Raw genomic sequence first — 72,089 nt, 5'->3', positions numbered from 1 at the left:
GATGGGTACGTCTAGGTGCAAAGCGATATTATCAAACTCTTGCCCAAGTTACGTTCTAGCAATGAGAAGAAAGGGAACATGATGGACTCAGATGCTTAGGCGTGATGCATCGTAACATTTATTTTTACTTCTGTCGAATATGCAATACATAGGGTAACAAACACCAGCAAACTGGCCCCTTATAGAGTCAGGTTGCTCGTTTGCCAGTGATTTGAAAACGGTTTCGTACTTCAGTTGGCAAGAGCTTTCAGATGATATAGAGGTTTTTTCCCAGGTACTTGGTCTCGGAATGGAATCATTGGAACCATCCCTAGGTAAGTAAATGTGTAGTTACAAAGTGCTACAATACAATTCCTTTGTATATAAAGTATATACTATATATACAGTGGCGGATCCAAGGGGAGGGCTATAGGGGCTATACCCCCCTCCCCTTGACGCTCAGGTATACACTGGATAAAATGGGATTCAATCATGCTTTACACTGAATAAAAATGACAAACTATGGTTTAGCCCCTCCCTTGATCATATCCTGGATCTGCCACTGTGTATATATATATATATATAAAGATTCTCAATTTCTTTATATAGAGCTCACACTCAAAACATATTCTATATATAACTTTGTGAGTATTTTCACACATAACTTCAACATATGTGCACCTATTTAATATTTTTCTTCATTTGAAAGAGTACATTTAGTTATTAGGTGAGATTGTTCTTGATCAAACTACAGAAGAATATGTAGGTACTTTTATTTAGGAGATGTACCTGCAGAAGGCACAGAAATTTTGTTTGAGAAATATTTAATGTTCTTCTCCAGTTTTACTCGATAATAAGAAAGGGAAATGAAATGAAATCTTTCAGGTTAACGTCCCCCGTTTATGCCCTTTTAGGGTAAAGGAGACGAATAATTAAGGTAAGAGAGTGACGATGGAAGTATCGGTGGAATGAGAATGTGGCAGGAAACGAGAAAACTCCCGAGACACAATGTTGTGCACCACAAACTTACTGGGTCGGAGGTCAAAGCAGGGCCACCACGTACCTGAGCTAAGCGCTCTACCATTGAACCTCAGAGGCTAGCAAACTCCAAAGTTAGAAAATATGTGCCATTGTCTTATCCCGATACGCTCAAGTTCTCATTTGTATTAGATCTAAGTTTGGAGTTTAATTGACATGTTTCATTTTTCTTAACGAGCTCCTTCGTGGCTAAGCGGTCAGCGTACGTGTCTTTGGCGTGGAAGACCTGGGTTCGATTCCCGGCTGGAGCTCATGTGGTTGGGATTCCACGTTAATCAGTAGGTCCACGTCACATATAGCCTCGCTACTGAACGGGACGTTAAACTCAATATAAATTCTACTCACTTTTTTTTAAAACGTTTTCTGTTTCTTCGTGATTTTGAAGGTAAACTCATAAGTTTTTATATGAAATTGAATGTTAGTTGTTGTTTTTTTTAAAAAAAACTTTTATCATGCCGTACTAATTAGACTAATTAATCATTCTGTTTAGACTTTTAGGTTATGGAATCTGTTTTCTGGAAAGATGAGATGCTTATATGTAGTGGCGGATCGAGAACGTAAAAACTGGGATAGGGGCAGCCAGAACCGAATATTATGAGTTTACTCAAATCATTTTAACTTGAAAACCGTTTACAGGACAAGGAATAAAAAGAAATAGTAATTTCTTTCAGCAGTTACAGTTAGATATGAAGTACGAATTAGCAATTAATAAACTGTAAGACATTGCGCTTTATATGAAAAAAAAATTGCAATTAACATTCAACTTAGAAATTTCGGAGAATATAAATATACAGCTCACACCACTATTAAGGTTGTCCTAGGGGCCGCGGTGGCTCAGTGGTAGAGCGTTCTCCTCTGGTGCATGGAGTCCAGGGTTCAAACCCTGCTTCCGCCAAGTGAATTTTGTGGTGGACCAACACCGTGTGCATGGGCTTCCTTGGAGTTCTCCGATTTCCTCCCACTTCCTTCATTCCACCATTTCATTCATTTCTCATCATCACCGTCACCTTTAGCCTAGCAGACATAAGTGTGGGACGTAAAACTCAAAATTTTATTTCATTTCATTTCAAGGTTGTCCTAGAAGTATCTATTGGTAGAAGACTATTTCTATCACTCAAAAAAACTGGGGCCTAGACCAACCACAGCTTACATGTCGTATACGTACGAAATAATTACATAATGTTGCACGTTTAGTGTTTACGATCTCATTTACATGTATGTTACGTAAGGATTGGCGTATTTACGATTTTGTTTCGGGGGGGGGGGGGGGGGATTTGCTAACTCTATTCCTGAAAATGTGAAAATTCTGCAAGATATTTCATTTACGTTAAAACAGTAAATAAAATTTCGAGGGAGCTTAAGCCCGCAAGCACCACCTAAATACGCCACTGTATGTAAGTGTCCATTTCTATAAAATGAGACTTAAATAATGAAATACGCTCGATAGACAAGAAAATAATGAACTACATTTGCCATTTACATGTAAACAACACTTATAGGCAAAGAAAGAGAGGCTGAAAAAAATGTTCGGTCTAATCATCAATATCTTTAAAATATATTGAGAGTAGTTTAAATTTCTCTCAACAGATGGCGTCGGTGTCCTTATTGAGGACAGAACAGTGAGGCAAAGCTGTCGGACATTGAAGGAAGGTTGTAGTTTGAACAGCAGAAGGTAGTATTGATGTAGTACCGTTAAATTGAAGTACTCACTCCCCTTGTTTCTTTATTTTTAAATTTAGACAGTGACGGTGATACTGAATGAAACAACTATTAAAATAGATAGATACGAGTAGATAGCAAAAAAGTCCAAAGAATATATTCATTTCCACCCTTGTCTACCATAGTTTTACAAAATGAAACGATCTACACTTGTTTCTACGTACGGTGACCATATTAATTTTTTCCACTCTTCGCAGAATGAACTAATTTCGAAATTAAGCATTGCAATTTTGTGCTACCAACTTTAATTACTCTGAAGTTTAATTATACAACACCCCATATTGTAGTATACTAGGAGGTACTTGTGTTTGAAAAGTGACATAAAGAGGGGGAGACCTACATATGTAGTAGCTACGCAGGGCTGTTAAGGAGAGAGAGAGAGAGAGAGAGAGAGAGAGAGAAAAGCTTCCTTGATCACAAGGAAGGAAGTTTTAAGAGAATAACTACAAGCAGTAAATAGGGGTGGAGACAATTACAAGGAAGGGTGAAGTTAAACCTTTGTAAGGAGGACAAGAAACACCGTTACTTAACGAAGATTACTTTGCACGTAATAAACAGTTGTCTAAATAGAGATTCAATCAAATGCAACATTTAGTTTAAAACGAAGCATAATGCATTTTTATTCTTACTTGTAGGAAAGATTGCTGACAACTTTAGGTGCGAATTCTTTAACAAGACTTTACCTTTTTCTTTTTTTTGTAATTCTACATATTTATAAAATACAGTTAGCTGTCGACTAGCGACTCCACGTGGTTGTTAGTGGGGTTGGTCGTAACTCAGCGAGGTGATGTTCTAGTATACAGTAAAGCATAAAACATAACTTTGTTCAATCGTCGAAAAGCGATTTTGGGTGGGGTTAGGCTGTGGGGGTCTTATTCGAGAACGGCTTACCTCTACCCAAAGCAAGATTTGCATTTTAGTTTCCGATAATAGAAGCCATAATAGCCCAGCTGGCCCGACTTTGTAAATGTGGTGTTCATATAATTGGGAATTTGTTGTTTTTAGAATGATGCCATTTTCAGTTTTCACAAGTTGCTGAAGATCGAGACGAGTACAGTAGCGCATGAGTTGAAGGTAGATTTGTTTGACGTTGATATACTCAGGTTTTAAGTTACTGAATAGGATGGTGAAGATATCATCAGATGGTTTGGATGGATTATAGGCTCCTCAATGGATGAGGTAGAGGCAGGTGGTACTACTGGTTGTTCAGACCTACTCTAAGGGTGGACTTAGTAGAGCGTCAGTGTATTTGAGCTTCTTGATGTTAGTTGGAGAGCGGGGGCGATCTCTGTCCCGAACAGGAGAACTAGTAGAGACAGAAGAAGCTCAACATGAGGTGCGTTCTCGTGTCCGTGTGCGACGATCTTGAGGTGGCCCCTTAACAGTAGCTGGAAGAGTATGGCTCCCAGTTGTATTTTCTGTTCGGATAGGAGGCCCCGGCATGATGATCCCCTGGAGATCGATAGGTAACCAGCACGATAATAGAGTGAGTTAGTAATTGACAGGCTAGTGCGCTAACACCGAAGTGTTGCTGCCTTGCCTAATTAAGAGTGGACTGGCAAACCTGATTAGATAATCGAGAGGTGGACAACCAAATAGACGATACAGTATACAGAGTACTGATGCTGTGCGGAGATAACCCGAATGCTGAGAATACAGCGCTAGCTAAAGAATTCAAGGCACTCGTGATAGCTAGTCAAAAAATCTGAGAACAAAATCTGTTTTCCAAGAGATGAAAATCTCTTCTCAGTCCGTATAGTAGTGTATTTATGCAAGTCTCTTGAGTGCGTGTGCTACACACAATCCTCGTGTTGCATAGTAATTAACCCCTAGTATGGTTAGACAGCCTTGTGAAAGTATATGAATAAGTATGATGCAATAATAATTTTTTAACTGTCTTTCATTCCTATCTTGCGATGGGCGGGCCGCAGAAGGTTACGCCTTCTCTGTGGCCAGTGGTGTATAATAATAATGGATGGCTGCTGTAGAGATGAGAAACAGGGTTTAATTACATGTGTTTAGTAAATAATATTAATGTCAATTTGGAGACACCATAGAACGATATGATAGTCTGGGGCTAAATTTGCGGTCTATGTGATCAGGTCATTATCGATATAGATGTGTATTTGTTTGGTATATATTGCGCTCCGGGTTGTAGTCAGGTGAATTAGTTGCTCTTTCGTAAATTGCGAGGAGATGGTCCAGAGGAAGATATCCAGAACAGGGGAGAGCAGGAATCTGGTCCAAGATTTCTGTGGTTGTAATAGCCTATGTGATGTAGCTATGTGATGGGTGATATATCGGGTGCGCAGGTTATAGAGATGGTCCAAAATAGGTGGAATGGTGACATTTTGATAGATTTCAGCGTTTGGGGTTTGATATGAAAGGGAGTAAGCGATGCGTAACGCCTTGCGTTCGAGAAGTTGAAGGCGGCCATAGAAATGTGGGGCTGCTGAAAGCCACGCTAGATTGCCGTAGGTCATAGCTGGTCGGACAAATACTTTATACGTGTGGGTAATACATTGGCGCTTAAGCCCCAAGTTGTGCCTTTCAAGTTCCGTAATAGATTGAGACGTTGGCGGATATTTTTCTCGAGAGCGGCGAGTGAGTGCGCCAGGTTAGATGTTTATTAAAATAGACCCCAAGATATTTAACGCTGTTTTGAAGTGAGATCGCTGATCTGAGTACCGTAATATGGAGGCGTTCCGGATTTCGTGAGGGGCAGTATTTATGTTTCTTGGGACCAAAGAGCGTCATTTGTGTTTTAATTGGGTTCAATTTTAGTTTCCAACGTAACCACCAGAAGATTAAGGTATCTATTGCTGTTTGTAAGTGGATATTGATGCAGTCTACAGAGGAGCCGAGAGCAAGATAGGCGGTATCATCAGCAAACTGTAGAGCATGGATTGGAGGTGACGGAGAGGGCATATCGGCGACATATATGATATAAAGAAGCGGAGAGAGAACGGATCCTTGTGGCACTCCTGCTCTTAAGAAAAATTCATGCGAGTGATCGTGGTTTAATTGAATAAATGGACGCCGTTGATATGGAAAATTTGCTTATGCAATAATAAAATTTGTAACATTTCTTATATAAATCTATATGACTGAAATCAGCAAGAGATACTGAAATTACTCTAATTTATCTTTTCTTTTCATTACTTTTACAAAACTGCAATGCGTAAGTTCTACTACGTAATGTATTATTTTAAACTCAATGCTGACTTCCATTCCTTAAGATATGAGATGGAATAAAACGAAATAATTTCAACATTTACGTGCAGCGTCATCTATTGACAATATTTGAGTCCCCATAAAAACATGTATGGCAAGATAACCCCCCTACTTTAGAAAATTGAAACAATGACTAGGTCATTCCTTTGTACTACGTTTGTACCGTTTGTACCAAAAATATTTTCGTTTGTACCATTTTCCTTATAGGGTTACTTGAGAGGTCAACTTGAGGGGCTATCTTGGCGCCAAGATAGTCCCCCCGTATCACAGCACAAAAAATTGGAATACACCATTCGAAAGCAAATTGTTTGTACCGTTCGTACCGAAAAAGTTTTTGTTTGTACCCTGATAGTTTTCGAGAAACAGGGGATGACATTTGGGGGCTATCTTGGCGCCAAGATAGTCCCCCCGTATCACAGCACAAAAAATTGAAATACACCATTCGAAAGCAAATCGTTTGTACCGTTTGTACCGAAAAAAGTTTTGTTTGTACCCTGATAGTTTTCGAGAAACAGGGGATGACATTTGGGGGCGAGAGGCTATCTTGGCGCCAAGATAGCCCCTTCGTATCACAGCACAAAAAATTGAAATCCACAATTCGAAAGCAAATCGTTTGTACCGTTTGTACCGAAAAAAGTTTTGTTTGTACCCTGATAGTTTTCGAGAAACAGGGGGTGACATTTGGGGGCGGGAGGCTATCTTGGCGCCAAGATAGCCCCTTCGTATCACAGCACAAAAAATTGGAATACACCATTCGAAAGCAAATTGTTTGTACCGTTCGTACCGAAAAAGTTTTTGTTTGTACCCTGATAGTTTTCGAGAAACAGGGGATGACATTTGGGGGCTATCTTGGCGCCAAGATAGTCCCCCCGTATCACAGCACAAAAAATTGAAATACACCATTCGAAAGCAAATCGTTTGTACCGTTTGTACCGAAAAAAGTTTTGTTTGTACCCTGATAGTTTTCGAGAAACAGGGGATGACATTTGGGGGCGAGAGGCTATCTTGGCGCCAAGATAGTCCCCCCGTATCACAGCACAAAAAATTGGAATACACCATTCGAAAGCAAATTGTTTGTACCGTTCGTACCGAAAAAGTTTTTGTTTGTACCCTGATAGTTTTCGAGAAACAGGGGATGATATTTGGGGCGGGGGCTATCTTGGCGCCAAGATAGTCCCCCCGTATCACAGCACAAAAAATTGAAATACACCATTCGAAAGCAAATCGTTTGTACCGTTTGTACCGAAAAAAGTTTTGTTTATACCCTGATAGTTTTCGAGAAACAGGGGATGACATTTGGGGGCGAGAGGTTATCTTGGCGCCAAGATAGCCCCTTCGTATCACAGCACAAAAAATTGAAATCCACCATTCGAAAGCAAATCGTTTGTACCGTTTGTACCGAAAAAAGTTTTGTTTGTACCCTGATAGTTTTCGAGAAACAGGGGGTGACATTTGGGGGCGGGAGGCTATCTTGGCGCCAAGATAGCCCTCCGTATCACAGCACAAAATATTGAAATCCACCATTCGAAAGCAAATCGTTTGTACCGTTTGTACCGAAAAAAGTTTTGTTTGTACCTTGATAGTTTTCGAGAAACAGGGGATGATATTTGGGGCGGGAGGCTATCTTGGCGCCAAGATAGCCCCCCATATCACAGTACAAAAAATTGGAATACACCATTCGAAAGCAAATCGTTTGTACCGTTTGTACCGAAAAAAGTTTTGTTTGTACCCTAATAGTTTTTGAGAAACAGGGGATGATATTTGGGGCGGGGGCTATCTTGGCGCCAAGATAGCCCCCCATATCACAGCACAAAAAATTGGAATACACCATTCGAAGGCAAATCGTTTGTACCGTTTGTACCGAAAAAGTTTTGTTTGTACCCTGATAGTTTTCGAGAAACAGGGGATGACATTTGGGGGCGAGAGGCTATCTTGGCGCCAAGATAGCCCCTTCGTATCACAGCACAAAAAATTGAAATCCACAATTCGAAAGCAAATCGTTTGTACCGTTTGTACCGAAAAAAGTTTTGTTTGTACCCTGATAGTTTTCGAGAAACAGGGGGTGACATTTGGGGGCGGGAGGCTATCTTGGCGCCAAGATAGCCCTCCGTATCACAGCACAAAATATTGAAATCCACCATTCGAAAGCAAATCGTTTGTACCGTTTGTACCGAAAAAAGTTTTGTTTGTACCTTGATAGTTTTCGAGAAACAGGGGATGATATTTGGGGCGGGAGGCTATCTTGGCGCCAAGATAGCCCCCCATATCACAGTACAAAAAATTGGAATACACCATTCGAAAGCAAATCGTTTGTACCGTTTGTACCGAAAAAAGTTTTGTTTGTACCCTAATAGTTTTTGAGAAACAGGGGATGATATTTGGGGCGGGGGCTATCTTGGCGCCAAGATAGCCCCCCATATCACAGCACAAAAAATTGGAATACACCATTCGAAGGCAAATCGTTTGTACCGTTTGTACCGAAAAAGTTTTGTTTGTACCCTGATAGTTTTCGAGAAACAGGGGATGACATTTGGGGGCGAGAGGCTATCTTGGCGCCAAGATAGCCCTCCATATCACAGCACAAAAAATTGAAATCCACCATTCGAAAGCAAATCGTTTGTACCGTTTGTACCGAAAAAAGTTTTGTTTGTACCCTGATAGTTTTCGAGAAACGGGGGATGAGATTTCGGGGCTATCTTGTACGCAGCCAAAAGGGAAAGTAAAAGCAAAAATAACACTAAAGACATAGAACTACAAGTTGTAATGAAGAGCAGTGCAATTTGCAAGACCTCGCACGTTATAACACAATGCTTTAATGTCGACTGTACATTTGTGGCATTAACAAACGAAAGTTGTTTTTTCAAATATCTCAAAATGCGTTTTGTGCACTAGTAGTGGTTTTCCACTCACCGATTCAACTAATTTTTCTCTATTTCTGCCCTTTTCCTTAAGTAAATATTCAGCAATGGCCTATTTGCTTTCGTCTATTGTCTATGAAAGCGGCAAACTTCTCGAGCCGTTAATGTGACAGATATAAACAGCTAATTTCTTTAGTTGGTGTAAAGCTGAAACGTGGAAGGACGCAGTTTAGGTGAGCAAACATTGAATTTTTTTTTTGTTTAAGATTATTTCTGTAAATCCACTTTCTTTCTGAATTTGTACACATTTTGTTATTCTTTTTATGGTATTTATTTACGGAAAAGGGTACAAAGAGAGAAAATTTAGTTGAATCGTTGAGCGGAAAAACACTACTAGTCCACAAAACGCATTTTGAGATATTTGAAGAAAGAACATTCGTTTGTTAATGCCACAAATGTACAGTCGACATTATAGCATTCTGCTATAACGTGCGAGGTCTTCCAAATTGTACTGCTCTTCATTACAACTTGTAGTTCTATATCTTTAGTGTTATTTTCGCCTCTACTTCAAACTGGCTTATTTTGGACTCACACTGTTTTCCCACTCGCCGATTCAATTTTAACGTTGAGTTATTCCCTACAAGTTCTTTGTTTTTATTTGGATATGTACATCCAGAGTTCTAAATACACATAAATTCACATGAATAGACACATAATACTTATTAATGGGCATGGAAAAAATACATATTAGGGGGCCTATCTTGCGTACAAGATAGCCTTCCAAATGCCATCCACTCTTTCTTGAAAATTATCAGGGTACAAACAAAACTTTTTTCGGTAAAAGCGGTACAAACGATTAGCTTTCGAATAGTGTATTCCAATTTATTGTGCTTTGATACGGGGGGGCTATCTTGGCGAAAAGATAGCCCCGCGCCCCAAATATCATCCACTGTTTCTCGAAAACTATCAGGGTACAAGCAAAACTTTTTTTCGGTACAAACGGTACAAACGATTTGCTTTCGAATGGTGGATTTCAATTTTTTGTGCTGTGATACGAAGGGGTTATCTTGACGCCAAGATAGCCTCCCGCCCCAAAATATAATCCCCTGTTTCTCGAAAACGGTCAGGGTACAAACAAAACGTTTTTCGGTACAAACGGAACAAACGATTTGCTTTCGAATGGTATATTTCAATTTTGTGTCCTGTGATACGGGGGGGGGGGCTATCTTGGCGCCAGGATAGCCTCCCGCCCCAAAATATCATCCCCTGTTTCTCGAAAACTGTCGGGATACAAACAAAACTTTTTTTCGGTACAAACGGTACAAACGATTTGCTTTCGAATGGTGTATTTAAATTTCTTGTGCTGTGATACAGGGGGGTATCTTGGCGCCTAGATATCCCCCCCCCCAGTTGAACTCTCAAGCAACCCTATAAGGAAAATGGTACAAACGAAAATATTTTCGGTACAAACGGTACAAACGAATGACCTAGTCATTGTTTCAATTTTCTAAAGTGGGGGTGCTATCTTGCCATACGTATAAAAACTGGTCGAAATAAAGATATCCTAAAACGTACTCTCCTTGCAAATTGGTCGGTGATGGAGCAATTTGTCTGTCGTATTTGAATTCAGCATTTTTGAAAATGTTAGAAACTACTATTTTTATCACAGGGAGGAAATCCGTGCAGAACAGTGTAATATGAGCCTGGCCACATCGATTTCAGTTCATTTGTTAAAGAAATTTTAAATTCCCTAGAACACTAATCCATTTTATAGGATGTCTTTACTGCGGAAAGAGATTTTGTTGCTATCTTTGACGCATTAAACGAAGATAAGAGAAAGAAGACAAGAAGAACCGAGTTCGAATGACCTCGAAAGACTATACTTTTATTACTTTTTATATTCTTTTACTCCAGCTTTCTTCATAGTTTATTAAAATACTTACTAACATATCCTTATTTTATTGTTCTAACAAACCAATATGGCTATGGTGCCAGTTAAATTGTTTAAACTGATTGAGCCCCTGGTATGTAACTACAGTATTTCATGTCAGCCCGCCTCCTTACATTACAAAATCCTGGATAAATGAACCAATATATGTCACCAGTAAAATAATTTCGAATGATTGAGTCCCTGGTATCATAACCACAGTATTTCGTCACGGACCCCCCTATTACCAAGGGCGCCGATTTCTCTGTAAATTTGGGGGGGGGCATTCAGATGCAGAAGGTATATATATGAGGATTTTAAGACAAATTGCATTCAAATTATTCCAAATATTGTATATTCAGAAATACAATTGGGGGCCCACATGAGCTTTGGGGGGCCCGGGCCCCCACTGCTCCCTAGGATCGGCGCCCTTGCCTATTACAAAATCCTGGCTACGTCCCTGTACATAGTGAAATCTTGATTCGCCATAGTGGGTGAAGGAGGCACTGGAGGGTATAACATATCATTATATAGCATTTTCGCTTTTCTTGACCTGAGGAATAGCGCTCTGCTGTCCGTGGGCACCATTTTTAGAACACCTTAAACCTCAATCTCATATTAATCCCACCGTCTCGTACTTACTACCTCTTACTCCAAAGAATACTTATGAGAATCAGAATTGAAATCACGCGAATCATTCTAAATTGGAACATCTAAATATCAGGATGAAATTCAGACACGGGAAGACGAAAATGAATTTACAATATTTTGCGATGAATTCGAACAAGCATGTTTGACATGAAGAACATGCTCACAGAGTTTATTAAGCGTTGGTGAGAATACATGATACACCAGATGCAACAGGACATGATAGGGAAAATTATTTAAAAGACTGCGGTGATTCCGTTGGAGAAGGAGATACAGTTGCCGCTGGATTGCCGTGTGGAAAGTTACCGCCATCTCGTTTTCCAGCTGGTGCTCGATTTATTAGCATGGGGTGATAGAACACGCAATATTTGTCACTCTGTGTACTTTTGATATTAAATGAGACAAATATCTATGCATGCACGCAATTTCAAGAAAGTAAATCCCCCATGTTTAGCGGGTTTGCATATCCAGTCTCTTAACTATGAAAAAATTTATGATCCCTTCAATCACAACCATTCCAGGAATTCAACTTGTTTTGCATAAGTTATTATGAGGTAAAAAAATGTAACTTGAGCGAAAAGTATGTTTATACATTTTAACAGGTGTAACCTCCAATTATTCTCCGCAAACTCAGAACTGGATTTACCACTAGCTTTGCTAAGTGCGGCCTAGGGGCAAACTCCTGGCAAAAACTTAATAAGCAAGACAAAAATTTACAAAAGTTGCATAATAACAATAATAGTCTAATAATAAACATGATTAAGGTCAGAGTAAACGTCCTCCAAGTAAAAATTCCCTTAACGTCCCACGGTTATGCCAGTTGGGCTAAAGGAGACGGTGATGATGAGAAATGAATGAAATGGTGGAATGAAGAAAGTGGGAGGAAATGGGAGAACCCCGAGGAAACTCCGCACATGGTGTATGTCCATCACAAAATTCACTTGGAGCGAACTGGGATCGAACCAGAGACCCCATGCACCAGAGATGAACGCTCTACCAGTGAGTCACCGCGGCCCCTCCCTTATCGAGTCTATTGGTTTTAATCATTGGATGTTGAAATTGAAACGTTGCACTTGTACTAGGTAGTTACATACGGGCGGACGTGCAAGATTGTTGTACTGATGCGCGGTGCCCTACGTAGCGCTTCTGTGAATGTGCGCCTCATAATACTTTATAACCAATCAAAATTCAAAACCAAAGAATGACACAAAGATATGCATAAAATAAATCATTCTTAAATTTTCTATTGTTTTAAAATTTTGTATAGTGTGGTGAAGGGCAACAAACAGTTTTGATTCTAGGGGCGGCAAAACATTAAAAGCAGCTCTGTTCAAACTCAGTCACATTTGACTGTAAACGAAAGCTAGTATGGAACAGAAAAGCAACTTATATAATATAAAAGTTAAAATGAAGTTCCATATAGCATTAGAAATAGTCATGTGGTTCCTATGTTAAGAAAGAGACATCAGGCAGCGACAAGAACAAATTAAGAAATGAATTCAAGGGGAAGCCGCTCATAGGTTCTGCTTGCCATACACGCAACATCAGAACATCGGTCATAGAAGCCGCAGGATATACATGCCATTGGTCATAGGCGCTAACGGTCACTGCAGTCATAGACAATCAGGTGTATACAACATTGAAAAATTACCTCACCATAGCTACGTATACTTGATAACACTATTATATTTCTACTACTTTCTGTGTTACAATTCTCGTTCAGTTATTTTTCTTGCTAAATTAGGCTGATCGATTAATTAATTAATTAATTAATTGGAGATTAATGTATCTTTTCAGCATCAAGTTTTACAGAGTAATCTGAAAAAATACTCGAGATTTAATCCGAAACAAGCACCTAAACTGGAAATCGGTAACAAATGCGCGAATATTTACGTTACTCCTATTATATAATTGTTTCATTCATTTACACAGAAGTTATGATTTTGCCATTTCAAAATGTCGGCCTATAACACGAAACAAATAAAATATTCTATTTCTTAAGAAAAGCTTACTACTTGATTTTGTTCAGCTATAACATTTTGAAGTAGTATAAGATCCAGTGGCATACTTAGGGGGGTCTTCCGGGCTTAAGCCCCCCCAAATCTGTAGTAAAGTATATGAAATATCATGCAGAATTTTCACATTTTCAGGCAAAGACCCCCCGAAAGTTAGCAAAGCCCCCCCCGAAACAAAATCATAAATACGCCACTTATAAGATCATATTCTTCTCGGATAAAATTAAAAGAAAAGAACGAGTTATTTAAAGTAATGTTCTTACTTTCCAGGTTAAGATCGTAACGAATGAGAAATAAATAAAAAGTAATCTTGTGCAGAGTTTGAACACACGAACAACAGATTGATAACCTCTTCAATAAAACCGCATTTCTTACGCTATTTGGAATCTCCTTTTAACAGTTACTTAAAGTGTTTTTCTGTTTCATACTAGCTTTGTTTACAGTCAAATACGATTGAGTTTGCGTGGAATAATTAAAAGTTACTTCTCTTGTAATGGAAAAATGTATTTCGCGCACAAGTCACAATTTATTTTACATCATAGTAACTTATGTAAAAAAGGCTGAATCTGTGAAATGATTAAGGTTGGATTGATCGTGTTTTCACGGTTAGGAGACTCGATGCTCAAACGCGATGAATGTGGGTATCTACTTTCTTGAAATTGTATACATAGAGCGATACTGAATATTTTATACTGAAGAAATAGTTTTGGCAAGGTTTTGTCCTAGCAAGATTTTGGCTATGATCCCCAAAGTTTCGGGCGGTGATATTTAGGCCAGACGAGATTTTTTTCAGAGAGGTTCTGTGCCCCTAGGTTTCGGACAGACTAGATTTCGGCATTTGAGGTTCTGGCTATGAGGTTTTCGCCACTGCATTTTGTGACCAATTCGAGGAACCCTGATGATGTATGAAGGGGTGATAGGCTATGTACTTTATTTACAAAACACGCATATCACATCCAGAGCTAATGAACTGTATGATTAAACCCATATTACTGATTCACCCAGATATCATGAAGGAACGAGAAATAAGACTTGACGAATATTTTAGATGTTACTTGCTTCAATTCTTATTTAAAGGTACATGTGTTAATATAATAAACATGACATGCTTTGTTCGTATGTTAACATAATGATTGATATAATACTTAAAGGTTAGTACAATGAATTACTTATCTTAACTTGTTTCTGCAGTAATTGTTGCTTGCTTGCTGCTAAACCACATGGTTGCTTGCTAACCATTATACTTTGTCTTCGGTCACACATAAACTGAATACCACTCTAAAACACTGTTAACAACATGTAAATCTTGTCTATTAATGAACATGAGTGTTTCTCAAAACCTATGAATAAATACGGTGTATGCTTTACTGAAACTTAATGAATATTCTTGCCTAGTTGCACTTCACGGCACATTTTCGAATGCACAGACACACCTTGAATAGCACTCTGAAGGCACTGTTGCCAGGCAATGCAGAAACAACTCACTAAAAACTCACCAAAAAAACTCACTAAAAGAATCACAAAGAATTCACTAAACCACTAAACTATATACAAAAAATGAAACTAATATGAATAAAAATAATGCACATATGCAAGCTTATCCATCCTCCCCCTCCTTGATTGGACACAATCAATTAATATTCTAGGGGTAAAGGAATTAGCTTAGCAACACTACGCCGAAAAATGCCACTTTTACACTTCACAGTTGCCACTCGCACTAAATTATCACTGCCCGGATGAACTTCTTTAATCACACCTAACTTCCACACTTGAGGAGGAACATTGTCTTCTTTTAACAATACGACCATGCCCGGTTGTAGATTAGGCTGAGCTGACTTCCATTTTCTTCTTTGTTGTAACTGGTTGAGGTAATCTCTTGACCAACGTTTCCAAATATGCTGCTTCATTTGTTGAATCCGTTGCCATCTTCCTAATCTGTTGATAGGTACGTCCAGTAGATCTGGTTCCGGAAGGCTGAGAAGTGTAGCTCCCATCAAAAAATGCCCTGGACTGAGATACATTGGATCTGTAGGATCGTTGGAAATGGCTGTCAATGGTCTTGAATTTAGAATGGCTTCAATTTGAATAAGTAACGTGTTCAACTCTTCGTATGTCAGACTTGCAGTTCCTGCTACACGCCGTAGGTGGTACTTCATGGATTTTATTGAACTTTCCCATGACCCCATGTGAGGAGATCTGGCAGGAATGAATTTCCATTCTAAACCTTCTTGAGCTGAGTATTCCAGGATGTCCTTTCGGTTAGTCTTAGATTCAAAAAATTGTTGCAATTCTCGATTGGCGCCAACAAAGTTTGAACCATTGTCGCTACAGATAGATAAGCATTTACCTCGCCTAGCAACAAATCTCTTCAATGCTGCGATGAAAGCTTGAGAAGTTAAGTCTGAAACTATTTCTATGTGAACTGCTCTAGTGGCTAAACAGATGAACAACGCTGCATATACCTTCATTTGAATTTTGCTGCGAATTGTGGGCTTGACATAAAAGAATCCTGCGTAGTCCACTCCCACGTGTACAAATGGTCTTGCTTCATTTACTCTTTCCTTGGGTAAGTGTCCCATTAACTGTGATGAACTTGTTGATCTCCACTTGAAACAAACCAAACAATTGTGTACTATTGCCTTGACCATCTTCTTAGCTCTTGGAATCCAATATCTGGTACGCAAAGATGCAATAAGAAGCTGTGGTCCTGCATGAAGCAACCTTTTATGTTCTTCTTTGACTATCAGATGGGTGAAATGATGACCTGCAGGTAGGATGAATTGGTGCTTGTTGTCGTACTCCAAGTTTGAATGTTCCAATCTTCCTCCTACTCTTAGCATTCCTTCCGTGTCCAGAAATGGAAAAAGATCCTTGATTGGGCTCTTTGTTGAAACTTCCATTTGTTGCTGCAAGTTCAATATTTCTTGATGATAGGTAGTATGTTGTACTATCTTGATACATCTGTGTAACGCTAAACGAAGTTCCGAAGCGTCAAGACTATCGGTTTTTCTTTCTAATTTCTTGGAAAGACAATTATGTTTGAATCGCAAACAATATGCTACTACTCTCAACATTTTGTTTAACGATGAATACCTTTTCATAAAGCTTGTTTCATGAACTGCCACCAAACTTATCATGACTTTCTTCTCTTCTGGAATATTAGCTGGCTCATTTTGTTCTTGACATGGCCATTCTGCTGTGTGAAGAAACTCTGGACCATGCCACCACTCTCGAGACTGAATAAGAGTGTTGGGATCCGCTCCTCGACTAACTATGTCTGCCGCATTTTCTTTACTAGGCACGTGATGCCATTGATTGATTGATGTGATTCTCTGAATTTGAGCCACCCTGTTGGATACAAATGTCTTCCAACGATTGGGAGGTGATTTGATCCAAGACAAAACTATCGTAGAGTCTGTCCACAGGTGTATACCACTGACCTCTATATTCAATATGGATAGTGTTTTGTCTATTAGCTTCGAAAGTAACAGTGCTCCACATAATTCCAATCTAGGCAAAGTTTGCTTCTTCAGTGGTGCAACCTTCGACTTTGAACAAAGTAAATTGACTTCAATGTTTCCTTGATCGTCTGTAGCCCTGATGTACACTACTGCTCCAAAATTTTCTTCACTTGCATCGCAAAAACCATGTAATTGTATTTCCTTAACGTTCTCCGAAGACATTACGTTTCTTGTAATTTGTATCTTCGCCATCGCAGGTAACCAAGACATTAATTGATTCCACTCAACTTGTAGGACTGTGTCTAATGGGTCATTCCAATCCATCTCTGTCTTCCACAACTTCTGTAAGAAATTCTTGTATTTGATGACAATTGGAGCGATTAGACCTAATGGATCGAAGATAGATGACACTATGCTGACGACTTGTCTTTTTGTCATTGCAACATTACTTTCTACTGCAGTTCCATTTTTACAAATTTTGTTCGAAATTATAAGTTTGTCTGTTAATGGAATCCATGCTATTCCTAAAGTCTTAACACCGTCTTGCTGACCAAGTATGATTGGCTGTTGTTTTTCCCTGAAGTCTTCAGGAACTCCTTGAAGTATTTCTTCTATGTTAGAACTCCATTTACAAAGCTTGAAACCTGCTCTGCTTAAAATATTAATAAGATCCTTCTGTAGTTCTAAGGCCTTTGACACGTTTGGTACTGATTTTAACACATCATCAATGTAGAAATTGTGTTTTATTACTTCTGCTGCTTCTGGAAATTCCTTGGAATTTTCCTCCGCTATTTGCTTCAGACATCTTGTTGCCAAGAAGGACGCTGACGAAGTCCCGTACGTCACTGTTTGTAACTCATACGTCTGGATCGGTTCTTCTACTGAGTTTCTCCAAAGGATGCGTTGTAAACACTTGTCCTCATCATGAATTAATATTTGGCGATACATTTTCTCTAAGTCTGCTGTAAATGCAACTGGATACAACCGAAACCTTAAAATAATGGAGTACAAGTCATCTTGAACAATTGGCCCAACTTGAAGAATGTCATTCAATGATTTGCCATTAGACGTTTTTGCACTTGCATCAAAAACCACTCTTAATTTAGTTGTTGTACTGTCCATCTTGAATACAGGATGATGTGGAAGATAACAACTGCTGCTGCTGTTCACGTCTTCTTCTGTAACTTTTCGCATGTGACCCAAACTTAAATACTCATCCATGAAGGCGGCATATTGTTTATGAAACTCAGGATTTTGTAGCAATCTTCTTTCAAGCTGCTTAAATCTTTGTAGTGCCATGTTGTAAGACTCTCCTAAAACAGCATTCTCTTCCTTCTTTGGTAATTTGACAATAAATCTTCCGTCTCTATTTCTGGTTGTATTTTGTAAAAAATGCTTCTCACAATTTTCTTCTTCCGGCGTGTAAATCTTAGTCTGAAGATCTTCGAGTTCCCAAAATTTTCTCAATTGTGTATCCAAGTCTGTCTCCATCTGAGCAAAACATGAAATTACCGACTGGTTGGCTTCTTCGGGTATTGAAGGCATATTTCCGACGATAACGTATCCAAGCTTCGTTTCCTGCAAAACTGGATAATGTCCTTTTCTAGTCTTCTGGCCTGGCTCAAGGAGACTGTAGAATAACCCCGCACCAATAAGCATGTCCACTGACGACGAGCGATTAAAATTTGGATCGGCTAAGCAAATATCCTTTGGCAAGTTCCAATTACTGTAATCGATATCCTTAGAAGGTATGCAACCTGTAATGTTTGGCAATACTAAACAATCGACCACTGCATTAAAATCACATGTTCGTGAATAAATATGAACTTCAACACTGTACTGAGCTTCGGAGGTTACAGAATTGATACCTCTAATGGGAACACGATTTTTCGTTTTCTTGAGACCTAATCTATGAACTAAAGCTTCGCTTACAAAATTCGATTGAGACGCTGCATCTAATAACACTCTGCATTGTTGGAAACGACCTTTAGTGTCTGTTACGTTAACTAACGCTGTTGCTAATAAGACTTGCTGACCATAATTAATCTTAAATGAGCAATAAGAGTTCTGTGGTTGAACTTGAACTTGATTCTGTTCCTTAACTTTAGGTACGTTAGTAGTATTGTTATTTGTTTTGCTTGAACTTGTTTTGTTAGTAGCCTCCTGAGTAGTATCTTCATGCAACAGTGTATTATGCTTAAAATTACATTTCTTACAAGTACTTGATTTGCATGCCTTTACTTGATGTTTATTACCTAAGCAATTAAAACATAGTTTATTTTGCTTCACGAGCTCCTTTCTTCGATTAATGTTAGCACTCAGAAATTCTGGGCAGCGAAAAACAGCATGCGTTTCTTTGCTACGGCAAATATTACATGCATTTGGAAGCACAGAAACAAACGCATTCACTTGACTGTTATTCTTTCTTTTTGCTTTGGAATCTACACTTTTGTTGTCATAAGTACTTTCAGATTGAGTAGGACGAATGTTTTCTAACATTTGACAACGACCTTCTAAAAATGAAAATAATTCCGATAACGATGGAAAGGAGTCACTACTTTGCTCAGCTTCCCATTCCCTTTTGCTTGCCGAATCAAGTTTTTCTACTAAATGTTGTGTTAGTAGTACGTCATGCAAAGGTTTGTCCAAATTCAATGCTTCAAGGGCTTGAAAATTACTGCGTGCAGTATTTACAAATTGTCTAATGTCTTTAGCGTTTTCTTTCATTACTGGCTTGATATTGAGCAACCCTCGTACATACGTCGAAGCTATCAACCGTTTGTTTTCGTAGCGTTCAACAAGAAGCTTCCATGCAATTTCGTAATTTACTTCTACCGTTGGCAGATTTGCTATTAATGTAAACGCTTCTCCCTTGAGCGATGTGCGCAAATATTGAAACTTACAAACTGTACTTAATGATTCATTATTGTGAATAAGGGAAATGAAAATGTCCTTAAAGGGCGACCACTCCTCGTATTTACCGCAAAATGTGGGCAAGGAAATTTTAGGCAATTGTACTGAATTACTAGAATTTGTAGCTTTGTTATTTGCTGTCCCTGAATCCGTTTTTTGTTCAAAACTATCAATAAATTCTTGTAACTTAACCTTTGAATCATAATACAGTTCCTCGAATGTAATTCTGTGCGATTCTTGTTCACCCGTCTCATCCAAGAGCTCTATTTCTGACTGTATCTCATCAAACTTAATAAAAACCCCTTCAAGTGCAACTAGCCTTGTTCTTACTTCTTGTATGCTAGGTTTATTTTCATTCTGTAGTTTTTGAAGAAATGTCTGTATTCTTGTTGCCTGACCTTTGACCGAAGCACGTTTCTTAATTAATTGACCCAACTGCACTTCTGCCATTGTTTCAGTCTTTCTTGTTTAACTACACAAAGCGCTGACAATATATTTTTCTTTTTTTACCTCTGAGTGACCTAGAAACGTGTAACCTTGAATTCAGCTGGGTTGAATGCACACACACCAACTGTACTGATATGAACAGTTCTGTTCTGCTTATGACAGCAGCACCCACACAAACACACACGAGAACGAAGAATGCAGTCACGTTTCTCGTTCTGATATCCAGTGGACGGAGGACCAAAAAAAATGATGATGTATGAAGGGGTGATAGGCTATGTACTTTATTTACAAAACACGCATATCACATCCAGAGCTAATGAACTGTATGATTAAACCCATATTACTGATTCACCCAGATATCATGAAGGAACGAGAAATAAGACTTGACGAATATTTTAGATGTTACTTGCTTCAATTCTTATTTAAAGGTACATGTGTTAATATAATAAACATGACATGCTTTGTTCGTATGTTAACATAATGATTGATATAATACTTAAAGGTTAGTACAATGAATTACTTATCTTAACTTGTTTCTGCAGTAATTGTTGCTTGCTTGCTGCTAAACCACATGGTTGCTTGCTAACCATTATACTTTGTCTTCGGTCACACATAAACTGAATACCACTCTAAAACACTGTTAACAACATGTAAATCTTGTCTATTAATGAACATGAGTGTTTCTCAAAACCTATGAATAAATACGGTGTATGCTTTACTGAAACTTAATGAATATTCTTGCCTAGTTGCACTTCACGGCACATTTTCGAATGCACAGACACACCTTGAATAGCACTCTGAAGGCACTGTTGCCAGGCAATGCAGAAACAACTCACTAAAAACTCACCAAAAAAACTCACTAAAAGAATCACAAAGAATTCACTAAACCACTAAACTATATACAAAAAATGAAACTAATATGAATAAAAATAATGCACATATGCAAGCTTATCCAACCCAAGATAAGAGTAGGTCCCATGTTGTATAATCTCTGTATTGCATAAACGGACTCAAAACACAAAAGTCAAACCTAAAAAAAAACGTGATTTCCTTCAAGGTACAACGTTCACCTCTGGTGCATGGGGTCCCGGGTTCAAACCCTGCTCCCGCCAAGTGAACTTTGTGGTGGACAAACACCGTATGCGTGGGTTTTCTCGGGGTTCTCCCGTTTCCTCCCACTTTCTTCATTCCACCATTTCATTCATTTCTCATAATCACCGTCTCCTTTATCCTAACCGGCATAACCGTGGGACGTAAAACTCAAAGATTTCATTTCATTTTTTTTTCCTTCAAGGTACAAACAAACTGTACCAAAACTGTCGCTACCACTCTAAAAATTCTAAAAAAAAAAATGATTAATCTGGGTATTGACTTTTGTTGATGACTGTACATGATAATAATGAGTGTTCGCATGTTATTTTCGGGATTTGATAATATCAGTAAAGACGTCTATTTTGATTTGGTTTTAAGCTCAAACAGAGAACGGAGAATATTACAAATGATAGAGTAAAACCCGGATAAAGTTTCCCATCTGCTGTCAAAATTTTTAAACTGGAGAAGATAAATATTCCATCTCCTCTGGCTGTCTGGAATAATAATAATAAAAAAATAGGGAAAAAACATTAATAACAAATTAAAACTTGAATCATTAGGGTTCTTTTCTGTTGTTATTTTTTGTAAAAACAAAATAAGAGAAAAAACAAACGTGTTTGATTGATGTTATAATCCAGTTGGACAGAGATCAACGCATTCGCCTTTGAAGTTAGCGCTATGTTGCAAATCACACTTTGAAATCAACCAGCGTCAGTGATATTGCATTCCCCCTCCATATATATATATATATATATATATATATATATATATATATATATATATATATATATATCCGAAGGGATTAAAATTATCCTTTTTGCTTTGTGTTCTCGTTTTTTGTACATCTATATATTTACGAAACGATAACCCGAAGCTGTGCGTGATATCTACAAATGTCTGTGTAAATCTATATTATTTGATTTTCTTCTTTGAGCGTAGTCATTATTGGAAGATATTTCTAAAAGATTTGAGCTTCAATTTGAGATTCAAACATCATCATATGCATGTATTCTTTAGTTCGTTGATTGGTATAATGTCCATTTTCAGCACTCAGGATATATCAGATGAGAACTAGTACTTTCGTAAAATGAGATCTGAACTACCAATAGGGTTGCCAATGGACTAGCATTTTTTTTGTCAGGGTCAACTATAATTTCAGGGTTTAAAGTACAGTTATTGAGGATGTGTTTTGAGGAATATGAGCAGGTGCCGGAAATTTTATTTTTCGGAGTTGACACCCTCACTATAGAATGGCAAGTATCCCTTACCAAAAGTAGAGTTGCCACCTGTCGCAAATTATAAGAAAGTTTCAGCGTCCCGAATTACGCCTAAGAGGGACGCGTTATATGGCAGAATGCCAAATCATACAAAATACGGGGCAGATAGGAACGCATTATATGGTGGGATGTCAAATAATCAAAAACACTTACAAAGTATGGGGCAGATAGAGACGAATTATATCGCGGAACGACAAATTATCGAAAGTGCTTACAAAATATGGAGCATATAGGGGCACATTACATGGCGGGACGCCAAATTATTGAAAACGCTTACAAAATATGGGACAGATAGGGACGCATTATATGGCGGGGATCGAAATGATCAAAAACACAAAATATGCGACAGAAATTCTTAGTGACATTTGTTTCGACCCAGGATGTATAATGACTATCGAGATATCGATATTGTTCTATCGTTAAAATGTTTCGTGTTGTCAGCAGAGAAATCACCTCCAATGAAGTTTCTCTTGTTTGTAACGGTTCATAACTTATGTTTAACGAGCTGACGTTACGAGTTTTCTATTTCGTGTGTTGTTGGTTTAACTTTTGCATTGATGAATATAAACATCGGCGCAAATCTGTCTTCAACATTGGGGGGGACGGGTAAGACCTTTCCCATATTATATATATATATATATATATATATATATATATATATATATAGTGGTCGAAGTGAGACGGTATGCAGTGGTATGTCATACCGCCTCTGGTTTTTCAGTAATGAGGACATACCGTCTCTGTTTTTTCAGTGATCAAGACAATATTTAAATAGCCGGTATGTTGAGTCAAAATCATAATGAAACATACCGCCTCTGCTTTTTTCCACTTCGAACACTAAGCGATGTTCAAAATATTTATTAAGTTGAAGAACAATGCTGTGAAGAATCAGGGGACGATTGTCTTCAGTGGCGTATTTAGGAGGCTATCGGGCTCAAGCTCCCCCCGAAATAAATTTGTTAGTTTTTCGCATTCCACGTACAACAATAATCCTTCTAACCATTTCTAAGAATGTCATTGACTTTCCATTTTCTTATGCTATTTGTTCAGAGATAATACTGTGTTTGCCAAATTTCATTCCATGTAAGAACTGCGTCCTTTTGTTCTTTCTTTCGTCCTTTCTACTTTTCTGTTTCTTTTTCTTGACGTTACTTTCTTTCATTTCGTCTATCATATGTTATCGACCATGGTCAGTTGTGATTCAAGTCGGCCGTCATCAGTAACACCAAAACTAAGAAGAGTTGATAAGCGAAACTGGTATTCCACACCAACTTGCGCGGATATCAACATGACAGGACTTGAGTTATTATAAAGAAAGGAAAAATTATATCGTTTAGTTATATTTAAAAGAAGGAAATGTTTGAATTTAAAAAAATCAAAACGGGGGAATAATTAGCCCGGGAAATTAGGAAGGCCAAGAGGATGCTTCCTTTTTCTTGTATGAATAGAATAAACACTGTTAAAAATGGTTTCTTAAATTCGAGAAAAAATTCCTCGTATTTGAGAACATCCGTTTCTTATCTGTGCACCGAGTAATACATTCTTAAAAGTGAGATTTCGATTTTCTCAAATCATTTTGAGAAATAATGACTCAAATACGAGTAATTATGTCTCATTTCTGAGGGTGCAATTGGTTTCTTAAATTTGAGAAATAATGTACTTTTTCTTAAAATTGAGAAAGGAACATCTCAGTAAATGAGACATATAACCTCAATTTTGAGAAACACATTTCTCAAAAAAATTTGAGAAGTGTCTTTCTCAAAAGTGAGAAACGATGCACAGAAACGGGGTTCTCAAATACGAGAAGAAGGGAAAAGATATAAACAAAATATAAACATGTAAAAAAAAAACACTTTTAGTACATACAGAATTTATATTAAATGAACATGTTTAAAATATAGCACATTTAAACCTTTGTTTCAACGCAAGAAAATTACATTCTTTAATAACGAAACATTTGTTTTACAATAAATCAATAAAATAAGCAGATAAATTCTAAGAAAATTATATTCTTTGATAACGAAACGTTTGTTTTACAATAAACCAAAGAATATGCAGTAGAATTCTAAGAAAAGTATATTCTTTCATAAAGAAACGTTTGTTTTACAATAAACCAAAAAATAAGCAGATATATTCTAAGAAAATTATACTATTTGATAACGAAACGTTTGTTTTACAATAAACCAAAAAATAAGCTGATTTGTGATTATGTTGATTTTTCTTTAAGAAGATGAGTTTCTAAAGCAAGTTATTATTCATGTTACCATCGTATGTTTAAGTTCACACAGATTATAGATTAAATAGAGTAATTCGTAGCTGTAAATTATTAACAATATACAAAAATCACACACACAAAAAGTTACTACTATGTATCAAAAACGACTTCAATCGGTCGATTAGTTTTTAGATTATGAACTTATGAAATAACAGATAAAAGGTATCAACCACTTTTGTTCCTGACTCCACTATGCTTATCTTTGCAAATGAAATAACTTTGTTTACAGCCATCATATGTGCTCTCGACTACATATATCTTAGGAACAAAAGATTATTAGAACTCATTTCGTGTTTCAATACAAGTATAAAATACGGTTCACAACCATCATATGCGATTTCGATTACATAATATTACACTATCTTAGAAACAAAAGGTTGTTGGAGCTCATTTCATGTTCTAATCAGAGGCGGCTCGTGAGGGAAGTTATATCGGTAAAAATAAAGTGTTTTATTGTTTCAAACAAAAGAAGGAAAGTTGCCTAGTGTTCTAATTGTTGAGAGCAAGAATGACAACAGGTAACTTTTTTCACTTAGTTCGAAGCGATAAAACATTAAATTTTACCTATGTGATTTCCCTTACGAGCCGCACCTGGTTTCAGTGCAACGTGTAACTTATAGTTCACAACCATAATGTGATTTTGAATACAGAAGTATTACACTATCTTAGAAACAGAAAGGTTTCTGGAACTAATTACATGTTTGAATATAACAAAATATGGTTCACAACCATCTTATGTGTTCTCTACTGCAAAAGTATTATACTATCTTAAAAAAAAAAAAAAAAAAACGGTTATTGGAACTAATTTCATGTTTCAATGTAACATATAAATTATCGTCACCATTATGGAAAGAGGAACGAACATGAAGTGGCAAATAATTATAAAGAGAGTTTATAGTTACAACTTGTACAGTCGTTCGTGGTGTTACTACATACGCATGGAAATGTTCAGAGAAAGCAATCGTCTGAAAACTTTTACATAAGATGTAAACTGACTCCATGAAAAGCACAATGTCCTCAATTTGACAAAATATAGGTGTATCTCTCCCACACTTGTAGAATGCATCGTCCAAAAATAGCCACACGTTCTTGCAATATGGTGAAAATTCTAAATTCAAAGTGTATGTAAGTTTGAAAACTAAGTCTACAGCTTTCAACACAGAAGTTGCTGGAATGATATGGTCCTCAATGATTACGAACACTTGCTGTGGACGCACAAGATCTCCTATAACAAGAACAAAGGGCTGGGTTCTCATTCCATTCAAAAGTCTTTCTTCCTTCATGATCCGTTCCAGTCCAGCTCCCACTTACCAAAAAGCGAATAATAAATGTTAGTATTTTTGTAGGTAAATCTATCGTTAGTTTAAGTTAATAACATGAGACAAAATCTGGAATGTTCGATTTTTTTTTTTTTTTTTTTGCGTGAGGGCATGTTGTGCATGAATTTCTAAAATGTTTTTGATCATAAATTGAACGTAATTAAGGTTATTGCAAACAAATGGAATTCTGTATGGAACATAAGAATTCTTTTTTTTTTTTTTTTTAAGTATCATTATTGTCTGATCTTTTCCATCGTCTGATAATGAATGACAACATTTTAACTTACGGAAATAAAATCGTATTTATTTTGATTTAGGTAAACGTTTTACGTTTATGATCTGAAACAAAAGGACACAGCAATGTTAACAAAATGGTGAAACAAAATTAGAGACGAAACGTAAAGACCCCTCCACCCAAAAAAAAAAAAAGACACGCGGTGGACACTATATTCACAACATGAAGTAATATACAGAAAATTATCAATTTAATGGACACACCTGAAAACTAAAGATCTTTCGTTGGCAGTGGAAGCGTCCAGCTACTGTTGTGGTGTTTTAGTACAAACGCTGTACTACGCAAGGAGCAATAGAAGGGCAGATGCAATGAATTGAGCAGACGTTCAATGTTGAAAAAATGAAATGAAAAAGAAATCTTTCAGTTTTACATCCCACGGTTATGCCGGTCAGTATAAGAAAGGCTAAAGGAGACGGTGAGTATAAGAAAAGAATGAAATGGTGGAATGAAGAAAGTGGGATGAAACGGGAGAACCCCGAGAAAACCCATGAGCACGGTGTTTGTTCACCACAAAGTCCACACGCCGCGAGCTGGGATCGAACCAGGGAGGTGAACGCTCTACCACTGAGCCACCGCGGCCCTTCATAGTGTTGAAATATGCGACCGTTCCGATTTCCCAAGAGGGCAAACCTTTTTCGCTCCGCTATGTCGTGCAAGCGTAACGAAAGTGGCAAATGTGTGTGTGTGTCTCGAGGCAGGATATCCCAGGTAATGATGGCCTACAAAACTGGATAAACCACATCGGCGAAGAGGAACAGTGGTTAGAAGAAAAACATCAGTGACAGGTACCGGTCCCATCAAGTATTTACGCGGACTATTACTCAGAACCTTTGTACAACTGCGCGGCAAGTGACGAAGGAACTCAAGCAGCCCTTCCTACAGCCTTATCGACAATCACAGTCCGCCATGATTACATTACATGAACATACAAGGTTGGATTTCACTGGCGAAACCATTGATAGAGGACCTAACATTTTAAAACTGCGCCAATGCTGCCGCGAATGTACATAGACAGTTGATGACTGGAAACGTATGATATGGTCGGATGAGTCATCGTTTATCTTATTGCAAACTATAGGCTATGTTTATGTCTGGGGACTCCCTCAGAAAAATATGATCCACAGTATCTCCAGCCAATCGTGAAATATGGGAGCAATATGGCTGCATGAAGCTGTGGGTAGCAATATCCTGGTTTTTAGTTGGTCCTGTACTGATGGTTACTGGGTGTGACTATGTCGCCATTTTAGGAGACCACATGCATCCTATAGTCCAAATATTGTTTCCAGGCAATGACACCATATTCCAGGATGATGGTACGCCCATGCACACCTACCCTGGTCCGGCCAATCCCTGAACATAATTGAACATCTGTGGTCAGTTTTGGATACACGAACCCCGCGCAGATTTCTACCTCCATCCTCTTTCACGGAACTGACTGATGTACTGCACGCGAAATGATCTAATACTCCATTGTTTTAATTTATAATCATTAATGTTTAAACCGAAAATGGCGATTTATACCACTTTTGGTTTAAATAGAAAATAATGAACGAACACTGAATTAATGTTTGGGATTCTGAGTCAATTCCCGAAAACCGCTTTTCGATCTCACCGCTTTTGTCCTATAAAAATTAATATTGAAACCGAAGTAGCAGCGAATTTCTGCCATTACTGGTTTCAGTGGAAATATAGGGATTAAGGTGGGTTACTTCCTTGAGACCACGTGTCGGTTTCCGAAAATCGCTTGTCGCTAGCTAACATGGTTTTTGAGTTATACCTATTACTGTTGAAACCAGAAATGTTCGATTTCAATCACTTCTAGTTTAAGCAGAAGGTTGTTCAACGAGGAACCTATTCCTCGGACGCTGAATCGATTCCCGAAAACCGCTTGTCGATAGCTGTTACTGTTTTTGCTCTGATACCTGTTCAGAGGCAAGCAGACAGAGTAACACAGGCGTTCTATAAGACTTCCTATATTTATATATACCATAGTTTGGAAGTCAAAATTCGCGGGGAAAGGGAGGGGGTCGTAATTCATCTATGATATTTCACTGATTTTAGCTGTTCCTATAAGTAATGATTTGCTACCCTTAAAGAAAATGTAGGCACTATTGGAGTGTGTGTATGTGTGTGTAAATTCACCCCTTTGTTCTAAGCAAATTTAAATCATCATTGGAATCATATAAAGAAAGTACACAGTAACTTTTGTCTAATAAATTTCAATAATGAATTTCTTTCGTCTAATGAATTTAATAAATTTCACTACGTCATCCTGCAAAGGGCCTAGCGGAATAAGCATGTGAAAACTGCCCCCAAGCATATCTGCACCAAATTTACAGTATCGATTAACATTTATGAGAAACTCAGTTTCCAAAAGTTTCAGCCGCCAAGCATTTTTGGAGGGGTGTTAGGAGGGGGGAAGGAATTTTTTTTTCCTGAACGCCTCAACCGACTTACATAAAGAAAAAAGCTGTTAGGTTTTCTCCCTTGTTTTTAATGGACTGCCACCCCAAACAATAGGGTAACGTGAAAATGTCAAAGGAATCTACATACCAAATTTCATTAAAATCGGATAAGTTTTACGAGAGTTATCGTGGAGCAGACAGATCGACACTCGAACACACACATAAAAGCCGATCAAGTCGAATGATGCTACATTCATCTATGGCTTGGCATAATTACGAAATGAATTAATGGAATGCATGTTTAGTTATGAAATATTAACCTTGAACTACAATTAAACACTCATTTTAATCGTAAACATTTTGATGGTTTCTTATTATCTGTACGTGACTCAGAAAATCTTTACTTTGGTTCGTGGACATCGTATAATGGTAAATGTTATTTTCAGTCTTTAGGAAAAACAGATTACACTTCATTAATAGCAGAATCACCCAATTGAGAGTATTACTTCAATTCACCATCTGGAGGGTTGATGATCTGCCACGTCACACAATGTGGCCTATTAAATAACCTTGGTCCTCATAAATGAAATTATTTTATTTAACAGGTAAGCAGAGGCCACACATTATGTGACGCTGCAATGTATCAAAACTTCAACTTGTTTTGTTGGAGAAACACATTCTCTGTTGTGTTTACTTTTATTAACGAAGTCCCCCCCCCCCCATAGACTGAAAGCATTTGCCATAATGTGAATCCACGAACCAGCACAAAAATTATGTAGTTATCGAAGCCTATAACACAAAATTAATACAACAGGTGCTGAGTGTATTTCAAGGTTAGTATTTCATGATATGATAAAGCTTAACATTATAGCAAAAAGCCTGTATGTCTTGACTGTTCGCTACTTGGGAATGAACTACAAACTACATTATAATCGTTGATGAATAAGAATTGTACATTATTTCAAGGAAGAAACTAATTTTAACATACACGTGTATGACAACGAAAATAACTTAGTTACTTACAGGTATGGTGTTAATAAAATGCTCCAATGAATCCAAAACTGTTGGACGTTCTTTCACATGTTTTCGTCCCTTTCGTCTGGAAATCACTCCTTGAGGTAGAAGATAGGGTAATAATTTTAGTGCAACGTTCGTTTCTTGAAAGAAAGAAAATAAGGAATGTCAATCTCAGATAGCAAATCTTGCTGTATTTTTTTTTCTATTTCAACAGACTAGATGTTAGTTCATTTAGAAAAGGTGTACATAAACTTCTGTGCATAGTATTCTATAAACAATTGTTTATGAATATACACCGAAAATAAACAATACAATACAATACAATATTAATTTGGATCGCCATAGAACTGATAAATAGAAATAAATAAATAATAAGCCCAACGAAAGATTTCAATTTAAGGTGGCCTTTTAATGGCCACCCAGTACTAATCAATTGGTTTAAACTAAAATATAGAGAGGAGAGGTTCGAAAGGGTATCGCGCAAAGAAGAAAGTTTGAGAAGCAATTGCCAAAATAAATAAATTAAAATTCTTAAATTTCTCAAAAGCGCAAATGACCAAATCACATCAAAACTAATTCTCCAAATTATATACACTATTCACTAATACACTCAATGTCTTGTCCGAGTACCTATTAGAAACAAAATTGAGCATGACGAAATAAAAATACACCTCCAGAGACGGCTATTGAGCTTAACAACACAATATAGTATAGGTGATAGTATATATATTCACCAGCTTAATATTGTACAAAATATTAAGGGTCAAATTTCCAAATCAAATATACAAATGTACATTAACAGCTGTCACGCATAAATTACTACCTTCTGAACAAAACATTACAGAATGGACAATGTGCTCTATAGGTTTGGATTTACGAAAATCTAGAAGTGTGGAATAAATTTATCGGATTATTTTTTCACAAGTTTATTATTATTATTCAAAATACTAAAATTCACAGTAGTTTCTGTTCATTCTCTCCTCCAATGGAAAGATAAGTTGGCAAACTTCAAAATTCCGGAACAAACCCTAAAGAATTAAATAATGAAAACAAAGCACGAAAAGAATGAAATTAAAAAGGTTTACAATCTCATCGACTAATTTTGATAACTGATGCGAGATTTGTTGCTACTTCTGCTTCTCAATTTACTGAAATTTGTATTTCTGCATTAAATTCATAGGTACTGTATTAGATGTTATACTGTTCGGCGGAACACTGTTATACTGTTAATGACTAGATACTGGAATTAATGAATTGTTACGTGAAGTTGTAGATCATCTTGCAGCTGAAATAACAGAAGAAACCATAATACATGGATTGCCTTCTGTAACACTGCTAATCGCTTTACTGCGATGAGTGTAATACACTGCGAACAACTAAGGAATTTATCAACAGTTGTTAAAAGAATACAATTACTTCCTTAGAAACTGGTGTTAAGCGTTGCTAAATTTTTATGTTTCAGAATTCACTGTAACTGGCTTCATGTATTTTACGGAGAGGATATTTTCGCACTTGAGATGTTCTTTAACCCTATTCTTCATGTTGCCGGCCACATGAAGAAACTTGAAAATCCAGTTTCTAAACATGTTCCTATTGTGTACTACTCATGCCAAAACAATTAAAAATACAAATGGTACTTACTTTCTGCAGTAATATCCGTAGTTCGTCCATACTTCGCAAGGAAATCGGAAGCTACGTCTTCTGCTGCTTTCCGACCACAATTTCGGGCTTGTAAAATTAGTTTGTCCGCAATTAGCCCGAAGTCAAGAGTGAGTGCATTAGATCGTCCACCAAATAAACACTCGAATTCACTATCAATCTGAAGAAAAAAAAAATCATAAACGAACCAAAAGGAAAACAGATATGCAACAACACATACTTAAAAAAATACATATAAGAATGCTTAATAAAGCTACTTAAAAATGTTGACACACCATTGAAGGGTATATGAATTGTTTCTCAGCATTCTGAACTTCAGTAAATAAATCACAATCTGTAATCCATTTCCTGTTACTGTAGTTAAACATGTTGTGAAGTCGCATGCAAAGTCAACACATTTGAACTTCAAAATAGTTTGAAGAACTCATAATTAATGTTTTCATATGCGGTTCTAAACCAGTGGTTCTCAACGTGGGTGTTACTAATAGTCAGGGAGTGTTCTTGTTTCCAAAGGGAGTTCTGAAACAAAGTTCTAATAGTCTATTTAAGATTGCATGACCTATTAGTCTTTTTTTTTTCTTCATATTATGCGACAAAAGCTATTATACATTTTAGTACGCTTTTTACAAATAATAATAATAATTGAAGCGTTTTATGGTTCTTAAACTGCTTTGCCCTAGTCTTACATTCAGCCTTGTGTATGGGTGAACTGGATTAAGATGACAGGAGCATCAAGACAATCGCATTCACCCAAAGAATGCTACGGTCGAAAATGTTAAGAACCACTATTTTAAACTACAATCATCAATACAAAAGATATATTTCTAATAAAAGCCAAGTGTGATACTCACAAATCCACTGCCACCATTTCCCTTCAATATAGGGAACGATCCTATGATCAATTTTGCAAGATTGGTTTTTTGCTTTGTAGTTGGCTGACAGCCGTATTTTTCAATAAAAGCATCTACTATAATTCGGTTGATACTGTACTTCTCTAGAATATTAATCCCTTGATTATTATCCATCTTCTCAAGCAGATCTGGACATTTCCTTTCCAAAAGTGTTCTTAAGTTTAAATTTAAATCATTGTCTTGCTCCTCAGGGGAATGCGACGGAGTTCGGCTTCCACATGTCGACGTTTCAATACTACTACCCTCATCATCACAAGGAGACGAGAAAACGTCTAAGGTTGAATCTGTGTCTTCGTCTCTCAGTGTTGTAGGTGGTGAAGAACATGATGATGATGTCATTTCCTGCCATTTCTTGCGGAATTTTAAGCGAGGACCTGCTTCAGGAATTAATGCTTTAATTGTTTCTTCATCTAACAAATAAAAGCTTTCCTCGTCTATTTTTTCACCTAAAATGAAAACACATACAGTGAGCACAAATGGAAGCTTCGCAACGTAATACACTGCAACTCAAGAGACTGAATCATTAAATTACACCTGTATATCACTAATATTCACAGCTGCTTTTCCCTAGGAAGGTACGGTGGCTACGCGGTTCAGCGATATTTATTACGCGGGTGAAGGTGCATTATTTGCTATATATACAGAGACAGAGAGAACAGATTGTTAAAAAATTAGAATAGCACCACTGCAAGAAACCACTTATTTGATCACAGTGTATTGACAGTAACGCAGTTCACTCTTTCGTCTAACAAATCGTACCAATAACCAAATGCCTTTTTGCATGCATTTCCATCTATCCTCCTCTAACTCCAACATAAATGAATCATTTCCGATTTTAATATTGATCGCCGTAGACCAGAACCAGATAGCCACAAGCGGTTTCTTAGAATGGATTCAAGATCTCAAGAAGAGGTTTCATTTCAGTTTCAACGTCCATTGCCATAGAACAAAAATGGTAACATAGCGAGAAACGGTTTTTATGATCGACTCTGCGTATCACGGAAATATTCCATCCTTACCCGTATCCCTCCACCATAACCGGAAGTGGTAATAGTTTACTACTGTTTCCAATTTAATATTGATCTACACAGAAAAAAAATATTAAGAGATAGCTAAAAGTGGATCTTTGAAATCGATTTAGTGTTCTGAGCGTAAGTACGTACCATCTTCTCTTAACCTGTATTTAAACGAGAAATGACAGAAAACTCGCTTCAGTTTTAACGTTGGTTGTGAAAACGGCAATAGATAGCATTAAGTAGTTTTCTTCAATCAATTAAGCGTCCAAAGAACATACATTAAGATCGGAAGTAGAAGCACACTACAATTTCCGGTTTCTATATTGCAAAAAATATCATGCCAAACAAACCAAACTCCTTCACCGATGGACACGTGACAGTACTACTTTCTTGTTAAGAAAAATACAAGCGCGAGGAAGATGACAAGGGGTCATGAAATGTAGCGTCAAGTTTTTTCTACATTTGGGTACTTAAGTCAGTGTAATTTTAAGTAAGAAATAATGCTCCCCTTTTGCGTTATTTCTATCCATTAAAATAAACAATGTTATTTCAGACTTTGTTACGAGGAGGTGGGGGGAACCATCTGATATAGGAGTATTTTCATGTTTTTCATTGGTATATTTTTACCCTGATAACTAAAAGTGTATAAGTTTCAAATTCACGGAGGGGATACAATTTCCCATCAGAAATGCTCCTAAAACAAAATGACACATTCAAATGATCACTCGTGAGAAAAACAAGCACCAACCGTACGTGCTGGATGATCAGGAAAACAAAAAATACCCATCATTCTTTCAAACAGGATGTAGGCCCACTTGCTTCAATAGATAGCATGTATGATACACGCAGAAAAAAACTGATTTCATATCAGATCAATTCGTCTATAGGTACGAAGACATTGATATACAAAAAGCGAAAAATGTATAACTGGACAGAGAATCGAATGCGCGTCTCCGGTTTATTGTGCTCACGCGTTAATCACTAAGCTAACCGGTTCGCTTCCAGATCACCCTTACACTTTTTGAAATGAAACCCACAAAAACTGCACCAGGAGCTGCGGTGGCTCAAAGGTAGAGCATTCACCCTGGTGCGTGGGGTCCCTCCCAGATAGCACAGAAAAGTTTTTAAAAATGTTTAAAAATTTGCAGAGGCAAACTAAAAAGTTTGCAAAAAACTTGCCTTTTCAAATGAGAAAATTTGCCGAAAGTTCAATGCAAATAACGAAGTTGACGCTGGCTGAGTTTGCAGCAAAGTTGCCTCAGAAAACGAAAACATCTGCCAATACAAACGAAATGTTTGCGACTGCACAGCAAGAAAGTTTGCCAGGACTTTGCTGCAAATATTTTGTGCAAATTTTTTTTGACAAAATTTCCGAAAATGAGCTGATAAATTTGGTAAAAATATTAAAAGGTTTGCAGCAACATTGCAGAAAGTGTTTTTACGATCGCAAGATCATGTTTGCTGCAAATGTATCAGGTAATGTTTGCTGCAAATTTATAAAGTAATATTTGGTGCAAATTTAGAAGGTAATGTTTGTAGCAAATTTATAAGGTATTGTTTGTAGCAAATTTATAAGGTATTGTTTGTAGCAAATTTAGAAGGTAATGTTTGTAGCAAATTTAGAAGGTAATGTTTGTAGCAAATTTATAAGGTATTGTTTGTAGCAAATTTATAAGGTATTGTTTGTAGCAAATTTAGAAGGTATTGTTTGTTGCAAATTTGGTATAAGGCTAAAATATGTATCAAAATTCTGAAACTAGTGATCGAGGTTTAAGTCAAAATAATAACTGCTTGCGATTTAATATTATTAAAACAGAAAACACAATCTACCATTCCGGTATCATACATGGAGTAATCACCTGTGACGTTTAGAAGATATTTTTCATTATTTCCAGGTTCTGTCTAAATGTAATCGGAATGAGACATTGTGTTTCGTATGCTTTAATAGTTTTTAGATCCCAAGCAGTTTATATTCTGACTTGTACCTCACTAGTTTCAGAATTTTTCTACATATCTTAATCAAAATTTGCAGCAATTGTCTTGAAACTAGTACAACTATATAAAAATATCAAACGACATGGGCTGATAAGGGTAATTTTTCGCCCATCGAATACCGGAAAAGTGAAGAGTCCGATTCAGACAAGTTTACAATGTCTGTATATTGGAAGATATGTTTTGTATGTGAATATAATAGATATGTGAGAAAGAAAATAAGTCATAGAAATTAGTGCCCAAAAAGAAGTAGTTTTGCGTCATTTTGACAATGTTTGCTGTCGTTGACATAGGCTTGTAGTAAGAAGGATTCGATGAACCTAAATAAACCAAACTCATAATAATATGACGCTGTGTAAGTTTTGATATGAGGATCAATTTATTTTGGTAGTGTGTCTTTCGACTTATGAGAGAACAGAATGTATCTAGCCTCTATAGACACTTTACATTTTTCCGGTGTTCGATGGGCGAAAAATGACCCTTATCAGCCCACATCCTTTTGAAGAGAGCAAATATAGAAGATAGTTTGCTACCTTCCAGCTGCACTTTTCTTGTTCATAAAATAAGAAGTAACTTATTAACGACTACTTTAACGTCATTTAATTTATATATGTGTATACATAAATACTTAAAAAAAATAGAAAACGCCTAAACCTGAATATTTCTGAAGGTTACATCAACGTTTATTCCATCACTTACTCTTGCAATGGACACGGAAAGTTTCTCTGGTTCCTCGTAGGGAGATTTCGACTTAAAAGCGAGTCATTGAAACAAATCTAATAAATTTGACCTCTTAACGAATTTGGCCTGTACATTTTAATCCAAAATTTTACAAAGTCGGCTGCACAATCACTCAGCAAAGTAGCAATTGACGACAAATTATCCAATAACAACACATTATACTCGAAGATAATGCACAAGGGAAAACAGCCACTTCCAAATGCATAAACAAACATGGCGGCATCCAGATGGCTCCAAGAACAAAGGATTAAGCCTTTTCTAAATTATCATGTCGAAAAAAAAACAGTAAAAATCATGGTAATGGCACAACCGCATTAGAATGTGTGAGAACAAGCAGATAAAAATAACTAATAAGATTAGGATGAAACATTAAAAAAATACTATACGGTAAATAAAGGGCATCATATATTTATTGCTTGATTTTGACTTTAGAATGACAATGTACTACAAACTATAACAATACTCAGTGATCATATTACAGAATTCATAAGGAGATTAACAAACTGTTTTATAGAAAAAAAAAGTTGAGAAAAGTAAGTTGTTGTGTATATATAAAAATACTTAGTACCAGATGCCAGTATCTGAAGCCTATTCACAACGCTTCCCACCATTTTTTTTTTTTTTTGTTTGAAAATCGTGCGAAAATGGAAGAAAATATCAAAATTTTGAACTCTGCCTTCTTCATATCTCAAATCAACCTGATTTCGCATCAAGCAGAGATAGAACACACCCGGAAGCTTTTCCCCCGAACTATCGGAACATGCATCCAGAAACAAACGTGTGCCAATATCTGGCGTATAGACACACACTTGATCGAGAAGCGACCCAGTCATCACTCACACAAACTGGTTGCATAGCATCTGCACGATACAGGATTCATTTTCAAAATTCTTATTTGCAATCAGTTATTTCAGTTAAATACTATCTTATATTGAGAAACAAAAACATCCGGTTGTGTTTTATATATGCTCGCCATGCTTGGTGCAAATTCGGAGGCGATTTGAGGTAGGAAGTTGAGGTAGGCGAGTTTTCTGGTGAGGAATATTTTGCTACACGTTAAAATTCTCCATTTCTCAGTTTTTTTATCTGGAACCGAGGTCACAAACTATAAAACACTACATTGTGGTTTTTAACTATTATTTGTCGGTCTTCATGCTTTGGTCGATGCTGTCAAAAACGAGGTCCGTGAGGTAAGTACAATATATCTAAAAATCCATTCGTACCATGCAGTTTCCCTACATACTCAATTATAAAAATACTTCACACTTTACACCCTTTTCATGCTAATTACTTTATTTCGAAAAACAGGTGAATATTTTTGGGGGTAACTTTTCTTAGCAGTTACAAGCCGCTTGAGTCATACCAACTGATAGATTTATAAACCCAGTTCTCTGCCGATATCATTGACCAGCTCACAAAATACCATACGACCATTTTGTCAAAATTTAATATAATTATACGAATTTCACGGAAGTAATACGAGTTTGTATATATATATATATATATATATATATATATATATATATATATATATATATAAAGCATAGTGAATGTGGTATTTGAATGATGTTGATCTTTCAGTTCATAGTATAGCACACTACCTACAGCACAGATGCTGCAAATTATCTCGTGGATGAACAAAACAGTTATATTACTGGAAACTATGTACAATGCATCTTTGTTGATAACTACCCCGATGGTAAACATTAACTCTTGTTTCATATGCATACAAGCTAAACGACTCTCTTTTCATTATAAGCAACTTTCCTTGATTATCACCTAACAAAAACTAAATGTACAAAGCAGATCTATCAACCGTGTGCGGTTTCAACCATATATAAACAAGTCTTAAGTTGTTCGGATTACTTCTTACAAATAGTTACAAATATTTCGTAATCACTGTTCTTCCGTTACGCATACAAGCTAAACGACTCTCACTTTGTGTAACTCTCCTTCAAATTTAGCACAAAAAAAAAAGAAAAACTAAATGCACAAAACAGACTTATCACCATGCGTTTTCAGCCATATATGAACAAAGTCTTAAGTTTAGTTATAGGTCTTGTTTCATACGCATGCAGGCTAAACAACTCTCACTTCATTATGTGCAACTTTCCTTCAACATAGCACCCAACAAAAACTACAAACTCAAAACAGACCTATCACCACTTTTCGCCATCACTGTTCTTCTGTTGGAAACTGAGACTGTGCTACTGTGAGTGCCACCTCCAGATGAGGATGCTCTCTCATCCAGAGTAACTCGAATAGTGCTTCCGCTTTCCTCAAATGAAACTCGAGTAGCACTTCCACTCTCATCCATTGAAACTCGAGTGGTGTTTCTGCTCTCATCCAAGGAAACTGGAGTACTTCTGCTTCTGCCTTCTCTGAAATGAAAATTCAAAGAATTATGCATTTGCGCTATAACATTCGATTATCAACATGATATTAAGACGAGAGTCAATTTCTCACGTATTGACAAGGAAATATCTGAGGACACGGATGGCAGTTTTATGTCTACATGTCTACAGAATAAATCACGTACGTTGTATTGCTTCCGATGATTTCAGTTTGCTTCCGATACTTGGTGCTCATTTTCCATTAAAAACGGTATCGTTTTGAAAATTTCGCAATTGTTTCATAAACTACTCTTCATGATACAATCATCAGAACAAATTTCGTTTCTCTAGCTCCAGCGCTTCAGCCTGTGCAGCTTTTTCATATACGTTTTCCCGCTATTTTGGATCGTGTTTTTAATGTAACCTATACCTAATGATCCACTTTCGGTGGTCATAAACTCAAGATTGCGAATTGTTTAATACTTTGTAATTATCCGCAAACTACTGTTCATGATATACCATGATAGCGAATTCCGCTTCTCTAGCCTTAGTTGTTCGCGCTAGGCACTTTCTAATCGTATATTGACTGGCCGCCCTATTTCATTCAAGATGGCGACCTGGCCAAAATTCTCTTTTTCTCCAAGACATAACTTGCTCTTCAAGACATACCTTCGCATCAAATTTAGTTTAAGTCCAACAGTTCGGGCTGCGATTTTATATCACTGAATTGTGATTCAATGGCCATAAGACTTTGGAATCCTCATACAACTGAAGGTAGCACATGGGACCCTCGAGATTCTTTGTTACCCCAATTTGTGATTTTAAATATACAAACGTTGTGTGTCAAATTTTCGAAAGATAATAAGACTTCCCTTGTACTTTTGGTTCATGATGACATGTATGTTGTACATTAAAATCATTTACTTTAATGCTAATTATTGCAGGAATTTTAGAACAAACACAAGCAAAGAGTTGAATTGCTGCCTCACAAGACTCGAATTGTAAGGAGGACTATGAACTTCGGTACCCGATTTTTAAAAGTGATTCCTGATTTGGTGAATAATCGAGCAAGCAATTTTCTTAGCTTTTCATAAGGAACAACATAGCTTTCAGTTTTTAAAAACATCATGCTTTTTTTTGAACATTTTCGAAAACAACAATTTTTCTTAACGTTTCGTGAGGGACACTATTCGCTTTAAACATTTTTCATTTGTTGTATAGTCTTGGAGAGCATTACTTTATTTCTCTTTTTTTCAACTATAGCACCTATGTTTTTAGGGTGTTTTGGGATAATGTATATATCCCCGAATCTCCTAAAATGGTTGACAAAGTTGATGGTTGCAGACACTTTGTTTTATTACCACAAATACCAAAGCGGTCTTGAAAAATGATGAAATATATAAAGAAGTTCCTGAAAATTGAATGGCTCCTGTGACCTTCGACGTTTCGGAATTTGTAATCTTCGACTCCGTAATCCCAAGACGTTGGTCATAACTGCTCTAAATTTTTAAAACGTATTATTTGGGAAGTTGGAAAATGTGGCTTGGCCCTATATGCACCCGACGTCCTCTTCCGTTATGGAAAATGTACACCACGCAAAATGAATATTCTTTGTAAACATAATTGTTTTAGCATAATTTTATTTCCACACATGGTTTAACAGAATACACCGTCGTTAGATGCAAAGGCGCATGAGAAAATGATTCAAATCAATAACAGATTGGTAACCCACTCATATATCCTCTCATGAGAAAATAGCTACCACATGATATGGAAAAATAAGCAAATTCCTTCTATTGTGGCGAGCTAGCAAAGATACAAGGCAAAATATTATTAAAACAAAAACGAATTCATACCACTAAGAAACAAAATCGAATAAAACTCACGAAGAAAGAACTAAAGCAACTAGCAGGGAACAGGAAACAAAGAACAGAGTGCATATGGCGGCGTGGTGTCTATGTAACGTCATTCTTGCAGCATTGACTAGACTTAATGTACGTAGTAGCATTTGCCTGAATCCAGATTTAAGGATGGTTTGTGATCATGAATAAAAGTTATTAAGTTGTTTATTGTTTTTCCTGAGCCTATTACAATAACCTGTTTATATTACTTGGATTTTGTTTAGAATAAACATCAACAAAATGTTCAACATGTCAAAGTAACAGGTTCGAAAAAAATGTTACTATAATGAAACATTTTTATCTATAAATAGAAACATCCTTCATTTTGAATTCAGGCAGGCTACAAAGAACGAATCTAGCTCAGTATTCCATCACATGTGGCCATCCATCAAAGATTCCTCACGGGGATATTTTAATAAGCAACTTATCTTTCATTAATTACAACACACCAAAAGATGTTTTCGAGGGTCGAATGGCTTCCATACATTCCTGTGTGAGACAGCTATTAACTCACAAGTGGTAGCAGATATGTAGACTTTGCTTACAATTCCAGTGGTCTTTCATACCTCACATGACCCCATTCTCATTTATACTATGTTTGCAATTCAATATGGCGGCGTTTAAGATGGTGACATTGCACTGGAAGTGCCCTCAAACATAAGTTGTCGACCCCGATTTCCAATAGTTGTGTTGGATCTGCCCATATTTCCTTCTTGACGGATCCAAACAGGTATTCTTCACATTTTATTGCCTACCTGATTTCAAAATGGTATGCATGTAGCAGCTCAATGGAATATTTGTGAAACGAATGATCACTACTGTCCTGCTTAGCAACTAGAACTTAATTTTAACACAAAATTTCATAAAAATCCAACTCTCATGATTCGTGTACTTTCCTCGTAAGCAAACACACTACAAACATATAAAAATCAGCGTCATTACACCCTCCATGTGGTTATAAAGTGCTTTCCCTGAAAATATGGATTTTCTTGCATTGGTTCAAACTTGCACGAGTATTTTTATTTTCTCATTATTTGAAAAGAATACTAGGGACGATATGAAGATTGCACTGCTTTTGAAGTGACAACTACTTTCATTTCATAATGACTACTGAATTTTTAACTGTTTCTTAGTGCTATTTTAAGAAAAAAAAATCGCTGAATAACCGAAGCACATGCTTCAACTGATGAGTAATCATGGAAGAAAAGTTATTTATTACCATCAAAAGTGCTCTTTACACCCGTGTGCACCAACGCAGTTTAAACGAGCGTTCACTTAAACGCATTCAACATTAAACTCTCAACTTTAAACGTGGCTGCCAGACTTTCGTTGCACCGTTGAAAATGGAAGTTCAGTAAACCTCGTTTAAGTAAACTTCGGTCAATTTGTAAAATTGACTCAGATTGCTTGTCGTCTTTCGTCTCTAACCTTCTTTTAACGAAGTAACAAATGAAGAAATCATACCGAGTGCCGGGGTTTTCGACTTTCGAGATTGCGTGCATCTCGACTGAATATAACATCAAAGAATAGACTAATAAATTCTACCTGTAATAAAATAAATGGTGATACCTGGTGTTGCAATATTAGTAGTAGTAGATTTTAGATTACATTGTAGCGTGTAGTTTTACTATACTCATCCATAGTAAAGTAGTAGTACTAGTAGTAGTAGGAAAGGGTTAGAAGTCCCGCAGGGGTTTGTTGGGTTTTGTTCTCGGTGCACTTTTACTATACGGATACACAGATTGTAAAATATAAAAAAAATATGGGCAAGTCTTTAGTTTGAACATTTTATGTCCAGAACAGAACCCAACTTAACCCCTGCGGGGATTCTAACCCGTTCCTACTACTACTACTACTACTACTGATACTATGGATACGTAGAGTAAAACTGCACGCTGTTCTCGACGTAAAATGGGCAAATTAAAGACTTCTGCATTTTTTCCATATATTTCACAATATGTGGTTCCGTATAGTAAAATTGCACTATTAAGATTACACTAAACTTATAAGAAAGAACATATTTAATGTGGATATATGTGGACCAGTGATGATTTCAGGAATTGGCCAGGGCAATTTCTCCCCGAGAACCATGAAATTCCATCGGGACCTATGCTCAATGCGGAATCCCAATATTTTCATTACTAACACATTTCATCCCCCAGTATACTAAAATTCGCCACCAGTAGAAAATATTAAAAAAAAAAAAAAAAAAGCTTGTGGAATCCACTGATGGAGAAAATTGATTCAACAACATATTTCATCATCAAAATGTTATTCTAATGTCTTTTACATCCTTTTCCTTGTTGGCATTTGCCTACAATTTCCAGTTAGCATAGGTAAAGTTGAGGAGCATTACCATTTATTCTTTCCATTTATGATCTAACGTCTTCTGCATTCTTAGTTTCTCACCTGTCCACCAGCTGCATACACATTTATAATATGCTTGCAAACTTATATGTTATAGATACAATAAGTGCAAAAACCACGGAGTTTGTATTTATTCCGATTCCAAGCAGGGCACAATTTGAGGGATCGCTCGTGATTTTGTCCGAGAAAGCAGGCACATTAGCGATGGTGGTGTGTGAATAAGGAAAAGAAAAGTGTGGAAAATGTCAGCCTCCTGTTTTTCGGCGCAATTTCTCAAAATACATTCGTTACACGTGTAAGTAACATGTAATTATAGAAACAGCATTAAAATGTATGGTTCATAATTATACAATTATAGTGCATAACTAGATTGTAGTTATCACCTACTACAGATTGGTACGTATTTTTGGTTCTGATTTGCTCATTACTCGAGGAGACGGTTCTACCAAATTTTGACACGTTCTTACATTTTCAGGTTAGGTTAGAGCTTTCGTTTAGCAGAGCATGCACTAAATGAAGAGCTCCATTACTGCTTGCGGATTGATTTTAGGATGGCTCAGTATCATATAAATCAAGTGTGGACGTACAGCATAAAAACTACTGTGTATAAAACACGAACCAACTTGTGCTACGTGGCCACCAAAAAGCACGAATGCTATCTAACAGAGTTAGAGTAGGAGTGCAGTAGGGAGACCCGAACGATAGCGATCGGTTGCATACATAGGGAGCAGGCGCGTCAACAACCGGGTATACGTATAAACGAGGACAGTGAAAGACAGGGTTGGCAAAAACCATGGTTTTTATTAAAAAAACCAAAAAACCCGGTTTTTTTGGTTTAAACCAGGTTTTTTTTTGTTTAAACCAGGTTTTTATGGTTTAAATAATTTGCTCTATATATTCATATCACATATGGACAGAAATAAGTTTGTTTCGCCTTGATGTTATTATGCAACAACTGGGTTATGCTGGAAGGGGTCACATAACTTTAAAGCGGAATAAAAACCGCTTCTCGAGTCACATCTGAGAGAAATTGTCCTTTATTTGAACTCGGAACCAGGACTAATTGGCCACAAATGCGATACGTCTGCCGACTCACTAACGAAGGAATCCTGATTAAAAAAAATACGTTGTACTGATCTTTACATGCTTCTTAATATAACTGTCAAGAGTCATTTCAGAAGGACAAAAAGATAATCAGTTGCAAAGTGAAACCATTACACAGAATTACATATGGACATTTTCAAAGTACTACGGAGTACAGAAGAACTAATTTAGTTCAAGTTAGTTAACAACGACTTTTATTGGTCCAAATTTAAGAAATACACCGACTTAATCTGCATATCAATAAGAAAAGTGAATAAAGATACGAATTATTTGAGTCCACTGTGGCTCAGACTCATTATACATAAATAGATACCAAAAATACTTATTTCACTAAATGCCTCTCGTGGGGTCTGTATGACCCCCCCCCCTCCCGCACACACACACAAAGTACGGCATTTCGATGTATTTTATCAATAGTAAACATTGAAACGAAACAATATTTAGAATTTTTCTTCGATTGCAACTACATAACAATAACAACTACAAAAAATCACAATAAACATTTATAAACTTATAAAAAAAAAAGTTGCTTTTGTAGTATAATCTTTTTGAGTAATGAATGGGGAAGTTAGATCTGAATATAATACGAATAATATACGGGAGTGAAACGTGATAACACACAAATGTGTGTTCATCAAGATTTTACAAACACTTACACTTTTACGAGCATTTTTTTTTTTTTTGTTTTTTGGTTTAAACCAGTTCGTTTTTTTTTTTTTTTTTTTGAAAAAACCAGCTGGTTTAAACCATGGTTTAAACCAGCCAACCCTGGTGAAAGAGCACACTTAAACATACAATAATTTCTTTATTACTAATAATTCATTTCAATATGCTGTGATAGATGGTAATTACTTATATTCACACTCATTCCTTCATGAAAAATATTTCACGTCGTATTTTACCTATGAAATTTCTATTTGGTAGAACCGTCTGCTCGAGTTCACCCTTAATTTGCTTACAGGTATACGCACCTCGACTATAGCCCTCCATTTTCACCTTCGAACCGTAATAGGTTAAAAAATAGCTTGTTACGAGCAGCTTCCAAAGTTTGGTGCGTAATTTTGAAACGTGTGGCTTTCATTATATGAAGCTAAGTTTGTATGTGTCTTATACAATTGTACGCACAAGTTAATACCACTTGAGGAATAACTAGATAATAAGTTTTACGATAAATAATTGGATAAGGATTTTTATGCTATTTGCATGGAGTTTTGACAAAAAAAGAAAAAAAATACTGTATTTATAGACATAACTTTTATGCCCTCCTAAGGTTAACCTTTACTGGAAAATTGTTTAGAAAATTCATTGTCGAAAATTCTATGAGCTGATTAAAAAAAAAAAAAGTATATGTGGTTTATTTCTCATCCAGTTATTCCTCGTAAAACTCATTACCCAGTTATTCCTAGAGTGTTATCAACCAATTGCGTACAATTGTATAAGACACATAGAAACTTAGTGAAAGCCACACGTCTCAAAACCACGTACGAAACTTCGCAAGCTACTCATTACAAGCTATATTTGAACCTATTACGGTTTACGCCAAGGTGAAGCTGCTCGGCTATATTCGAGGTGCGTCCGTAGTGAACAGGCAAATTTGCCATGGTGTAAGCAAATTAATGGTTCACTTCAGCAGGCAGTTCTACCAAATAGAAAATTTATAGGTAAAAAACGAGTGAAATATCTTTCATGAAGGAATGAAAATGTGAATATAAGTAATTACCATTTATCACAGCATATTGAAGTTAATTATTAGTGATAAAGAAATTATAGTATATGTAAGTGTGCTCTTCCACTGTCTTCGTTTATGTACATACCCCGTGCTTACGCGCCTGCTCCCTATGGACGCAAACGCTTGGGGCTCCCTACTGCGCTCCTACTGTAACTAGGTTAGATAGCATTCGTGCTTTTTAGTGGCCACCTAGCATAACTTGGTTTGTGTTTTATACACAGTAGTTTTTATGCTATACGTCCACACTTTATTTATTCGTTACTGAGCCATCCTAAAGTAATGGCGCTCTTCATTTAGTGCATGCTCTGGTAAAAGAAAGCTCTAATCTAACCTGGAAATGTAAAAAAAAGCGTTGAAATTCGGTAGAACCATATGCTGAAGTGATGAGCAAATTAGTACAAAAAATGCCTACCAATTTGTAGTAGGTGATCACTACAAACTAGTTTTGCATTATAATTGCATAATTATGAACAATACATTTTAACGCTGTTTCTATAATCACAGATTACTTACATGTGTAACGAATGTTTTTTGAGAAATTGCACCGCAAAACAGGAGGGTGATATTTTAAACAGTGGTATTTTCTTATGCACACACCACCATCGCTAATGTGCCTGCTTTCGCGGAGAAAATCACGAGCGACCCCTCAAATTGTGCCCTGCTTCGAATCGGAATAGATACAAACTTCGGTTGTTTCGGCCATTTAGCACAGATTCGTGCGTGGTTTTTGCACTTGTTGTATTTATAATATATAAGTTTGCAAACATATTATAAATGTGTGCGTAGCTGGTGGACAGGTGAGAAACTAAAAATGCAGAAGTCGTTAGCTCATAAATGGAAAGAATAAATGGTAGAGCTCCTCAACTTTACCTACGCTAACTAGGAATTGTAGGCAAACACCAACAGGGAAAAGAATGTTAAAGGTATTAGAATAACATTTTCACGATGAAATATGAATAACTGTTGAATCAATTTTCTCCAACAGTGGATTCCAGAAGTTTTTTTTTTTTTTTTTAATTTTTATTTTCTAGTGGTGGCGAATTTTAATATACTGGGGATGAAATGTACTAGGAATCCACATTGAGGATGATAGGATGGTCAATGTTCCGTTAAGGGGGTCCAAAACTACACTGGACCCCCTGAAGCTAACCAGACCTAAGCTAATCTAACCAAACCTAATTTAACGTTATATTATGTAATCAAACGAAAATCAACAGAAACAAGTGGTGTCAAAGACACTGGACCCCCTTAACGGAACATTGACCTATAGGATATGGTCATGAGGAAATTTCATGGTCCCCCCGGTCAATTCATGAAATCACCACTGGTCCATATAGATTCACATTATATTTGTTCTTTATTATAAGTTTAGTGTAATCTTTATAGTGCAGTGTTACTATAGGGGCTACGGATCCACAGATTATAAAATATATGGAAAAAATTGCAGACGTCTTTAATTTGTCCGTTTTATGTCGAGAACAACGTGCAGTTTTACTATACGTATCCATAGTATTAGTAGTAGTAGGAAAAAGTCAGAAGCCCCGCAGGGGTTAGTTGGGTTCAGTTCTCGACATAAAATGTACGTGTAAACGTATAGTAAAACTGCACGGAGAACAGAACCCAACAAACCCCTGCGGACCTCTAGCCCTTTCCTACTACTACTTATACTATGGATTCGTATAAAACTACACGCTACAATCTAATCTAAAATCTACTACCAATATTGCAACACCAAGTATTACTCGCTTATTTTATTAAAGGTATAATTTATTAGTCCATTCTTTGATTATGTTCAGTCGAGATGCACACGATCTAGAGAGTCGAGAACTCCGGCACGCGGTATGCTTTCTTTATTTGTTACTTTGTTAAACGAAGGTTCGAGACAAAAGATGACAACCAATCAGAGTCGATTTTACAAATTGACCGAAGTTTACTTAAACGAGGTTTACTGAACTTCGATTTCCAATGGTGCAACGAAGATCCGAGAACCACGTTTAAACTTGAAAGTTCAACTCCTTCAGTGCGGGTGGCGAGTTAACTCGTGTCTTCAAAACACACCTGCTGTGCGGATGGCGTATATATATGCTTTCATTTTGCTCTGGCTACTTTGTATTGCGTATGGCGAATATACTTGCCCATAGTATGAGTAATGTTATCCCGACAATATTTAGCGAGTTTGCGCTCAGCTTGTTTCAATTGTTGCTTAATTAAAAGAAGAGGAGGAAGAAAGAAATTAAAATAGAGTTTGTGCTTCGTCAAATACAGTTTTCATTCTTTGTTTTGTTTGAGAGCAGACAGCACAGTAATGGCTTCCAAACGATATTTCAACCATGCTGACATCGAGGAAGAGTTATTAATTAGTGATTCTGATGTAAGTAATTCTGAAACAGATTTAGAATCAACATCCAAAGTTCTCGAAAAAAACTACACTTTTTACAGCGGTTCGCATCTGAAAATTACGCACTGAAGGGGTTAATGTTGAACGCGTTTAAGTGAACGCTCGTTTAAACTTCGTTGGTACACACGGCTGTAACGGCCGTGTGCACCAACGAAGTTCAACTGTTGAACGAGGGTCATAACCAAGCTCGGTGTAAATGTATGTTGCACCAACAACGTTCATGGTTAAGTCTCGCAGCCGTGTGCACCAACGAAGTTTAAACGAGCGTTCACTTAAACGCGTTCAAAATTAAACTTTCAAGTTTAAACGTGGTTCCCGGACTTTTGTTGCACCATTGAAAATCGAAGTTCAGTAAACCTCGTTTAAGTAAACTTCGGTCAATTTGTAAAATCGACTCTGATTGGTTGTCGTCTTTTGTCTCTAACCTTCGTTTAACAAAGTGACAAATGAAGAAAGCATACGGCGTGCCAGGGTTTTCGACTTGCGAGATTGTGTGTATCTCGAGTGAACACAACATCAAACAATGAACTAATAAATTATACCTGTAATGAAATAACCGAGTGATACTTGAATTTGAAGCTTAAAATATATAAAACGATAATCATGCCTGTTGTTCTGTATGGTTGCGAAACAATGTTGCTTACTCTGAGGGAAGAACATAGACTGAAAGTATTTGAGAACAGGATCCTCAGAAGAATATTCGGATCCAAGAGGAACGAGAATGGGGAATGGCGGAAGCTTCATAACGACGAACTACATAGTTTATACGGTTTACCCAACATTGTTAGGGTCGTCAAGTCTAGGAGGCTTAGGTGGACAGGTCATGTAGCTAGAATGGAAGAAAGTAGAAACGCTTTCAAAGTCCTGACTGGTAGACCCATAGGAAAACGACCATTAGGAAGACCTAGGCGCAGATGGGAGGATAACATTAAGATGGATCTCGCAGAAATAGGAATACAAAGTAGAAACTGGATCCAATTAGCTAAGGATAGAAGTCAGTGGAGAGCTTTTGTGAACGCGGCACTGAACCTCCGGGTTCCATAGGCCATAGAGTTAGTTAGTTACTTGAACGTAAAATTGCTTACTCACCTTCGAGTTAACCTCGTTTTGGCTTGATTCGCAAATCCTTGTATATTTCTTTATTGAATCTTGGGTTGTGTTGGGATGTGATTTCATAACAGCATCTGCATTGAAAAAGAATATTTTTGATCAAAATGTTAAACATCAAATGGTTTATTCTAATTTTTACACACATTATTTGAACATGGTGGTTGCCTTGTCCGACACTTTTCAAATACCACAGCAGTCGTCAAATGCAAAGAGTCTAGCCGGATAAGTAGGCCAAAGTGAGCGTTACTAGGATTGCTTTGATATTCAACACCAAAAAACCTTCATATCAAAAGATGACTCAACTTCGGTCACTTTCAGATTTCGAATTGTAAAAAAATTGAAAAAAGTGTTTTTTTTTTCTCCTAGACTCGTCACTTGTAGTGCTTCGCACACTGCAACATTTCAACAACAGTATCCTCTATAAAATATCTTGCGTTCCAAAGTAAACGTACAACAAAGTGCAATAGGTTAAATGTTATAAAATGCATTCATTAAAACAAAACACTAGAAACAAACCACGAGAAATAGACCTATTTTCAGTTTTAAAAGCCATCGATTGAGCAGTTTGCTTCATTACACTTGAATGGGCAGAAACTAAAAGTATTTAATCTGAAACGAAAAGCATTTAATATTATAAGCTCTTTTTATCCCCCTTTTCTGATTGTGTGGTAGGATTCTCTCAGGGTATCAAACCTAAAAACATTACATTTACCATTAAAAACTGAAGAAAATGTTTATATTATGGCCCATGGTGTGCATTACGAAAACCTCCAAATTCAAGTTCTCAAAGAAAATTCTAAACATTTGGAACGTATGGTGCAATTTAATATATTCTGGTCCGTTTCCTTTATGAGAATTCCGCAATTTATTTTTACAATACAAACACAAATGACGTTTAAGGTTTATTGTGCGAAGTCGTAAAAAATTATCATTATTTACTTAACTAAAGACTAATTCTATATTACCTTTTTTTTAAAAAAAAAAAAAAAAAAGTAAAAGTCTATGTGACAGGACACAAATCCGCGCATTTTAAAATTCCAATACTTAATATTTATAACGACTATGTATTTCAAGTATTGAAACAAGTTTCCACACTATAAATTTAATTCAAACTACTAGCACTTTTATGGATACCGCATTTTCATACACCTTATATTAAAATATATGTAACCAGTACTAACCGTGGATTATTTTGTATAATTCAGTGTTTTTAAACCAGGGTTTGAAAATATGAATACCAAAAGGGGTCTATTAATTTAAAACAAAGATACAATTCATGTTGTATGAAATAAATAAATGTTTTAAAATTTCTTACATGAAATTAACATCTTACAGCGTAAATAAACCTGTCATATTTTCTCCATGAGAATACGGGACACCTCAGATCCCCCCCCTTCAACTTTCCAACACAATGAATTGAATAGTCTGCTTATGAACAAAAGTGTAATAGGCCGCGGTAGCTAAGTGGTAGAGCATTCACTCTGGTGCATGGGGTCCCTAGTTCGATCCCAGCTAGCGCCAAGTAAGCTTTATGGTGGACAAAAACCTTGTGTGTGAGTTTTCTCGGGATTCTCACGTTTCCTCCCACTTTCTTCATTCCGTCATTTTATTCATTTCTCATCATCACCGTCACCTTGAGCATAGCTGGCATAACCGTGAGACTAAAAGCAAAAGATTTCATTTTATTTAATTTATTTATTTATTTATTTATTTATTTTTCAAGAATATAATTGGCGAAAGTTCACTATCCAGCAGCTGCTTTGCTCTCTTCGTACCCTGCAATTAATTGTATAGACTAAAGATGCCTAAAACACTTAAGATGCGCTGTAAAAATGCTTTACAGGAAAACAATATGCAAATTATTTAAATCAGTGGTACAATCTACCTTCAATATTCTTCGCGCGTTTAGCAATATTTATTAACATGGTTGTATTTGCCAAAATTACGTTCGTCAGTTTAATCTGATATTTCTCCCTGTGTCGTGTGTAATTGTCAGGACCAGATTTACATTTTTCTAAGACCTGGACACAGCACAATTCTGTGCTAAAATAACTGAAAAAACAGAAATGAAATCTTTAAGTTTTACGTCCCACGTTTATGTCGGTTAGGCTAAAGGAGAGGGTGATGAGAGATAAGTGAAATGGTGGAACGAAGATTGTGAGAGGAAACGGGAGAACCCCGAGAAAACCCACCAGCACCACAGTGCTCACTGCGCGAGCTGGATCGAACAACGGACCCAAAGTACCGGATGTGAACACTCTACCACTGAGCCACCGCGTCACTCGATAAAATAACTGAGTGCATATGAAAGATGACTCTATTACATGTTATTTTCCACAGGCGCAGCGGTGTTCTTCTGCACAGTGTACAGAAGCTGTATATTATGTTTATATGTGGAGCGTTACTAGTATGACACCATGACAAGTTCTATTCAAATTCGTATGTTTGCCAAAACCCATTTAGGTTTACTACCCTCGCTTACGCGTATACCCATGATCATTGACGCGCCCACTTCCCACGGACGTACCCCGCGCAGGCACACCAGCATTGCACCGCCCTGGCTCGGTTAGATCGCACTCGTGCTTTTTGTGATCATTTAGGACAGGCTGGTTGTGTTTTTGGACTGTAGTTCTTATGTCATACACCACGAAGGCGTATTTATATGGAAATCGAAAAAGAATCGTAACTTTTCAACAATTACTTCTGGTGGCCTCCTTGAATTTTATCTATTCATAGTGAGATATTTTCAAATATTACCTAGCGAAATCTTTTAGGAGACAATATAAAAGAAACCAATGAAAGTATCAATTTTTCAACAATTATTTCGTGTGGTGCGCCAAAAGTAAACCTGCACGTCACTTTGTGCATTAAATCATTGTTTTCACATCATGTTAAGTTCTTCACACAGAAATCAATCAGTTCTACTTGTAAATGTTCTAAAGGTAAGTAAAATAAAGAGTAAAATATTTGCATCCAATAAACCTTTCGCGCTATCAGATTGAAAGGTCCGACTCGATTCACTAGCAAGCGCTACACGAACATCGTATAATTCACATTTACTCCTGTAACATTTTTATTTTATACAAAATAAAAGAATATTTAACTATTACTGTGCACTTACCAATTTGTACAGCACTCTCTCTCTCTCTCTCAATGTTTTGATGTCCAGGAACTCGTCCAACAGCACTCACACGCCGCAACACATAAAGAAAACAAACCAAGGTTCGTATATACACTACAAACATATGACGTCTCTTTCGTGAAACGTCCAAGCGCAGTGAATTGTGGGTAGGTAGCTTGAAGACAACTTGCCAAAAGTTTGTAGTCGCAAATTGTTGAAACTACATCTGTATATAATTTGCGGAATGAAATTTGCTATAACATAAAACTTGAAAATAATATTTAATTTGCTAAGACATTCAAAGTTTGAATTGAAACTGTCAAGCGCACTAGATCGGTGGAAGCAAATTTGCAGAAAAATGCCAAATGTTTGCTTTTGCCAAGTTTTGAAACTACATTTGTATGAAATTTGTTGCATTAAATTTACTCTTTCATAAAAATTGCAAATGATATTTAATTTGCCACAAACATTCCAAGTTTGCATTGCATTTTCCGCATATACAAAATGAAAACTTTCACATTATTTGGTATGACAAACAATAGGCAAGTTTACGGAAAACTTCTGTGCTATCGGGGCTGGTTCGATCCCAGCTCACGCCAAGTGGGCTTTGTGGTGAACATCCACCGTGTGCGTGGGTTTTCTCGGGATTCTCACGTTTCCTCCTCACTTTCTTCATTCCACCATTTCATTCATTCGCATCATCAGTCTCTCTTAGTTCCAGGGCATAATCGTGGAATGCTGAACTGAAAGATTTCATTTTTCAAAAACTGCACCAGAGCCCATGCGTATTATAATCCTATATTCGTTTAGCGGGTAGAAGCCTAAAAGATAAAACGGTAGAATCCATTAAGATGTTCATTACACCATGAAACGTGACTCAAAACTTTTAACTTTTTTTTTTTTATTTGTAGATACACTAAAACGAAGAGTGAAGTTTCGGTACCTTATTTACGTAAGAGGAAAGGATATGGGGCAGCTGTCACTCACCTGTCGCGAGAGGTCTATGGTTCGATCTCATGTAAGTCTCTGACAGACAACATTGAATTCCTGGGCTCTCTCGATGTTCTCCAGTTTCCTTCTTTTTTCTACAAACGTAATAATTATTGTCCCATCTGTCCGTTAGCCCAAAGGCAACAATTCCTATTTGAGTGTAACGTCCAACGTTTATGTCCCGATGTTAAATGTTAATAAACAAAGTAGTAAAAATAAAGTGGGAGTGAATGATAGAACCACGGGAAAACCCACCACACACTGTACATCAGAAAGCTCACTTGGCGCTCAGCCACCGCGGCCCCGAGATAAGCGTCACTCTAAAGAGTAGGTCCCGTCGCTCATTCCCTCGCTGTTATACACGCCTTTACAAACTAAACGAAACCAAGTTGCCTAATCTATCTGTTTGCCTGAATGCCTATTGTTTCATACAGAAGCCAACGTTAAATTTGATTCAATGTATTAATAACTGCTCGGAAAATTTTTTCGATTACACCTCTAGTTTGCCAGTTGGACTTTTTAATATTTTTGATTATCTAGCCTATATACTAAACTTCTAATTTAAATTTCATCATTCATTATTTATATAAACATCATTTGCTTATGAATAATCACATTGGCATTACTAAGGTGGCAGTTTCCCGAAAATATATATATATATATATATATATATATATATATATATATATATATATATATATATATATATATATATATATATTCCGCCGAACTCGATACTGAAACGAAACTCACTGATTCCATCTCAACGCACGTCAAACGGGTGGGTCTCTCTCAGACTTAGAGCTCAATCTTGGAACGTTAAATTAATTTAAAAAAAAGCAATCTTAAGTTCTACGTCCCACAGTTCTGTAGGGTACGCTAAAGGAGACTATGATAAAAATGAATAAGATAGTGGAATGAAGAAAGTAGAAAGAAGCAGGAGAATCCAGAGGAAACCCACACACACTGTGTTTATCCATCACAAAGCCCACTTGCCGTGAGCTGGGATCGAACTTAGGTCCTCACGCACCAAACGTTCTACCACTGAGCTACCGCGGCCCCTACGTTACATTAAGAACAAATATGCACAGTACTATATGCAATGTGCAAATTGACGGAGAATGTCAGGGATTTCCCCCCTGAAAAAACAAAATTATTCCTGGACAAGAAAATTGTTATCCTTGGTATTGATAACTTTTCAAATTCTCAATATATAGTATACGTGAGTGATGACTGGGTGCATATATGGGTGAAATTAATCCCTTCCCTGGGAAAAAATATGTGCAGATTGATTATACGGATCCACATATTTGTAAAATTTATAGAAGATATTTGTATTAATATTTTAATCGAGCAGTATGAAAGTAATCGAAATATGACATGCTCTCACTTGTGAAATATGTATTTACGTGTATATATTAATGAACGTGAAACCTAGTATGCACTCATTCGTCCATAAGGTAAGTAGTGGTAGATTAATGAAGGACAACGTAACGTGCAAGGAATGTAACGAGCAAATTACTTTAACAAAAAAAGTTATCTTTCCATCGTGAAACAATTGTTCTCTAGGGTCCTTGTTCATGTGTATACCCACAATTACTGACGCGCCAGTTCCCTACGGATGCATTCGCGCTCGGTACCCTGCTGTGCTCGTGCTTTGAGTCGGTTACATAGCATTCATCCTTTTAGTGGCCACCTAGCACAGGTAAAATTGTTTTTGCACATGACCTCTTAAACTAAATCTGCACCGGGAATGTAAATGCACACTTCAATGTAAAAAGCAAATGAATTTAACAAAAATATATCTTTGCATCGTGAAAGCAGTCGTTTTTCAAAATCCTAATTTACGCGTATATCCACCATCTCTGACGCGCCTGATCCCTACGGACGTATCCCAACGTTACAGCATGGGTTCCCATGCTGTGCTTTTGCCCTGAGTCAGGTAGATAGAACTCGTGCTTTTTAGAGGCACCTAGCACAGGTTTGCTGATGTTTTTGCACGAAATTTCTTAAAGTGAATTTGCACCGAGGAATGCAAGTTCACACGTCATGCTGAAGGTAGAGAAAGCGAATTCAGAGAAAAAGTAGTATATATTTCATGAATCTCTGTATGGATTTGTATAATCAATCTGCACGAAATATTCAATTCGCATACTGACCTGCCTATATGCTACAAATAACGGAGTATGTTTAGTACAAGGGATCAAGAAGCACGTAAAAAACACAAAATTTACAGGAGAAATGAATGATGCAAGTACTTAGACGTAACATAACGTAACCAAATCTAACCCAACCTAAGCTAACCTAAACTAACCTAATATTAGAAGAAATAAGCGAAATTCTATAATTTTTTGGAAAATTATGAGGGATCCCTACACTAATATAACAAACTAAACTAACCTAACCCAGGGGCGTATCCAGGGGGGGATTGCCCCCCCAGAAGAGGCATCTTTCTTATTTTATATATATAAATAAAACCCATCCCAAAGTTTGGAGCCCTTAAAAGTAGCAGTATGACAACACGCCGCCCCCCCAGAAGTCGATCCTGGATCCGCCCCTGACCTATCCTATCCTAAACTAACCTAACCTAATCCAAACTAACCTAACCTATTCTAAACTAACCGAATGTGAACAGAAAATACCAAAATTGTAACATTTTTTTAGAGAAAAGAGCTGGACCCCTACTGCTAAACATAGGCCCAAATAACCTGCATACATTATGTCATTAAAACTATTACTGATACAAAAACAAAAAAAAAAAAGGCGCTAATCTATGTTACGTGATCAGTACAAAGCACCTCCGCATTGCAATTCCATAATTATAAATCACAATTTTTTAAACGCTGTTTCTATGTTAACTACACAGATGACATGTGTTCTTTGACTCCGTACATAGCTATTTTGCAACTTATAGCGAAGGGGAAAGGGTGTAAAACATTGACATGTCTCCTCATTCTATTGTAATATAGAAATCAACGTTCCCTACGGGGCTCCAGCCCGCCTTTACTTGTTATTACTGCCTCGTTATTATGTGCATTGAATATTTAGCTTGATAAATGTAGGAGCTAACTTGATTACGAACTTATATGAAAGGAATCAGCATTTTACACCCTAACGACTATACACTGTAGTATGTTTACAAAACACTGAATCACATTCATACCAGAACTTCAGGTAAGTAAACAACGAGCTGTGCATTTTGTAGTTACTTAGTATAATTTATACTTACGTTCGAAAGCTGGCACATACTGTTCTAACTTGAGTCCAACTAGAACTTCTTCTATGAAGTTCATGTCTGTTTCACACACTTTATCAACTCTTCAGTCTCTTCGCCGCTGTCTTCCTTCTCACATGATGTGATGTGTACCCATACGCCTCTTCAGCCGCATCACCGTACTGCGTACTCATATCCATTCGCATTCTGCTACAACTGAAATCCTATATCTCGTTTCCTGTATAGTAATTAAACCCTAGCAATATTACTCCCAAGTAAAACATGGTAATATTATTTCGGTAAAATTGTTACCGTTATTTTTCTGCCATCTATTATATTACAAATCACGCACTATTTCATTCTCATTTTTAAGAAATGAGAAAATCTCATAAATGGGAACCTGAAAATTTGCCTTGAGCTCAAAAATGAAAACACGTTTCAAAATAATGAGATATTTTGTCTCAAATATGAGTAAAAATTACTTATTTTGTTTTGAACATGCAATTTTCTCATTTCTGAGCAAGGAAATTTTTAAGAGTGAAGGGTTAGATTCACTCCTAAAGTTTTGTATCAGATCATATAGGATTTATCGGTCTGCAATTCGTGCCATTATAACTTCAATTTATGCATAAATTAAAAAATATTTAATTCTCAAAATCAGGTGGGCAATTGCCCACTTCCTTCCTTGTGTTGGGCATAGCCCCTCGAAACAAAATCCTAATTACGCCATTGGTTCACTCTTAAAAATTTCCTTGCTCAGAAATGAGAAAAATGCATGTTCAAAACAAAATAAGTAATTTTTACTCATATTTGAGGAAAAATGTCTCATTATTTCCAAATGTGTTTTCATTTATGAGCTCAAGGCAAATTTTCAGGTTCCCATTTATGAGATTTTCTCACTTCTTAAAAATGAGAATGGAATAGTGCGTGATTTTCAATATCATAGATGATTTAAAAAACAACGATTACAATCTTACCGAAATAATATTACTATGTTTTACTAGGGAGTAATATTATTAGGGCTTAATTACTATTCAGGAATGGAGATAAAGGATTTCAGCTGTAGCAGAGTGCGAATGGATATGAGTACGCAGTAGGTGATGCAGCTGAGGTGGCGTATGAATACACGTCATGTGACAGCGGCGAGGAGCAGCGTACATATCAACTTTCGAACGTAAGTTTGGGTGAATTGTAAACACTACCATAGACTAAAAGTTACTGTAGTATACTGTAGTATAGTAAAAGTAATGTAGTGTAGAACGCTGACCCCCCCCCCCCCTCATACAGGTTATATAGGCTATAGCAGTCAGGTTGGCTCTTTATGTATCAAAGCTCAGTACTCAATTTACATAATAACGAGTGCAGCAATAACAAGTGAAGGCGGGTTAGAGCCCCGTAGGACACGTTGTTTTCTATATTACAATAGAACGGGGAGGCATGTCAATGTTTTACACCCTTCGTCATTCGTTATAATGTGCAAAATAGCTTATGTACGGAAACAAAGAATACATAAGTCATCTGTGTAGTTAGAAACAGCGTTACAAAAGTGTGATTTATTATTATGGAATTGTAATACAAAGTTACTTTGTACTGATCACCTAGCATAGCTTGGCGCCTCCGTTCTTTCACTAAAAGTAATCGTTTTAATGACACGCGATTGCTGGTTATTTATGACATAGTACTGTACGCATTTGCTCTTGATTTAACGTAGAGGCTGCGGTAGCTCAGTGGTAGAGCGCTAACCTCTGGTGCGATGAGGCCCTTGGTTTGATCCCAGGATTTCCAGCTCGCGGCAAGTGGGCTTGCTGGTGGATAAACAGAGTGTGCATGGGTTTTCTCGGGGTTCTCCCATTTCTTCCCACTTTCTTCATTCCACTATTTTTTTCATTCTCATCATAATCGTCTCCTTTACCCTATCCAACACAACTGTGGGAAGTAAAACTCAAAGATTTCATTTATTTTTTTTAACCCAACGTCCCAGAATTGTGCTCCAAGGCTAAGAGAGACAGTGATAGAGATGGATAATAATGGTGTAATGAAAATGTGGACGTACGTTTCTTGGCAGTTTTTGCATGGGTTTGTGACCTTGTTTCCAATCTGAATTGAATCCTAGCAGTGGAGTTTCAGCACATTTATGAGGGGCACAAACTGTCGCATTCCCCTGCAGTAATGAAGAAGGTGGAAGGTAGGGGGTGATTCCTGGAGCTCCGGACCTTCCCCGAAATCGCTACTTTTATGTAAATTTTATCTAATTTTAGGTACAATTTTACATGTTTTAATACAATTTGTCCTCGTATTGAACTTGGAGCATCTCCGAAATAAATTCCTGCGTGCGTTTCTTGTAGGAGGAAACTGAAAAATCCTGGGAAAACCCACGAACACGGTGTTTCTCATATAGGTAACTTTTTTTATGGTAGAGAAGTAGGCATATTGGACTGCGATAACTCAGTGGTAGAACTAAACTCCGATGCATGGGGTCCCTAGTTTGATTCCACCTCCGTCAAGTGGGCAGTGTGAGTAAACATATTATGTATGTTTGCTCGGGATTCCCTCACTTTCTTCATTACAGCATTTTCGCTCATGATCATCATAACATCTCCCTGAGCCTCGTAGCATAAGCGTGGGACGTTACACTCCAGCAGAAATTGTTCTGTTATTCTGAAGTAGACGGATAATTCTTTAATCTGAATTATCAAGAAGTTGGTATAATGTTGGATCAAACGGGACAATCTTGAGTAAACCACGTCGATGAAAAAGAAAAGTCTTGAGAAAGTGGACAGTGATGAAAAGAAAAATGTTCAACTGTCTGATGCAGTAGGAATAAGTACGGCACCTAAAATACAAGTCATCGTGGTATTCGTGGAATTTTCTTGAGTTGAAGTGAAGATTAAAATGTTATGTTTTAAAAAAATATCTATAACTGTAGGTGTTTATTTAATATAAATTCTGGGTGTACTAATAGTTTGAATTATTTTGCAGGTTTATATTTTGTTTATATTCTTTTCCGTCTTCTCGTATTTGAGAACCCTGTTTCTGTGCACCGTTTCTCGCTTTTGAGGGAGATATTCCTCAATTTTTTTTGAGAAATGTGTTTCTCAAAATTGGGGCTATACGTCTCATTTCCTCAAATTTACTTTCTCAGTTTTAAGAAAAAATACATTTTTTCTCAAATTTGAGAAAGCATTTGCACCCTCAGAAATGAGACATAATTCCTCGCATTTGAGTCATTATTTCTCAAAATGATTTAAGAAAATCGAAATCTCACTTTTAAGAATGTATTACTCGGTGCACAGATAAGAAACGGATGTTCTCAAATACGAGGAATATTTTCTCGAATTTAAGAAACCATTTTTAACAGTGTTGTCTTCAACATTGGGAGGTGGGCAGATTTCAGGCTTATTCTAGAGAAGGGAGATGAAACTCAATTTACAGTAGATGAATCTGCTCAACTGTTGTAGAGTATATTATATATTAGGCGGTGTAGATGAAGTAGTAGTACATATCAGTATTACAAACCACTGCCGTGAACACATTCTGAAATCTGAATACATGCATATTTATAATTGGTATGTTTCTAATTAGGCATCCACAAAGATCCACGTTAAAATTGTTTTATAATATAATAATATAATGACTTCCCCAAAACTATGAAGAAAGAATATCAATTATGTATGACGTAACAATACTCTTTGAGCAAAATGATGATAATCTCAATCAAGGACGTCGATTTCTCTGTAACTTTGGGGGGGGGGGGGCATTCATAAAAATGCATAAAACAATACATATAACAAGAGAAAATACATATACAAATACATATTCATAAAAATACAGGGGGTCCACGCTTTTGGGGGGGCCTCCGACCTCCCAGTATCGGCCCCCTTGATCTCAATAGCATTAAAGGAATCGTTACAGAAATCTAACACATGTCATATACTCTTTAGTTAACAGATGTAATCTTAAGATTATGGAGAAAAATATTCCAGCAATTGAATTATTTTCTTTGATTACGAAGCATCCTCTCTCAAAACAAAAATTGGGACACGCGGAAATACGTAGCAACAAACCACGGTTCGACGAGCAGAAAAGAGAAAACAAGCAAAATTACGTTGGCTTCAAAATCCGAATGAAATAACCACACAAAATTTCGTAGACATCAGGGGGGAAACTTCCCAAACTTTTGGAACAAAGAAACGCGATTTTCTGAAAGCTAAAATTTAGGAACTTGAAGATAATAGTAAAAATAAAAACATTTGGGACATGTATAAAGGGATCAACGAATTTAAGAAAGGCTATCAACCTTGTGCTTATATTAAAGAAAGCTGATGGAACAGATCTCACTGATACAGATAGCATTTTAAAAAGATGGAAAGATTTTTTTAACGATTTGCTTAACACGCAGCAAAAACTAATGTGCGTGGAAAAAGGGAGATACACACCGCAGAAACGTATACTCCCGAACCCAACCGAATAGAAGTAGAAATCGCTATAAAGAAATTAAGGAAACACAAATATCCGGGTGTAAACGAAATTCCGACTGAGTTAATTTTAGCTGGAGGCGAAAAATTGTGGAACAAGATACACAAACTCATTCTCCTTATCTACAACAAGGAAGAATTGCCGCAAGAGTGGAAAGAATCAAACATTGTTCCAATCCACAAGAAAAGCGACAAAACTGACTGTAATAATTATCGAGGCATCTTTCTTCTGTCAACATCCTATAAAATACTTTCAAATATTCTATTAGCAAGATTGACCCCATATGCAAATGAAATGATTGGAGGTTATCAGTGTGGATTTAGACGAAATCGATCAACTATCGACCAAATATTTACCATTCGTCAAATACTCGAAAAGAAGTGGGAATACAGTAGCCCGGTACATCAACTATTTATTGATTTTAGAAAGGCTTACGACTCGGTCAGGGGAGAAACATTGTACAACGTTCTTACAGAATTTGGAATACGGAAAAGGCTAATTAGATCAATTAAGGCATGTTTAAATGAATCCCAAAGTAAAGTCCGGGTAGGAAAATTTTTGGCCACGAGCTTTCATGTCGAGAATTGCCTGAAACAAGGAGATGCGTTGTCGCCATTATTATTTAATTTTGTGCTGGAATACGCTATAAGGAAAATCAAAGATAGCAACCAGGGCCTAGAATTGAACGGTATTCACCAGGTTATGCGTACGTTGATGATGTAAATTTAATAGGGGATGACAGGAGAACAATAGAAAGAAATGCACAGATCTTATTAAACGCTTGCAGGCGCATGGATTTAGAAGCAAATGCAATAAAAACTAAATACATGGAAGAGCGTCGGGACCGTAATACGGTAAATTATGGATGCGTTAAAATATTAAATAATTCTTTTGATAAAGTGGATACTTTCAAATACCTAGGAAAATATTAACAGAGGAAAATCATATTCACGAAGAAATTAAATGTCGACTAAAAGCAGGGAATTCGTGTTACTATTCGGTTCAAATCTCATGTTGTCGCAAATTCTGACGAGGAATTTGAAGGCTAAAATATATAAAACGATAATCACACCTGTTGTTCTGTATGGTTACGAAACATGGTCGCTTACTCTAAAGGAAGAACATAGACTGAAAGTATTTGAGAACAAGATCCTGAGACGAGTATTCGGACCCAAGAGGAACGGGAATGGAGAATGGCGGAACTTCATAACGAGAAACTACATAATTTATACGGTTTACCAAACATTGTTAGGGTCATCAAGCCTAGTAGGCTTAGGTGGGCATGACATATAGCCAGGATGGAAGAAAGTAGGAACGCTTTCAAAGTGTTAGCGGTAAGACTAATCTGAAAACGACCATTAGGAAGACCTAGGCGCAGATGGGAAGACAATATTAAGATGGATCTCGCAAAAATAGGAATACAAAGTAGAAACTGGATCCAGTTGGCTAAGAATAGAAGTCAGTGAAGAGCTTTCGTGAACGCGGCATTGAACCTCCAGGTTCCATAGGCTATAGAGTTAGCTTACGAAGCATGAGTAGATGCCTAGGCTGATACTACAAATAGATTAATTTCCCATTTACTGAAAAGATGGGTTCTACTGACATTGGATAGTCTGTATACTCTTCGTGTGCTAAGGCCTAGGGGAGAAAAGGAGATAAGATTTCATATCAGGTTACGTCACGCACAGTCGCACGCCTTCATTTTCATTAAAAATGAAAAAGCCAAGAGAAACAAATTTCATCTCACTTTCCTTTGTGGCAGTCGGACACAAATCACCACACTTTTCTGCAAAAAGCACTTTTCAAAACGGATTATTGGGAGAGCCTCCAGTTCCAATGTTGGGGGGGGACATGTCTCCCCATTTCCCCGGAATTTGTGCCCGTACCTACACTTGAGACAACTTTCCAGCATGAGGAGAGGGATATATCCTTCTCTAGCATTTATCGCAATTTGTGCCCAAGTAGTGGAAGTGTAATTAATACATATTGATGAGACTACTAAACGCACTACAGCATGAAGTTCAGTTTGAAATACTACAGATTACGATTCTTTTTTAAAAATGGAAAAGCCAAGAGAAATCAATTTCATTTTACATTCCTTTGTGGCAGTCGGACACAAATCATCAAGCTTATCCCAAAAAGCACTTTTTAAGTCAGATTATTGGGGGGGACTGTCCCCCCAGGTCCAGCATTGGGGGGGACATGTCCCCCTCGTCCCCCCTGGGATTTGCGCCAGTGAATATAAATGTACTTTTTCGCATTATTTTTAATAAATTATGTGGCCTTGGTGCAGGCGCGTATCCTTATATATTTGTTGGGAGAGGTCCAGAGTTTTTTCGGCGTTTAATGGGCATTTTTGGAGCCCAATACTGCAGGATACTACGTATATGTAATATTGAACTGGACTTATTGTTCATCACGAAAGACGATAGTGATTGTTAAGTACTGCCAGCAATATTCTTAGGCAAAAACATAGAATTAGAATCTTTTATGAGATAAAAAATCAGATGAAGTATAAGGATCAATTATTTATTTTACAATTCCAATCATTCTTTGCCAAACAAGTATAATTTTATTAAGAAAGTGTACAAATGTATGTCGTGTTACGAAGTTTTTTTTGGAGGGGATGGAGTTTTGGACCTCCCGCGTGGGTGCAGTAATCCCTGCTGCGGTGACTGTGTGGTAGAGCGTTTACCTCTGCATCATCGTCTTCTTTAGCCTACACGACATAACCGTGAGACCTAAAACAAACATTTCATTTGATTTATTCTTACTAAATTGTTTCATGTACATATTTGGGTATAAGGAACCGACGATCTGTACATCTTCAATAAGTATGTCAAAAAGTGGCAACCCAACCAGGAGTCGAACCCTTAGTTTCCTGTAATTTAACGGAACCTCTCTAAAGAGTGTCAAAACACCCAAAATTTGTTCATGAGTTAAGGTTTGTTATTTTACGTGCTTATGCAATATCTTACGAGCTTATAAATGACAGTACTTATTATTAACGTGGGGTAGGAACAATGTTCATGTATTGAATTTGGTGCGCAGATGTCATGCAAGGCCAACCTTCACAGATGGAGTTTTCGTCACATGACGGCTGGGTCATAGGACAAACCACCACCCCAACTAGTTTGATTTTTTTTAGTTTTACGTTCTTATAAATCACTGAAGCTATAAAAGCTATAGAATTAAAATATGTTCTAGCTATATGCGAACGCACTAATATCATAGATCGAAATAATCCTGACTATCGTATCTACCATCGAAATCATATATATATATATATATATATATATATATATATATATATATTGTAGATAACCTCAGTGCATTACTGCAGACCTCGAAACACTTTCTCACTGTAGCCAGCTCTAACACGTTTCATCCTATGTTCTACTTCAGCTCATAGTATCATAGATTCTGACACTATTCTAGATATTTAACGCTCCATAAACTTGAAAATATTTCTGATCACAGAGAAGGTATTGCCTTTTAAGGCCCGTCTATCTTCGGATGGGAATGAAACTCTGGTTAAAAACATTACGAATTGGTCAATATGTTTAATATTGAAATACAAAATATGGTGTAACCAGACAAAAGAGTACGAGGTGGGAAGAGATATATGAGTGACTGAGAGTGAAATTACTTACATATGTAACATATTTCAAGCACCCCTCAGATATGATTCAGTACATAGTGATAAATTGTAGATTATATACATTTTTGACGCTATTTCCGAGTTTTAAAAAGAAACATAATTCTTTTTATATTCAATTTTATTTACGTACATTTTTAAACCATATACTCACATATGCATAACATACTATACACTAAAAAAAAGAGAGAATCAAAGCTACAAATACAAAATGCATGTTATACCCTCATCTCATCGAAGTTTATGAGAACCTCAACTAGATATGTCAGGTGTCACGTTATAAACAATCTCCCTTTTGATGTATTGTGCGACTGGCACTGGACTAGTGATGATGCATGCATATGAGTTTCTCTCCCTTCTCCATTTCTCCATACGTGTTCTCTTACTATTCACATGATAACAATATGCCCCACACGACATCACGATGCCATCACCGTCTCTCCGGACCAATTAATAAATAGCAGGAATTAATGCTTCCGAGGTCGTTACTGAAGTGCTTGCAATATTTATGTTCATTCTGTTATGTCACATTGCAAAGGGACAAAACACCCCTTTATCTAAGAGCACACATATGTATGAAAGGTGGGATTAATATACATTTCTGACCCGAAATATCTGTAGAGATGAGACACACATCGGCAGGATGGACAGAAATGGTAGGATGGCGCGCTTCTGGTCTTCGTGGTATGTATATAATGTATGTTGTCCTCCATGCATGAGTAACTATGCAGCGTACATGTGTGGGCGTGATACTGATTACGGTTTCACGTACTTGTTGAGTATGAGTGATGCTTAGTAATGGTAAAGGTTGACAAGACCTTTATGGATTAGAGATGGCTTATTAACTAACAGCGGGATCTTTTCTTTCTAACATGGGATCGCTCGTACCTACTATGAATACAAATAGTATGTTTTACAACTTAGGAAAAGATAATACAACCTGCTACTTAACACTTTTTAAATATAAATAACTAAATAATAAAATAAATACCTAGGTAAATAAACAAATAACTAAATACTAGCTGAACCTGCACTCTCTACACAGCGCACATATGAGCATGAATCTCCTTGTCACTCCTCACAACATTTGTATACAGACACAAGACACAACTAAAAGACGTCTTGATAAAAAATCGGCAAGGGGTACCATCAAGAGGACACTTTTTCCATTATTTCTTCAATATCTGTCATTGTTTGCAATATTTACCTCCATCTTCCGGTTGGAGTTTCTAATTCATGTATGATCAGTGTTTTCTTTCTTCTTGCACACAGTATGTAATAAATAAATACATTACATACACAATTAATTATAATGTCAGTGATATATAGTGTTAATTGGGCAAAACATTCCAAACAATAAAGATCCATCTTAGGCTGGAGAAATGGCTATCCTTCGTTTTTCATTATAATTTGGCCATGAAACAAATCCCTGAGAGATAAGCAACCCCGTATACAAATATGTGACTTAGGAATGTATAACTCATAGGATATGACGCTTTTTTTAAAATTTCAACAGTGTACCCCTAAAAATGTAATAAAGAAATAACGGCCATGTTGTTTTAAATATTCAAATAGAACTGGACAATCTTCACTAAATTTGGAATCAACCAGTGAAAACAGCACGTTTCTAGCACTTGTGGTTTTGGAGATTTCCTTGTCGAAAAGATTGGAGACAAACATATAAACTTTTCTTTGGAGACAAACATATAAACCTAACATTTTAATATATAGATACATTCTGTTCTAGGAGAAATATTAATTATTATTATTATTGGCAATAAATGACATGATTTTCAGCTCCACAAATTAAATCATTTTTTCGAAAACCACGCATAAGAATTTGACGTTAGGCATATAATTTTCTTTAGCTCGATGTGATTTATCGATTGATATACTGTATGCATAATATATTCATAATATCATCATCATTATCATCATAGATGTTCTGCGCATCACAAAGTCTACGTCGTGTGAGCTAGAATCTAACCAGGGGCCTCATGCACTACAGGTAACTCTTTACAAAGTAGTTAATCAACCGTCTTATTATTTATATATATTATAACCCAAATTAGCGTTTCACAAGCATTTACAGGAACGTTTGGCGAAACTTTGACTTTCTCAAGTCCAAAACTGGAATTTGATGGCCCCTATTCAGCAATGTCAGCAAAATTTAAGGTGCTATGGACTAGATAGACTACGAGGCTTTAAAATTTGATTTTCCAAAAAAATTATATCATGGAATTATGTACGTTTAAAGTAAATATCTTGAAAAACGTTAAAGCAATCAAAGCAAAAGTTTCACAAAATAGTGAGAACAAAACGCCCTAAACAGTGTTGCCATAGGTGAAGCAGTGTTGCCAACCCAGTAAAAATATTTCCAGCACCATATACAAGTGTGCACAGATTAAAAATGCACTATTATCACTAAACATGACAGTGAAGTGTAGTGGTACAGTGTTGCACACTGTTGGAGCTATGTGTACTGAAAATGCTCAATGGAGAAGTCTGATATGTGGCTACAGATAGTAATAAAGGAATGCACTAGAATAAAGTGAGTTTTGCATTATACTTCTGTAGCCTCGGTGAATAAGCAGACTACTCGCGAATACAAAATGATACACTTTCTAATTCTATAAAATGGTTCTCCAGTCTATCTTATCAATATTTAGAAGAGTACTTTCTTGGTTTATATTTTTGGTGTTAAGTGACATATTCTTTTACTTAATCCCCTACCATTTGATTATACTGTAATATTACCATATTCACATTGCAAATATAATTATTTTATTACTACTTCATTTTGTTTTTAATCGGCCCGCATAGCAATGTGGTGTAGAAGGCTAGACAAACGATATATTAGGGATCGCGAGTTCTAATCCCACCTCGACCATGCTTTTGTTGTACTTTTCACTTACATTTGATTGTCATCTTTCTCTTTCATAGTGGTTCGGATCCCATTTTACACTATTGGTCCTGTCCTATATAGCTTCGGAGATAACACAGGACGTAAAAGTGGTATCACTCAATTTCGTTTTTCAAATGCATCAATAGTTTGTGACATTGCTGACATTTTGCTATGTTATACTATCGCTGTTGTGCATTTAAACTAAATTCAAAGTATGAGATCCAGGTTCCTTTATTACAATCTGTTGCCACATACCAGACTTCTTCATTGTACATTTTCAGCACACGTAGCTCCAACAGTGTGCCACACTGTACCACTGCACTTTACTGTTATGTTTACTGATAATAGTGCAATGTTAATCTGTGTACACTTGGATACGGTGCTATTTCAAACAAAATATTTTTATGCTGAGTTGGCAACTGCTTCACCCATGGCAACACTATAGTTTTCGATAGGGCGTTTTGTTCTCATTGTATTGTGCACCTTTTGTGTTGATAGTTTTAACGTTTTTCAAGATATTTACTTTAAACGTACATAATTCCATGATACTCAAATCCGTTTTTTGGATATTCAAATTTTGAAATCCCATAGCTCCTATCATTCTGATCTAAAGCACCTAAAATTTTTCACATTTTCATTTCTCATGATGCTCTATCAGATGTGCTATATGGCAATCACATTTGAGCGACAACTTGTGGGATCTTCCCGTGTAAGAAATATCAACTGAAGGAGAAAAATTGCAAGAACATTATCTCAGTTGAGCTCAATTGAGACAGTAATAAAAATATAGTAATTATATTTCTAAATGTATACGTAGTATTTTCCAGTGTAATTAAGAGGTTAGATAGCATGCACCAGATTGAAACTTGTAACAATTGTTACTTTTTTTTTGTTTGAATTTTAAAAATTTAAAAACGCATAGTTAATAAATTTGTTTTCTTCACAAATATTTGTAACTACGTGTTAATTGAAGCGGAAAACAGGTAAATAAAAAAAATAACTGGTTATTAATTACGCTATACAACAGATATATCAAGTAGAATTAATACCACAAAAACATTTAATTACATGCAATTATTTGCGTTATTTTTTTTTAAAAAAAGGAAAACGGATAATATTGTAGCTAATTAAATTTCTCTATACGTATTTGAATGGAATTTGTATAACATGGTTTTTATTATACGTTAATTAACCCCATTACACTTCAGTTCTCGATTCAACCATTTACTGTTTTTTTTTTTTTAATATATCCATAATACACAGGAGAACCTTTCATTAAATCTTATTACGCTGGCAGTTTTAATTTTGCTGTTATTATTAGTATTTGCATTAAACATGTACTTTATAGGCTGGTTTCCTATAAAGTGTATATAACCTTCTTCCTATATAGCCTTCTTCTTCTTTTTATATAGCATCTGCTTTTAATGCACATATCAAATTTTCTGAATAATTAATCTCTCTCTCTCTCTCTCTCACACGCACACATACAAATATAAACTTCTATGGAACATCTTTTCGAAAAAAGAAAAAAAAACTGTTAGAAACACATTAAAGTTTTTTTTTAAAAATAACATTTTTTTCAGTTTTAATGCATTTGAACAACATTGCCAGTTATGGTGAGAAACATTAATTGTTTACATTTTATGCATCGTTAAGATCTTTAGTCAAATGAAAAATATAAAATAAATTTAAGTTTTCTCTTTAAGAAGTAGTGTTAGTTGGCTTACAGTCTTACTACCAGAGTTGCCAACCCCAGAGAACAAAATTGTCGATTATATTGATATAAAATTATCGTATATGCGTTGTGCACATAATAATTGCAGTATCAGGGTGTCTACTAAATTTCCAAAATGAAATTTCGTGACTTTTTCGTGACCTTTTCTTTACCAAATCATAAAATTTCCTAACATTTTCAAGAGCGAATTTGGGTCCGAATTAGGCCGAATTTTCATCCATGCGATAGAAACGCACTTTGCTTGCGATTTGGTAGCGTCTAAAGCCGACTAAAGACATTTTTGGTGGTGAATTTTGACGTTTTATAGAACAAAATTTTGCAATCTGTACTTACATTTGTACAATTTTAAAAAAATCGTGACCCAAAAGCAAAATTTCGTGACTTTCATGACCGTTTTCTGATTTCGTGACTTTTTCGTGACTTTCGTGACCGATAGACACCTTGAGTATAATATATAATAAACTTATCTAGTAATCTTCAGAACTCCATATCGACGTCATTTTTCTCACGATATTTTAAAATCTTTATTAACACTACTCTGAACAACAACATTTCCACTCCCTTGTAAAAGTAACTAAATTAAAAGAATGGATGCAGGATGGATTTACTAAATTAAAAGTAACTAAATTAAAAGAATGGATTTACGTCATTTGCCAAATCTCAAGTTACGCCGTAAAAAATGAGGTGTTGAAACAACACAAAATGACTACCACTTTAGCGTGTTACTTGTCTGTTAATTCAGCACCAAGAACATCGCCTTCCGAGCATATCAGAAATAGCTCGTTACTACCTGAGAGAATTTGCATTGGTATTTGTCGTTTAATATGAGCAAAGCTTTGCGAAATATATTTGTCTCTTATGCCAAGTAACGAATAATGTTCTATGTTTTCTGTAATCGGTCACAATAACATTGTTGTCAACCTGTGAATCGTCTGACAACAGTAACATACGCAGCAGTCCTGCCATAATCTGTTCGCACATGCTAAGACACGAGATAACAGATAAAGAAAATAGATGGAAGCACTGCTATTTCTGTAACTGTTGTCAGGTGATTCACAAGTTTACAACAATATTATTATGACCGGTTACAGGAAAGATATAATGTCATTAGTTACTTGCCATACATGGAAATATGTTTCGCAAAGCTTTGCTCATGCTCATACAATAAAAAACAATGCAAATACTCACAGCCAGTAACTAGATATTTCTGATATGCTTTGAAGGCGATGTGCTTAGTGTTGAACGATTCAGAAAATCATCCGCATTCGTAACAACAGCGGGGCCACCTACATGGTACGTGTCCTTACACCATCACAGGAAACTATTGACCGCCTTCTTACCAAGGTGCATACATCTATAAACGCAGACACCGCGTGGAACCTTCCCGGTCATCTGCACCTATGCCACTCAGGTGTGAGAAATGTCAGGCGTACAAAAGCCATTCAACGGCCCAATGTACAAACCCTGCTGTCTGTGGCTATTGCTCCGGTCCACACCAAACACGTCTCTGTCCGAATATGCAGCTCCCTCCTCAGTGTTCTACCTGCAAAGATCAGCATCCTTCTTATAGCTGCAAATGTAAAAGTAAACCTCTTCCTGACCAGGCACATCCTGAATTAGTGGCTCCCTTACGCACACAGTCAACCTCAACAAACACAGATCAGCATGTTGATGATCCCGTGACAGTAGGCAAATTGTTGGAATTCCTTACACTTGCTCTTCAAAACATTCATCCCTTCCATAGACAGCATGTCCTCCAACAACTCACCTTAGCAGCAAAACAAACCTTTAACGTTTCTCTGTATGCTACGTATTCAAATAATTACGTTCATTTTCATACCATTCGATACGAAACTACAGTCTAACTTCATACGCATCATGGATTTAAACTTTTTATTTCTCAACATCCGCTCACTCCCTAAAAACAAAGACCTCTTCCAGGCAGTACTATTAGAGGAGCATATCACTGTATTTCTTCTAAACGAAACTTTTCTCAAAAAGTACATCTCGTGCAGAATCCCTCGCTATGACTTGATTCGACATGACAATACCCTACCAACCCTTCGCGCTAACGGTGGAGCTGCTATTGGGTTTCGCAATAATCTGCCATACAGACAGCACTCTTGTCCTCACCTGCAATTACCTGAATATGTCATCACCACTATTTATTTCAAGTCCATAGCAATTACCTTCGCTACAATCTATGTTCGACCTGGCAATCCCATTCCAACCGCCTTCTTTTCATATATATCCGATACGTACAAACACTTCATTATCCTTGCAGATATAAACCTCCACAGTCGATCAGCCCAGGAACGCACTCAGTTTTGCGACTTCATCACCACTCATACAACTGGCATACTACTTGCACTTCCTTCTCCTACTCGACCAATCTCAAACACCACGCCAGACATCGCACTTACTTCCAATACATTAGCTACTCATTGCACTGTCACAGTCTTAGATTTGCTCGGTAGCGATCATGCTCCTATCAAACTGACCTACCATACGGGTCTTGCATTTCCATCACATTTGCCTACTTCTCGAGTCACACCTCGATATGACAAGGCCGACTGGCTTAATTATCGTACTTATATATCTTCTACCATAGAACCCTACCAAGGCCCAGTCACTTCTGATGATCTTGCTGAACAAATCGGCACTCTCACTACAGCAATCCAGCGCGCATCTACACTCTATATCCCGCAATCTTCATCCGTTCCATATCGCCCCAAACTTCCACCCCATTATCTTGCTCTGGTTCGACGCTCTCGCCAATGCTATCGCGACTATCTTCGCACACGTAATCC

General features: G+C 36.7%; 3 protein-coding genes and 1 long non-coding RNA gene across 4 annotated transcripts in view; 1 reads left to right on the top strand and 3 right to left on the bottom strand.

The window, feature by feature from the left end:
* Nucleotides 1-15,052: 15,052 nt before the first annotated feature.
* LOC145665099 (uncharacterized) lies at nucleotides 15,053-26,139 on the bottom strand. Its single transcript, XM_081732372.1, has 3 exons — nucleotides 25,863-26,139; nucleotides 17,630-19,053; nucleotides 15,053-16,024 (listed from the first exon to the last, which is right to left on the bottom strand). The coding sequence occupies exons 1-3, from the start codon at nucleotides 26,137-26,139 to the stop codon at nucleotides 15,053-15,055; spliced, it is 2,673 nt and encodes an 890-aa protein (XP_081588498.1).
* Nucleotides 25,642-38,555, bottom strand: LOC145665098 (uncharacterized). The gene is made up of 5 exons (XM_081732370.1): nucleotides 38,384-38,555; nucleotides 32,430-32,989; nucleotides 31,561-31,738; nucleotides 29,926-30,059; nucleotides 25,642-26,189 (listed from the first exon to the last, which is right to left on the bottom strand). Exons 1-5 carry the CDS (start codon nucleotides 38,553-38,555, stop codon nucleotides 26,163-26,165), a joined length of 1,071 nt encoding a protein of 356 aa, XP_081588496.1. The 3' UTR covers nucleotides 25,642-26,162.
* LOC145663540 (uncharacterized) lies at nucleotides 36,652-52,432 on the bottom strand. The gene is made up of 3 exons (XR_014127176.1): nucleotides 52,302-52,432; nucleotides 49,160-49,254; nucleotides 36,652-38,619 (listed from the first exon to the last, which is right to left on the bottom strand). It is a non-coding gene; the product is annotated as an uncharacterized LOC145663540 (long non-coding RNA).
* Nucleotides 52,433-71,157: 18,725 nt separating this feature from the next.
* LOC145665097 (uncharacterized) overlaps nucleotides 71,158-72,089 on the top strand; it is a 1,164-nt gene continuing 232 nt past the window's right edge. The window contains exon 1 of the mRNA XM_081732369.1: nucleotides 71,158-72,089. This exon is cut by the window's right edge and continues 232 nt beyond it. Coding sequence (XP_081588495.1) covers nucleotides 71,158-72,089 — 932 coding nt within the window.

This window comes from Thermobia domestica, chromosome 11, assembly GCF_964235325.1.
Source record: "Thermobia domestica chromosome 11, izTheDome1.hap1.1, whole genome shotgun sequence".
NCBI classification, from domain to species: domain Eukaryota; kingdom Metazoa; phylum Arthropoda; class Insecta; order Zygentoma; family Lepismatidae; genus Thermobia; species Thermobia domestica.
The sequence above is the reverse complement of the archived record's forward strand: the minus strand, read 5'-3'. Positions and strand labels throughout refer to the sequence as shown.

Excerpts from the sequence above, each read along its gene's own strand:
- LOC145665099 (XM_081732372.1), bottom strand. The coding sequence starts at position 26,139 with ATGAGAACCCAGCCCTTTGTTCTTGTTATAGGAGATCTTGTGCGTCCA. Across the intron at positions 19,054-25,862 it reads GGAGTCAGTTTACATCTTAT|ATACTACTCAGGAGGCTACT; the intron begins GTAAAAGTTTTC and ends TGTTGCATGAAG. Across the intron at positions 16,025-17,629 it reads AATTTCCAGAAGCAGCAGAA|TGGAGATCAACAAGTTCATC; the intron begins GTAATAAAACAC and ends GTTTGTTTCAAG.
- LOC145665098 (XM_081732370.1), bottom strand. The coding sequence starts at position 38,555 with ATGGATGAGAGTGGAAGTGCTACTCGAGTTTCATTTGAGGAAAGCGGA. Across the intron at positions 32,990-38,383 it reads TGGTGATAGGTCTGTTTTGA|TGTATTACGTTGCGAAGCTT; the intron begins GTTTGTAGTTTT and ends CTTGAGTTGCAG. Across the intron at positions 26,190-29,925 it reads ATTTTATTAACACCATACCT|TGGGAGCTGGACTGGAACGG; the intron begins GTAAGTAACTAA and ends CTTTTTGGTAAG.